The following is a 60,948-nucleotide window of genomic DNA, read 5'->3' as shown; positions in this document are numbered from 1 at the left end:
ATTTATCATATTGTAGTATGCCAGTAGTGGGTTTCAAATTTTTTACTACCGGTTCTGTGGGCATGGCTTATTTTGGGGTGTGTATGGCGTGGCTAGGCAGTCATGCGACCAGATGGGAGTGGCTTAATGGACACGTGACTGGATGGGAGTAGTTTGCCAGTCATGTGACTGGGTGGGAATGGCTTGGCGGTCATGTGACTGGATGGGCAAGGCCAATTTAGCTTTCCATTTTGCCATTTAGCAGCCCATTAAACAATACACAGCAGCCCCCTTTTCTATTCTTTTTAATACTGCATCAAGTTTTTGCTCTAGGTTTTTTTTTTTTTTTTACTAGGGGGGAGAAGTTGGCAATGCCTGAGAATTTCTGGGAATTTCTCCTCTGTGTTAAGAGGCACTAAAATAACCAAGATGATATAAGGTCTCCTGCTGGAGCAGGGAGTGGACCAGATGACCTCTGAGGTCCATTCCAGCCCTGGATTGCTGTGCTGTTTCAAAGCATTCTCTGAAGCTGCGTCTAGTGCCAGGTTGGGGTGCTTCTTTCCTCTCCTTTTTCTTCCTCCCTCCCTCCATATCTCTCACCTTCCCTTCTCTCCCCTGTCTCCTCCTTCCTTTCTTCCTGTGAAGAACCCCAGAAAATCTTTAGTAGAAGAAAAGCCAGATGTTTTGAAACTGAGAAAATGCCCATTGATCATCTGGCATTCTTACAACGCCACTATTTATTAGCTTAGCCTGAGCAAGGATAGCTAGTTGCACTTTCAATAAGCTCTCAACTCAGGCTCCATGCCAGAGGTCTTCAAACTTGGCAGCTTTAAGACTTGTGGACTTCAACTCCCAGAATTCTCCAGCCAGCAGGTCTTAATATTGCCATGTTTGCAGACCTCTGCTCCATGCACTTGGGGATCCCCAAATGGTGAGGATTTTTTTCTTTTTCCCGCTTTTGCTCCCAGGGGGCTGCAGGGAGATTTGCTACGCACCACCCTCCTTGCCGTATTTTGGGCTTAGCAGGCTCGTGGGGATCCTGGAAAGGGCAGGGAAGGTAAGGTTGCAAGCCTGGTGGGGACAGGAAAGGGGCGTGCAGCAAGCTCCGGGGAGGGGGGGCTAGCAAGACTTACCTGTAGGCAGAAGGATGCAGCTTAATTGGGGCTCAGGGCAGGTACCCTGTGGCAGCTTAGACAGGGAAGCTGCCAAGGAGGTGAAGTGAGGATGGGTGGGCGGGGTGAGCACCCAGGGAACCAGTTTGGGGGTGTGGCAGGCCTTTGTTGCTACCGGTTCCAGCGACCCAGGCCGCCAAGTTACTACCTATTCGGCTGAACCGGTAGGAACCCACCTCTGTAGCATGCCAATTGTTTAATGAAAGATTATCTAAAAATGTTCACTTTTGAATATTTATTAGTTTAGCAAACAGCGGTAAAAATACTACAAACTCCTTTGTTCTTTGAGTTAAACATGTGCGATTATCCAAACTCTGAAACACATTCTTTTTTTCAGTTAGTATTTTAACTTAATTGAATATTGTGTTCCACTAAGAGGCACTTGTCTTAAGTTTAGGGAAAAATATTCATTCTGATTATAAGTGCTCCAACATTTTGATGAATTATGAGCTGTTTGTGCTAGAGTTAAATGCCAGCAATCTACCATCTTCAGTGCATCTCTTCTATAGGATAGGAATCCACCTTATTTTCAAAGTTCATTTCTTGATTTGTTTAACTAAATCTGTATCCCAAGCTTTTTTTAAATCTACAAGGCAAGGAGGAGGGGGAATAGTTGTTACTTACTTCAAATTTTAATAATAAATTTATACATTTTTAAGATTGTTCTTTTGGGATAGGAGGAGTAATTAATGAGATGAACACTGGGACCCTGTATAAATTGCATAAAAGTGTGCATAGATTAAAACTGCTGGATTATAAACTTAGATTAAACATTTTTTAATATCAGTTTTAATTAGACATAATTATTTTAAATATATAATTAATGAATATTTTATAGAATTAGATTACAACTGATATAATTATGTTTATTATTCTTTGCATTATGTAAAAGGAAAACACAATTCTATAGCCAGAGCACAGGAATGAAAAAAGTGATTTATTGTTTTTTACACATAAAGATCTTTATTAAAAAGTAAGGCTGATAGAGGAATTTTATTTTGATGAGAGTGACACATTACAGAAGTTGCACACAATGGTGGATCAAGTCAGTCACGTTTGGGTTATTCTTTTTAAAAATTAGAACCAATATTTATTTCCATAAACTTTATTTCCACTAATTACATTGTAAAGTGTCTTGTGTAATCATATTCTATTGTTGGAATGACAGCTTGTACAAATTTCAAAAAAATCAGAAGATACCTGAAATTTAATTAAGGAAAATAAACCTAGTATAGATCTAGTTTCACATTCTCTCCTTTGAAATGCAAGAGAATAATGCTAAAAAGACACTTTTCTTCTTCCAAAATCAAACACCAGTTTATCTCTCCTTATCTGGATCTTTCCTAGAATTCAGTCTGATATAATGGTTTAATGACTAATACACTATGTAGCATGTCTTAGTCTGCAGATAACCCTATTTAACAATTAGTTTTTGTTACAGTCATTGCTACTATTGAAGACAGAAGGAATTTGCTGATCATCACAAATGTTCTTTTGAGTCTTCTATCCCATACCTTCCATTGTTTTTGCTAATGCTACTTTTTTTTAAAAAAAGCATGCATTAATGTTATTGTCAACAGATACAAGTGATTTTTCCCCTCATCATATAACTAAAAGTATGTGAAAAACAAATTCACTTCTTCTAAAGTTACCTCTACCTTCATTTACTTTTGAGTGAAACAATGCATATAAAACCTGAAAAAGGTACCGTATTTTCGGAGTATAAGACGCACCAAGGTTTTGAAGAGGCAACTTTAAAAAAAAGTAGGTAGGTAGGTAGGTAGGTAGGTAGGTAGGTAGGTAGGTAGGTAGGTAGGTAGGTAGGTAGATAGATAGATAGATAGATAGATAGATAGATAGATAGATAGATAGATAGATAGAAAGAAATACAGATAGATAGATAGATAGATAGATAGATAGATAGATAGATAGATGATAGATAGATAGATAGATAGATGATAGATAGATAGATAGATAGATAGATAGATAGATAGATAGATAGATAGATAGAAATACAGTAGGTAGGTAGGGAGAGAGACAGTAGGTAGGTAGGGAGGTAGGGAAGTAGGTAGAGGGATAGTGAGAGAGAGAAAAGCAGTAGGTAGGTAGGGAGAAAGAGAGTGAACAGGTAGGTAGGTAGATAGATAGAGGGAGAGAGAGAGATACAGTAGGTAGGGAGGGAGAGAGAGTAGGTAGGTAGATTTTCCAGGTGTATTTATCCATGTATTGGAGAAGGAAATCTGACAACCTGCAGCACCTAAGACTTGTTTCTGCTGGCATAGCACATGATCAATGTAATTCTCATCAGTCACTCTAACTAAAGAGCTTTCTGAAAGGGGGGGAGTTTTTGCACTCTGCAAACCTCCCCAAAATGGCCCATTTTTTGCGAAAACGGACCCGTTTTTTTTTCAATTAAAAGGCATGAATAGCCTTGGGAGGGGGCTTGCAGAATGCTCCTGGGGGGGACGGGACAAAAAAGAGCAAAAAATGGACCATTTTTTGTCAAAAAAACCTGCATGCATAGCCTTATGGAGGCTTATAGAGTGCTACTGGGGGCTGGGGGGCAAAAAACAGCCTCCCCGGCCCCCAGGATCTCTCTAAAAGCCTTCCTAACGCTATGCACAGCCATTTTGCTTAAAGGGGTGGGGCTTTAGGAGGCAAAAAAATGCTGTATTTGATGTATAAGACACACCCAGATTTCCAGCCTGTTGTTTGAGGAAAAAAGATGCGTCTGATACTCTGAAAAATACGGTAGTTGAAAAAGAGAAGAGTTCAAGTCCTGCCTTAGCCATGAAAGCTGGCTGGGTGACCTTGGGCCAATCACTCCCACCCAGCCCAACTCAACTCAAAAGAAATGCCTAGAGCGCCGCTGGAGGGCCAGTAAATCTGAGTCAGACCGAGCACTGATGAGAGCCTTAATTAGAGCCTATCTCATGGCAATACGGGCGGCGAAATGTTCGCATTTTGCCGCCCTTATTGCATCCGCCGAATCACGCCCAGCCGCTTTGTTTAGAATAACCCGCTCCCTCCTGAAAGGGAGAGATGCGGGTGACCCTCTACAGGGTAGAGCTGAGGAATTTGTTCAGTATTTGACGGATAAAGTCGCTCGGATTCGGACAGAGCTGGACTCCAATTGCACGATACCAGCCGAGGTACCGGGGGAGGGTCTTGAGCATGCTTTATGGATTGAGTTTCAACGGGCTTCTCCTGATGAAGTGGACAAGGCCATGGGAGCGGTGAGTGCCTCCACTTGTATACTGGACCCATGTCCCTCCTGGCTGGCCTCGACCAGCAGGGAGGTGACACGCGGCTGGATCCAGACGATTGTGAACACCTCTCTCCAGGAGGGAATCTTCCCACCCCTCCTAAAGGATGCGGTGGTGAGACCCCTCCTGAAGAAATCGTCTTTGGACCCAGCCATTTTGAACAACTATCATCCAGTCTCCAACCTTCCCTTTGTAGGGAAGGTTGTTGAGAAAGTGGTGGCCTCGCAACTCCGACGGTCCTTGGATGAAGCCGATTGTCTAGACTCTTTTCAGTTGGGTTTCAGGCCTGGTTACAGCACGGAAACTGCTTTGGTCGCGCTGATCGATGGTCTCTGGCAGGCCAGGGATAAAGGTCACCCCTCTATCCTTGTGCTTCTTGACCTCTCAGCGGCCTTCGATACCATCCACCATGGTATCCTTCTGCGACGGTTGCGAGAGGTGGGGGTGGGAGGCACCGTTTTGCGGTGGTTCTCCTCCTACCTCTCGGACAGGTCGCAGTCGGTGTTGGTCGGAGGGCAGAGATCGACCCCAAGACCCCTCAAGTATGGGGTGCCGCAGGGTTCGGTCCTGTCCCCCCTCCTATTTAACATCTACATGAAGCTGCTGGGTGAGATCATACGCCGGCACGGGATTAAGTATCACCAATATGCAGACGATACGCAGCTGTATCTGTCTGCCCCGTGCCAACTCAGCGAAGCGGTAGAAGTGATGTGCCTGGAGGCTGTTAGAGTCTGGATGGGAGCAAACAAGTTGGCACTCAATCCAGACAAGACCGAGTGGCTTCTGATGTTCCCTCCCAAAGATTGTCCAACTGTTCCATCTCTCAGGGTGGGGGGCGAAATTATACGCCCCTCAGAGAGGGTTCGCAATTTGGGAGTCCTCCTGGACCCACAGCTGACTCTAGAACACCATCTGTCGGCTGTGACCAGGGGGACCTTTGCCCAGGTTCGCCTGGTGCACCAATTGCGACCCTACCTGGATCGGGAGGCCCTTCAGACAGTCACTCACGCCCTTGTGACCTCAAGACTGGATTATTGTAATGTGCTCTACATGGGGCTGCCCTTGAAGTGTTCAAAGACTCCAATTAGTCCAGAATGCAGCCGCGCGAGCGGTTGTGGGTGCACCAAGGTACACCCACGTTACACCTATCCTCCGCGAGCTGCACTGGCTACCTATCAGTCTCCGAATCCGCTTCAAGGTGCTGGTCGCTACCTATAAAGCCCTACATGGCATCGGACCTGGGTACCTGAGAGACCGTCTCCTGCCGATTACCTCTCTCAGACCAATTAGATCGCACAGGTTGGGTCTCCTCCGGATTCCATCTGCCAACCAATGTCAGCTGGCGACTCCCCGGGGGAGGGCCTTCTCTGTTGCAGCTCCGGCCCTCTGGAATGAGCTCCCTGTTGAAATCCGGATCCTTACTACCCTCCCGGCCTTCCGCAAAGCCACCAAGTCCTGGCTGTTCCAGCAGGCTGGGGGGAGCTGAGAAGCATCTACCTCCACAGAAATTGTGAATGTTGGTTTTGTTTTTAATATGTTGTCTTTGTCTCATTCCCCCCTTACCCTTGTCTTTTGTGAGCCGCCCGGAGTCCTCCGGGAGTGGGCGGCATACAAGACAAATAAATAATAATAATAATAATAACTCACAAGATTGTAATGGGGAAAATAAGAGGAGAAAGAGATGTTGGATACGTTCGCCACCTTGAGTTACTTGTAAAAATAATAAAGGTGGGATAGAAATAAATAAAAAGAGACAGCAGTAGGTAAATAGAAATGGAAAAGTTAGAAATTTATGTCTTGTGCTTTATCTGTCTAAATAAAAAATAAATTGTTACTAAGCCCTTTAAATTATTCTCTTTGAAGTAAAAAAGTTTGATTGTAAAAAGGATACATATGAACACCAAGTTCACCCCCACCTTCTGCCACAGTTTCAATTATTTTCTTCATCACTTCTGCATGCCTGAGAAAGTGAAAGTGAGAGAAAGTGAAAATATGTTCCATTCACCTAATTTTTTAAAAGCATTATTTCAGTCATACCAATTCCATTGTTACTCTTTTCAGTGCCAATTGCACCAAACCTTCATCAGATTGCCATAGAAGATGAATAGGGGCTCAAACCATTTCATCTGCTATGTTAAAAAATTAATATGGTATGTCTTAATTGTGATAGGGGCGCGGTGGCTCAGTGGCTAAGACACTGAGCTTGTCAATCAGAAAGGTCCGCAGTTCAGCGATTTGAATCCCCTGTGCTGCATGAAGGAGTGAACTCATATTACTTGTCCCAGCTTCTGCCAACCTAACCAGTTCGAAAAAATGCAAGTAGAAAAATGGGAATCCTCTTTGGTGGGAAGGTAACAGTGTTCCATGTGCCTTTGGCATTTAATCATGCCGGCCACATAACCACGAAGATGTTTTTGGACAGCGCTGGCTCATCTCTTTGAAACGGAGATGAGCACTGCCCCCTAGAGTTGGGAACGACTAGCACATATGTGCGAGGGGAACCTTTATCTTTAATTGTGATACTTCATACACAAATAAACAAACATCTTCAGTGTGCATAATGGAGAGAGGAGTTATTATTTAAGAACTGGTTTTTAATTTCAAGATGTGGTGTCTGACGTTGCTCCCCTCCCTGCCCTTTTACTTTCCCTACTATATTTTTTAGACTATAAGGCTGAACAAAGCAATCGCCTCTTTAAAAATCGTTTCCTCAAGCTGTTTCTCAGAAAACCCTGTCATGTATTTCTTGAAACAGGAAACACAGAGGTCAGCTAAACAGAAACAACAAAACTAATACAACCAGATTGACGTGCTGCAATCAATAATATCAATGACAACAGTGAAGCTGAAAACTTACACAACTCTACTCTGCACTTCAATGAACTCAGGGTTTTCCTGAATTAATGAAAAAAATCTAAAGGAATTATACAGCAAGGATTCAAACTGCTGCAATTTCAAAATACAAGCTTTGATTTCAAATCCTGCAGATTGCTCCACTTCACTGATGATCGAAGAATTGACAGGAAGCATTCTACAGAAACGATTGCCACACTTTTTAGACTAATACTCTGAAGCAAAAGGAGCAAAGGACTTGTACAAAATGTAGACAAAGGCAATACTGAGCAAGCTTTTTATACTTCCTTTCTGGTGTTACTGCTAATTTCCCTCAGCTTCTTTTTTGCTATATTGACTTCAACATGTCTATGATATTTTCGCATGGTCTTTGCTTCCATTTCTACGAAATCTTGGGCAGTAGTTGCCTATAGGTCTATCCTTAAAAAAAATCAGTACAGATCTCCTTGACTGCAAAACAAAAAAAAGCCATGACAAAACAGAATAAAGCATATTTATCTAGCATTAGTTCTAAATGGCAAAGGTGCTGAGACAAATTCCAAATTAGAAGAGCAATAATATCATTTTGCATATCCAAATGTATTGCTTGTTTTTAATGAATTCTACTTTGCTTTTGGTTTGTTTCTAAAATGAAAAAGCAAGAAAGCTTTCTTTTATTTTTATTCCATTTTATTCCTTATTTTTAAAATACAAATATCAAAATTGGACCTATTTTGCAATACTTAAGTTTGCAATTTTATACAGACACAAGCTATTTTTCATTTCTTTCTCCTTTTGAGAACGCACTGACGCATCGCTATACACTGATCCTATATAACCAGTAGAGAGCTATTTAGCACAGTTAACTGTCATATAAAATCTGGAGAATCTCAGGTTTAAAACAAGCTGTTTGCATGGTTATTTTCCATCACAATAGAGTCCAGATTTTTCTTCATAAATTGTTGTGGTCATTAAGCAAGCCACTACTTACCTAATTCAATTTTATAACCATTTTTACAAGTCACAAAGCGAGTCACTGCAGTCAAGTGAATCACATGGTGAGTAAGCAAATCATACAGTCTTTAAGTAAATCCGTTCCCCTGAATGGACATTTTTTCCTAGAAACTAGCAAAAAAAAAAACCAACACAAAGCTACGGAATATTGTAATAATTGTAGTCTGGTTGACAGGCACCTGGAAGTGTGATTATGTGACCACTGAGTGTGTTTATGTGTCACATCATAACTTTGAGGATAGGTGCTAAGTAATTTTTTGGGTGTGTGGGTGTGTGAGGAGGTGTTTCAACTTTGAATAGTTGTTAAGCGACTGATAATTATGTGTGGACTATCTATAAAGATGACAAACAGCTTCTGTTGCAAAAAGATAATCAAACAGAGAAAAGACGCCAGCCTAGAAAATGAGTGTATCTTTCTTTATGTTAACTCTTTATTTAAAAGCAAGGATTAAAAAAAATACCTGCATGGATGAACTGAACACATTGGAGGTGGAGGAAGATGGGGGTGATTTTCAATTGTCACAGTCTTTTTGACATGATCTTGACTAATATCTTCATACATACTGTCTACATTTAAAGGCTGCCGTTGCTAAAAAGAAAAGGACATAGCTCAGATTCCTCTTTAAACTTACACAGAAACATAAAACTAGTAAAACTGAATAATTGTAAGAATCTCTGGAACCTATTTAATTTTCTCATGTTCACTTTGCCCTTTTCTGTGATTCAACATAATTATGTACTGAATGTAATTTATGAATGTTGGAAAAATTAGGTTTTCTTGATGCAGCATTTTGGTTAGATTTAGAGATATGTAAAACATTTCAATTCAAACCACATCAAACATCACAGCTCATGACATTTTTTTTCCTAACCCTGAAGAAGTGTTTTCAATTGGAAAGTGTGGTTTGCATCCATCTACAAACATGCAGCAGCAGTTTGCAATGTTTCTCATTCAAGATGGTTTGCAATATTTTGCATACTTTTCTGAGCATAGATTTTTTAAAATTAAAATAAACTTTGCTTTTTAAATAAAAAATTAGGGATGTGCAAAAGTTGCTGATTCAGGAACAGACTGTTCCAGAAGAACTCTAGAATGTTCCATGCTGCCATTCCAGGTTTGATGTGATAATTCCTAGATCTAAATGCTCCAGATTGGAAGCAATGCAGAATGAAACACATTTCTTCTGGAGCTGGACTACTCATATCTCTCCTTCATTTACTTATTGGTTTGAGGGATTCAGTTTTGGAATCTGCCAAGTTATCTCATGGAAAGCACAGCTCAGAAAGGGAACATTTCAAGTTCATGACAATAAGAAGGGGAGTAATGAATGTCTATAAATAGAGCTCATAACTAGCTTTTTGAAAGCTATTTAGTGATTTGGATTTTTTTCAAGCTGCAAACTTTAAGACACTTTCACAAATCAATGGTGTTGGCTTGTGAAACGTTATGTGCTATCTGCAGAATCAATATAAAAAAGGCCTAAATGGTAATGTAAGAAACAAAAAATCTTGTAATGTAACAGGCTAACAATATCTTGGCTGAAATATGTATTTTTAGGACCCCACCAGGTCAAGATATTCAAGTCTCTGCTTCATCCATTGCAGAAGATACACAAGTCCTTGCATATCAACTTTCCCAACCTCTCAGTAACATATGAATGAGCTATATGGGAACATTGTGCTTATTACAACCGTAGCTTCCAATACCATATATCGGTAGATAAATGTAAAACTGAGCATAGTTATTATTCCAGTAATGTATTTGAAGTAATATGCTGGGGAATATATGCATAAGAGGCTATTCTGAAAAAAGGGGAAAAAGTTTTATTTCCAGGTAATAAGAATCAAGAAGAAAAGAATACTACTATTTCCCCATATTTGGATATTGATAATCCTTGGTCTTTACCCAAGAGCTATTATTATACAGGTAGTGCTCCACATGCCACCAGAATGGAAGCTTTTCATTACAGTCATATGTTGTAAGTTGTAAAATGAGTCAATCACATGGCCATATGGGTTTTACTTTTTTGTGGCTGTCATTAAGATAATGCTGTGGTTAAGCAAATGCTATGGTCATTAAGTAAATCAATGGTTCACTGTGGGTGCGGTTTATGCCAAAAGCCAGAAGTGCTGGTTTTCAGCAAAACCAGATTAAACCATGGTCATATGACCAGAGGACATTGCAAATGCAAACGTAAATGCAGTCTTGTTGCTGAATGCCTGAAATTTGGTCATGAATTCACAAAGGAGGTCTGACTGTTGGAAATTCAAATTCAGGTCATTAGCTCCCTTTTCCAGGTAGGTTGTAAATTGAGGACTATCTGTAACCAATTGTGAATGTATTTTATTACTGGATATCTGAATTTCCAAATAAGGAGGAAAATTACCTCATCGTAGCCAAATAACCAAAGCCTGGGTGTTTGATAGTATTTGTCATATGTAATATAAAGGTCGTAAGTCCTAGTTTGTAGAATAGCTTCTTCTCCACCTCCAACATCAGTTTTAGTCTTGGCAGCTTCCACTATTTTTCTTGTGTCTAATGTTGCCTGTTGAAGATTTTAAAAAAACCAATGATTCGAGTTCAGTGTTTACTACTGTCAAATGGCACTGCTGAAATATTATGTCATTTTTATTTAACCTTATGTCACTTTAAAGAATATTCTGTTGAACTCCAAAGAAGCATTATTAATTAAACAGATCACACTTACATCATCTGTCTCCAACAGTCCACTCTCCTCATATTCTGAAAGGACAATATAAAAAAACCCACATCAGTATTTTTGTTAACTTATCCCAGGATAGGGAGCAATGTTTAAAAACAAATCCCTTGGAGTTAAACAAATATTCTTATGTCTACATGTATGAAATATAAAGCATATCAATAACTTATTGTAATCTGTTTCCTCCCAGATTACACTGGGACATTCTTGGTCAGAAAGCAGGAAAAAACCAGAAAAGATCCAGAGAGAAAAAGACACAATCACAACAATGTCTGAGACCACAGGTGAGAAAGGCAGGGAACTGAGGACTTGTACATTGCTTCTAATGAGAGTTTCAGAACAAAATAAATTTGATTTGATTACTCCCATAAAAAAAAGAAGCACATTGTTCCACATTGTACAGACAGACATGCATTAATGTCAGGCTATTTATGTATCTTCATTCATTTAATGATTGCAATCCTTTAATGGAATATCCTTATGTGCCAACACCTTTCTCTTGTCTAGAATACATTTGTCACCTAATTGAGGTGTCTCATTGAGGAGTATGTCATCAACTTGTTTACTTCCAGATTGTTTAAGTTCTCTCTCTTCCCCACTTTTCTGGCTTGCATATTTAAAAATACGACATGTTTCTTAAAAAGGAAGTGATGAGAAAAATGGATTAAAACATGCCCCATTATAGAATATTGAAAGAAAGCAAAACAAAGTTTGGTTTTCATTTGTTTAATATGATGCAATATGTCCGCCTTCAAATATCATATTAAATGTACCTTCCATATCAGCTGCTTCTCCATCATCATCATCATCATCTTCACAAGAAGCTAAGCGTTCTGATAACTTTGTATTGTCCTTAAAGAGCATAAAGGGGAAAAAAGCACTTTCAATGATCAACAGACTCCCAGGCCAGAATGTCTATATGGTGAATTCAAGTTATGCTACCTATGAAAAAACTCAACCCTGATAAAGTTAAACTTAATGTGGATTTTTAAAATCATAAGCTATAATATACTTCTTAAGTGGATACCATAAAGGTGTTTTCAGACACAACCTGGAATTAAATCTATGAATAGATATGGGAGATAAATAGTTGACATATCAGTTCCTATTGGAAAATCATCAAGGGGAATCGAATCTAAAATCAAATTAAGAGAACTATTCATAACAGAAGGATATGGTTGTCAATGATTTGCCTATGTAGTTATCTCAGATTTAAAATGGATGAAAAGTCTTACAGTATGGAGCAAAGTAAGTTAGAATTTTAAATACAATTGTGTTCTGATGATGAACATGTAATAAGTAAAATGTATAAACGTTTGTTGAGATTTAAAACAGAAGCTAGAGAACATATGATAAATTGAGATAAGAATTTTGGTTATAATATGTTTAGGAATCAATAGGAAAATATGTTGTTAAAAGAGCTGAAATTTACATTGTATTACTATGTTTCCCTGAAAATACGTCAAGGTCTTATTTATTTTTTTACCTACAAAATACGGGGGGAGAGTTTATTGTTTTGGGGTTGACGGGTGGCTGCTCTCTTGCAAGCGGGCTCCCAAAGAGCAGGGCACAGCATCATGGGCGAATGGCTGTGTTGCACTGTCGCAGCAGCACAACACAACAGTCATGAAGCGACCACGCTCACGAGCAGCCACCTGGCAAACCCCCTTTGCAGCTGGACACAGTGCCATTCACTGACCTAGGGGTATCGCAAAGCTACATGAGCGCCTGTACGCCGCTGCGACTTGGCACCTTCCAAATCCAATGAATGGCGCTCTGCACGGCTGGAAAGGGGGATTGCGTGAGCGGCTGTTCCACTCCCACTCACCCGCCTCCCAGCCTCAGGATGCATGGCCCAGTTCTCATTATGGAGCCAGAGCACTTCCGCTGCTGCTGCCATCCCAACCTGGCCTTTTCTGCGGCTTCCAACCAGAATCTTTTGGCAGTGACTCCTCTGGGCACACGCTCTATGGTTGTGGGCCAGCTGCCTGCAAAGCGTACAACTATAGGCTCCATAATGAGAGCTCGGCCATGCATTGTGAGGCTGGGAGCTGTGTGAGCAAAAGCGGAACAGCCGCTCGCGCAACCCCCCTCTCCAGCCGTGCAGAGCACCATTCACTGGCATTTGGAAGGCGCCAAGCTGCGGTGAACAAGTCCTCACGCGGCTTGGCGATACCCCTAGGTCAGTGAATGGCGCTGTGCCCGGCTGCAAAGGGGGTTTCCCAGGTGGCTGCTCGTTCGTGTGGTCGCTTCATGGCTGTTGTGTTGCACTGCTGCAACAGCGCAACACAGCCATTCACCCATGAGGCTGTGCCTGGCTCTTTGTGAGCCCGCTTGCAAGAGAACAACTGCCCGGCAAACCCCCTCTCCAGCTGGGCACAGTGCTGCTCACCAATCTAATGGGATCCCGAAGGCGCCAAGCAACGCGATCACCTTTGCCTCCCCCAGATTCCCGCAGCTTGGCACCATTGGGAGACTGCTAGGTTGGTGAATGGTGCTCTGCCTGGCCGGAGGTGGGGAGTTGTCCAGGGGGCTTATATGCAGGGGGGCTTATATTTTTGCCCACCAGAAAAATTTGGCATGGCTGTATTATGAGGACATGTCGTATTTTCGGGGAAACACAGTATGATCTCAGATAATTTTTATAAAACAATGCATTGTTGGTACATACTACCAGAGACATTGTCTAGAATATATAGAGGCTTCAAATATATGTTGGAAATGTGAACAACATGAAGATACATTTTATTATGTTTGGTGGACAAAAAAGCTAAAATGAATTGGATCTATACTTTGAAACAAAGGGTTTTAAATATCAATATTCAATTAAAACTAGAACTTTTCATTTTAGGATTAATAGAAGAAAAGTATTATTTCAGTGCAATAGTAGTGAGATTGCAGTATGCAGAAATAGAAAAATATAACACTACCCAATTTGGAGCAATAAATTGAGATTTGGCTGAAATGGATAAATTGACTTCTTTGATTATAGAAAATTTGATTATAGAAGATATGTTGTCTACATTTATTACTGACTCATGCATAAAAATAAAAAAGTAAACTTGTGGCATGATTTTGATAATTAGACAGGATAGATTATAGAAAGAAGAGAATATGATGTAATCTTAGAGAGAGAGAGAGGTCAAAATATATTTGTACTTTTAATTGCTATGAAGAATATTGGAAGCTACTTCTTTATACTTTTTTCTTTTCTAACTTTTTCTTATCATATTTTTTGCTTTCTTGTATTTTCTTTAAAAGTGTTAATTATCCACATATTGTATATGTATGTACAGAAGAGAGAGTACAATGCTGAAATAAATTTACTCTAGTATCAAGAACAAGGGTAAAAATTTGTTTTGTGTACTTATTGTATAACTATTAATCTGCAAAAATCATGAATTCAGTAACATATTTAAATAATGTTTGTATTAAAAATGCCTTTTTATGAAGAGGGGTTATTTCAGTAACTGTGCTATATGAAAATCTCTCTGAATCAGTTAAGTAAATCAGTTAATACCTTATTTTCCACTGTGATCTCCTTAATGGCTTCTGTTACTCCATTAATACCTGTTGGAAATATTAATAGAGTCAGGAGTATGGATAAACCCAATGCTAATTTGTAATTCTGTAAATACTTATCACTTTACAAACCAACCCTTTTGATAGCAAACTTGACTCTGAATTTTCAAGGTTAATTAATAAACAGTATTTAAGAATTCAGTGAAGAATGCCAAAATGAAAATGCTTTCCATAATTGCACACTTATACATTGATGCATTGATCACAATGTCAATGCAATATAAGCTCAATATAAAAGGAATGCATAAGAAAAAAAGCTAAATTACCTGCATTGTGAAATGTGTCCACCCATCCTCCATCTCCATCATCCTCTTCTATAATAGCTTCCAACTCATCTGAATACTCCATCTGTTTACATCGCTTGTAGCATGGCACTGCATAAAAAGTATCTTGTGTTCATTCATAGAATAATAGGAAATAAACTTCTGCAACATTTTAGGATTGTGCTGTAAGTGCATCTGTGGCTGATAAATGTATTTCATGTAGGTTAATACAGGCAGTTCCTGGGTTACAATCCTAATTGGACTGGAATTTCTATCACTAAGTGAAATGATTATCAAACATTATGTGACCATGCCACTTAACAGCAGCAGTGGACCATCTTCTGAAAAGGCTGTCCCTGAATAATGGAGTCTTAGACAGCTATCATCAGGTTTCCAATATTCCCTTGTTAGGCTGTTTGTTGAGACAGGGGTGGCAAACAAACTTCACAGCATCCTAGATGAAACGGATTACTGTACATGGAACGTCTTCATATGTGGTCAGTCAAGGTTATGAAGAGTAAAAAAAAGCTATTTAATTGAATATTCTGCCTTGAGAGCAATAGCATACCTCCATTTCAGTGGTGGGCTCCTATTTACTATTGGTTCGCTGGGACAGCATTTTGTGTGCATGCTGTGTGTTGCTGCGCATGCGCAGAAACATGCTGGCAACGGCAGAAGGGATTGGGGAACCGGTTCGGGGGCAGATGTGGGTCGCTGCTGGTTCCAGCGACCCAGGCCATCATACCATTACGGTTCGGCCAAACTTTTCCGCACAGGTAGGAAGCCACCACTGCTCCATTTCTTCTAATCCAGCCAAATAAACCAAAAGCAAAGTATTCTGTAATGATGTTCAAAATATACTAATACTCTGCTACCCAGAATTATGCAATTACAAGAAATATTTGATGAGTAACCAGGATATAAAAGCACAAACCCAGACATACCATTTTTAGTAACCAAAAACTGCTTATCTGTTGGGAGGTAAGCCTTGACTTTTAATTCTTCTCCGATAGCCCTTAAAATGTAAACAAAAACAATAATAATAGCAACAAAACAGCAAATTATTTCTTGTTCAGAACCATTAAGTTTCTGCTGAAGTTGATAGAAACACAGTGCAAACAGTTTTAAAAATAGTTTGCTATTTGCCTTGGGAGATGAAAGTGACTATAACCCTAGAGTCTAACTAACTGACTACTGCAGTTTAATAGTTGTGAATATCAGTCTGAATCTCTACATTACACCAATATTTTCAAAATGTTACTAAATGACAACTAAATCTGGAGTATGTATGAAAGGAAACTAAAGCATTATGAATTTGGAGTCAGAACAGTTGTAATTATGTTGCCTTTTTGTCTTATCATTTTTATAATCCTAAGTAACATAAAGCTATAAAAACATGATAACCACAGTGGTAAGGAATCAAAAGCCAAATTTAATTCTACCAAAGAAGGAAATATATTAGAATTCAGATGATTCCCCCTCTCTGTTAACTCACAACTTACTATAAGAAATATATGCAACTTCATATAGTGAACATGAGTAAATGCTCTTAAGAAGCATATTCTGCAGAATTTTACCTACCATTGCCAAGTAGGACAGTGGTGAACTAAATGATCTCCAGCTGCTATGAACTGCCAAAACAAAACAGCAAATGTATATATATTTATATACACTAGTTTTATTAACCTTATTATGATGAATTGTACTTATGCAGACTAAATGTCAAATGACACCCACTTCATTCATTTGTTCAGTTCACAAGCAACAGCTCTTACAGCAATTCCTGAAGATGAACAAATAAAAACAGTTTGTCTGGTTTATGTTAATAAATTATAAAATTATCTACCCAATTTACATACATATACATTTCTTCATAACATGGTTAAATCCCAGTTTTCTTTAAAGCTCTGAGATAATTATAATAAATAATGATATATTATTAATATAATAATTAATGGAACTATTAAAGCATTAATAAGATCATTGAAATATATTAAAGTTAAAAGATCTAGGAAAATTATAGAGATCTCTGTCTGGGCCCTAAGAAACAAAAGATAAAAGGTAAGCTACCTGATGAGCCCTCTGGAAGCTGTTGTACCTGAGATAAGAATAAGTCTGGTAGATCTTAATTCAATTGGCCTCTACATTTTTAAGAGCCAGTATTTGTTTGAAAAAATGATCCTTCAGATCAGAAATGGGCCACCAACTGTCCATATCCAACATCTATTTCAATGTGTTCCTTATTTGGACAGCCCTTATTTAACCTTCATACAGATAGTCATAAAAAAGTTATAAAATATATTTTACATCTAAATTGTGTAAGATTGTGTTGCTCATGTAATAATTCTAATTGTTAGGCAGATTTAGATCTTATGTTTCATGAAATAATGATAACCAGTATTGTGAAAATAAAACTACACTTTAGTTATTTCCTCTTCTGATTTCAAGCATACATTTGGGGCTGTGAGAACTAATTTGCGACATGAGACTTAATTATTTGTCCTCAAATCTACTTCCTCAGCAGTTAGTTTCCTTAACAAACAAGTTTCCCTTTTTTAAACTGCAGTGGGAAGGAAGAAATATTTTATTTAGTCTTCTTTTCCAAGTGGGCCATACATTTTTCAGTGTAAAAAGCTGCACAGTAATTAATGTTTAATAAATCTATTGAAACACATCTTGGGATACTGAAAATTCTTACAAGTACTTAAATATATTTTGGCCTGATATCATAAAGCTTCCAAACAGGTTTTTGTTTCTTTCCTTTCATACAAGTTGTCTAGTAATTCCAGACAGCTGGTAGCATTATTTTAAGAAACAGTCCTTAAGCTTTTCAGCAATGTAATCCCGAAGGAAATACCAGTATATAGAAATAAAATCATCTTCAGATAAACCTCAACAATTGGTTATTTCATTTTATAAAATTGCAAAGAGCCGAGGTTGCGCAGTGGTTAGGGTGCAGTACTGCAGGCCACTTCAGCTGACTGTTATCTGCAGTTCAGCGGTTCTAATCTCACCAGCTCAAGGTTGACTCAGCCTTCCATCCTTCCGAGGTGGGTGAAATGAGGACCCAGACTGTGGGGGTGATATGCTGACTCTGTAAACTGCTTAGAGAGGGCTGAAAGCCCTATGAAGCGGTATATAAGTCTAACTGCTATTGCTATTGCAATGATAGCAATAAAAAATAATTGGCAGCTGCTTTTTCCAATATGGCTTTCCAATTTGTTTAGCCTACTGTCTTAAAACTTTCTAGAAGTATCTACATAGGTTACATTGTCGGCCTACATAAACCACAAGATGTTAACTTCTTATGAATACTACTAAATGATGTAAAATATAAGCAATTCCAAGTATGTTCAATGGGATGTTGTTCCAGCAACAGGCTTACATCTACAACATTAGCTGTAAACCTTAAATTTTAGTAACATGCCATGATTCTAGGCAGCTTTAATAGGAAATAGCAAAACCTGCCATAGGAATTTCATTTTATTGTTTTTCAAGATTTACTTCAACAAATAAGTAAATCATTATATACATACCTCCTCAGGAGTGATAACTCCAGTTTCTTTAAACTTTGATTCCTGAAGAAAAAAAGATGTCTGTAAACATTTAAAATCAAAGACTTTAAGATAATGAAAAGAAAAGGCTTTTAACCTGTACTCATTCTATCTGGCCAAATATTTCCTTAGTTTAACTTTGTAACAGTCTTTATCAGTGGTAGTCAACCTGGTCCCTACCACCCACTAGTGGGTGGTTCCAGCTTTCATGGTGGGAGGTAGGGGTTTTCTATAACTCTGCTTTATAAATTTTATAAAGTAAAGTTGCTTCCCTACTTTATAAATCACCATTAATATGGAACCGGTGGGCAGTTAGAAAATTTTACTAAAAGAGGTACAAAAGTCGGCGGTAGGTATAAATAGGTTGACTACCCCTGGTCTATACTTTGAAACTTTTCCCAATAGCCCTTGTCTACAATAGAATACATAGAACAAGAGGTTATTCACGCATACTTGAACCACAGAAATCAATTAGTTTTTTTGTCTAAGAACCCAGTAATCACTGTTTTTACTGCTCATATAACAACTTTTATATTAATGAAACATAGATATGACAATTTAAGTTTTTTCACAATGAGGGGAAACTACTTTTACATAAAAATAAAACACTTTACAGGCTTTACTACTGTTTATACTAATTATCCATATTTCTTGAAATTTTGGCTCAGAAGGAGATTAGACATTTTATAAAGTGTCAGAATCACCATACTTGAACTTTCAAGGCAAAAATATCTGCTCTCTTGTATTGCCACATAATGAATTTCTGAAAATGCACATTGCCAAGAAAGTGGCATTTGATTTTAATAACAAGGCAGACAGATAAGGAAAAATAAAATACAACTAACATTTAGAAATGTCTTTTTAAAGAGCCCTGTTGGAAAGCATTTTAATTTTCTTTAATAGTCTATTATCCAAAAGAACTATTTCACATTATTCAAATAATAGTATGGTAGAAGATTCTAGAGATATATTTGATAAGAGAAGAAAAATCTGTGGATAACCATTTGTTGCTGAACCACAACTTTTAACATTTCTCACCATTGGCCACCTAGGCCAGGAGAGCATTAGCTTTAATTTATTATTTTTAATTCATTAACATCTGGAGGGCACCAAATCCCCAATCATGTTTTAGGGCAGTGGTTCTCAACCTTCCCAATGCTGCGACCCTTTAATACAGTTCCACATGTTGTAGTGACCCCCCAACCATAAAATTGGTGTCTCGGTTCCTAAGACCATCGAAAATATGTGTTTTCCGATGGTCTTAGGCGACCCCTGTGAAACGGTCATTCGACCCCCCAAAGGGGTGCCGACCCACAGGTTGAGAACCACTGTTTTAGGGCAACTGATTAAAAGGAAGTACTTGAGGAATTATAATAAAGTTTGTGAGAAAGTTAAATAAGGGTAAATTTTTGGCTTTAATGTTTCAAATTTATTCAATTTGTCCCGAGGCAACCAAAAGAATAACAGCAGTTAGCAACAATATACAGCAGTACAATAAAACTTTCACAGTAAAAGTTAAGATCAATGTTAAAAATATAATTCAGGGACGTTCACTATACAATTATGTTATCTCAGTCATTTTAGCCCTCTCCACTGAAACAATTCCATTTTTAACTCTTTCAGAATATCAGGAATGACACCTGATATCCAGCAAGAAACTGTTCCATAGTGTGAGTGTAGGCACCAAACTAAAGATAGACTGCTTTTCACACTAAGTATGTGTGTGTGTGTGCGCGTGCACGCATGTGCATTAAAGATTTCTCCCAAGGCACAAATGCCAGGCATGTTAATTTTGGCTGGAAATGTTTTTACCTTTAAGTTCCACCTTACATAGTTTTTTCCTGTATCTTTATTGTTAAAATATTAAAACATTGTACTTTGCTACCTTAATAAGCCTTTTTCTACCTCCACTTATCTACCCACTGTACAAGAATCAAAACATTTTTAATGTAAAGGATCTGTGAATTATTAATATATTCAAAATAATTGTATTTATTCCGTTGCAATTTTGGCCCATGTTTAAAGAAACGTAAGATGAAAGTATAAATATCTTTATAAGGAGTGTGGCACAAGAATGAGTAGATAACATTGACATGCTCATGCATTCATGTCATATGCTCACTCCAAAAATATACATCTTTGTTCACTATTGTATCTTGTGACAAAATCCTGTGATGCCAGCAATGCCTTTAGAGAATTTTGAACTAGAGAATGTTCAGATCCTTTGTTTTTCAACAGAAAATGCATATTTTAATTTTGCCTGGTAAGCCTATCAGACTCATTTTTACAGCCATTATTATTTTTTCTTTTTCCTAGATATAACTACTGCATTATCACTGATCTTTAGACACCGGTTCAGTTTGGAAAAAGTAGCAAGACCCTTGCCACTATTACAAAGGATAATTGAGCAAAATGGTCTCCCACCTCATTCCTTTCTGTGGGTGAGACAGAAAGAGTGAGAGAAACACTCAAGACATAAGGAACTAGTTCCTTTGGGCCACAGAATCCCAGGCTCTTGGGGGACTCCCAAGTCTAGTTAGGGGAACTCATATTTCTCCAAAGAAGCTAAATTAGAATTCCCAGATTTTTAAAATTTTATATTTTTTTCATTTGTCTGAAATTCTGCAAACTGTCCTCCATCAACAGCTGAAGACCACAGATTCACCCCCAAGAATTCAAAAAATTTGAGAGCCCTCCCCACTGACAGAAGAAACATCTTTCCAAATCCTAGCATTCTTCAGAGCCACACATTATTATAACAGAATAACAAAGTTTGAAGGGACCTTGAAGGTCTTCTAGTCCAACCCTCTGTACAAGCAGGATATCCTATACCAGGTGTTCAAACTTGGGCAACTTTAAGACTTGTGGACTTCAACTCCCAGCTGGCTGGAGAATTATGGGAGTTGAAGTCCACAAGTCTTAAAATTGCTAAGTTTGGGGACCACCGCCCTATACCATTCCAGACAAGTGGAGACGGGGAGCTATAGAAATTTAATAGAAATTAAAGTTAACTTTGTCTAACTTTATACGCCAGCAGTTCCTTGAGGTTCTGAACAAGATCTGCAGCTAGTCCTCGACTTATGACCACATTTGAGCTTAAAATTTATGTTGCTAAGTGACAATACGATCAAGACAAAAAGTTTGGGAACAGGGAACTGAATCTTCCTTTCCCCTCCTCCTTTGTATAACCTTACACAGGCTTCAAAACTACTGCTTGTCTAAGTCTATCGGACTCCCAATTCCCACAATCGGCCCAGTCAAGGATTATGGGCTCATTAGTCCAAGTGGAAGAGGGCTATCAAGTAATAGATGTGTCACTGCCTGAGGCTCCTCCCCTCCCCATTTTGTTTCTCGATAGGCGGGGCCTCACCTTTAACACAGGTGTGAGGTATTCGGCCACCTCCAGCGCCTTTCCCTTCACCGTGTTGATGACGTTCTGCATGGTACCTTGTTTCGAAAGGGGGACAGAGAGGGGAAAGTGTCTGTCACCAACAGCCGACCCGCAAATTCAGCTGCGCCGTCGCTCTTCCCTCCTTTAGCCTTTCCTTCCGGGAGCTGAGAGCCAACAAGCGCTCCCCCCCACCGGCCCACTACCTTCAATGGGGTGGGGGGGAAGCAGGGAATCACGTGAATTCTCTTGACACGTGACCTGCTAGATATCCGCCCCGCCCTTTTTTTCCGCCCGGCGGCAGCCTCAGAAACTGCGCCTGCGTGGGAATACAGACCTGAGTTTGTGGCTGAATCGCGTCACCCATAGATCTACGTCATTTGTACTTTGTTTACTTGGCTTGTGCGTCACAAGTCTCCAGGGTGGTATATCTACATTGACCCATGTGACCCACTTGCAGAGCTGTAAGGTAATGCTTAAATGGGTATCAGAGCAGCGCTCGACGGTACTCCTTGTCAGTTTTCGAAAGTCTTTAGGGTTTATGGTTTCTTAGCTCTATGGATGCCGTTTCATTCGAGTCACTGCGCATGCTTTTCCACCGGGTGCATCATGGGAGAAAGGAGGCGGCTGGGAAGTGCCGGCTCGCCTTCTCAACTCTGCGCGTGCGTGCCTGAGCGGCAGGTAGACTAAGGCAAGGGGGCGATGCCCGGAGAGGATTTGCAGCTGTCAGGTAACCAAATCTTTGGCTAAGGGTTTAGGGCGAATGGGATGGAGCGCTGCTCCTATGTGGCACAATTTTTTAAAGCCTGCTCTTTTGGAGGGAATTGCAGCTCCATCAAGAAGGGAAATGGGAGCTTCATCGTTTGATTCTCGCTCAGTTGTATGGGCTCCAGAGTCCTAAGCCAGAAAAAAGACGGGCTTTTTGGCAAACCATTGCATGTGCCAGGCTCGTGGTGGCTTCCAGCTGTGTCGGATTTCAGCCTCTATTACTTCCAGCTGGGGTAGACAGCTGTGCATCTGGAAGGCAAAGAATTGGTGCAGGGTGTTTTACAGTGGCTGAGGCTTGGTTCACACATGTTAAGCCATCGTTTGATTAACTATCATTTGTTGTTTTGTCGATTAACTTACATTTCACTTGGTTTTCGCTGTGCGTAGGCTAAGATGTGAGCTGTAGCTAACTGTCTATTGAATAAACCCAATGTATCCAACAACCCACTGTTATAAATGGTCTTAGGTGTGATGGCTTGGCAACTCAATTGGCTAAATATAGCATTTCATTCACAACTATATTTGCAAAGCGCTGTGGTACAACAAGGATATTTCATGCCTCTTCACTACCATCTTCATGTTGGATCTTAAACCATTGGCTGCTTCTTTTAGACCAGTGGTTCCCAACCTTTTTTTGGCCATGTCCCACCTAGGCATCTTTAAAATCCTAATGCCCACCCTATGACATATAATTCTTACTTTACTCAAAAAGTGAACTCTACTCACAAGGAGGAAACATTAAAGACCATTAATTTGGTTTAAATAACGTTCAAATTGCCCCCATTAAAAATCAAACTGTTACCCTGTGGGACATGGACCCCACATTGGAAACCACTATTTGAGACAGTCTCAAGGAATTTATACTTTGAATGTAAATTGACACTGAGCATAAATTATTATGTACTACCGGTATTAATTATAAAAATTTATTGAAATTATAGGACAATATATTCTAGGTACGCATTTAAAATAAGTCTAACCTGTTGCCTTTTGAATTTTAGAGATAGTGCAGAAGTAATTATATTGAAACCCTTGTGTTAAAGAAGAAATTAATACTTTATTTCAGATAATTTTTAAGAGTTGCTATAAAGATGTTGAGAGATTGCCTTTTGAGGTTGACTTCCATTATATGCTTGGCAACACATACAAAGGAAACGTGTATTAACTGAACAGTATGTCTTGCACTTCTATCCTGTGCTAAAGGGAAACTTGGTGGGGGGGTGTTGCATTTAAAATAACTTGTAGAATAAAAAAAGGCATGCATATTGTCCTCACCAAAGTCACACAAGCTAATACTACTTTTTTATGAGGTGGTAATAACAGAATCTCACAAGTCTGAATGCACTTCTCCCCCCACCCCTCTGCCCCTTTATCTTTGTGAGAACTGAAGAGGATTTTGTGGAAAATGCTTACTCAGATTACAGATCTGGGCTGGACTTCAGTTTCTTTTATCTTACCATTGTCTTGGTTACAGTTATTCATTCTGCCTATTGCATAGATAAACTCTTCCCTAAAAGCAAAACAAGATCTGTTATTGTCATTCAAGATATTTAAGATATAAATAAGATTTCCAGCTCTATCTCAAAATCCTGGTAGAAAAGTTAGCTTCTCCAAACAATGAATAGTTCAGCAGTTGTATCATTTACTTTAGAATAAAACAAGCAAAGAGATATAACTGTAAAAAATATATGAGATTATTTTAGCATTTTTAAATATGATGCATGGTGAAACCAATACTTAATTTCTTTTTTAACTAATATTCCTACTCCACTATTGTAGAAGGTGATGCCTACAATTGATAATAAATTTCAGGAGAGTATTGTGGTGTGTTCGATTACTTCAGTTGAAATGTGTTATTCAGTAAGGACTAAATATAAGATGCATCAAGATCAGGGAACATTTTTATTAATTTTATGGTGTTAGTACTATATTTAAATGGTTTACTAAAATAGTACTCAAGCATACCATAAATAAAGGCCACTAAATTTATGCTTAATGCCTCAGAAAAACATGCATTACAACACTTACTTTTATGCAGTTTGTGAAGAATCAAGCACTAAACAGCTTTCTGAGTAGTCTAAAAGTAATAAATGTTATTTTAAAGGATGTACCTGATATAGTGTTTTGCTTTGTGGTTCAAAGTGCACTGACAACACAGCAACAGCATGGATTCCAAACGTTGCAGTCAGTCTGCTCGATGGTCCAAGTCAGCAATTTATACACTGCTTCTAGGAGGTACCTTTGTTACATTGGGTTCAAGTCGTATCCTTTTGATGAAATACTCTGTCAATGAAGGTACGTTGGAATATGTATTTCTGTATAGATACCACCAGAATTTGTTGGCATGCTCTTTGTTGGTCTATGACATGAAGTTAAAATAATTAGGTTTTGTGGAGTATTGATTGCTTTTCATAACTGTTTTTCAATATGAGTTTGGTTCCCATAGCCATTTTAGTAAATAATATATATTTCATATAGTCAGAAACTCTTTTGTGACATCAAATACAGCACTGAAGCTCTTTCTGTTAGTGATCTAGTCAAGTGAAAAAGCATATAACACTACACAATTAGGATCAGAACACTAATTTATAGTACAAAAAAGCCTCAACTTTGAATTTCACTCCCTGAAACCCCTTATTTACCAATCAATCAGAATAGAACTGGAAGGGACCTTGGAAGTCTTCTAGTCCAACTCCTGCTCAAGCAGGAGACCCTCTACCATTTCAGACAGATGGCTGTCCAGTCTTTTCATAAAAACCGCCAGTAATGAAGCATCCACAACCTCTGAAGGCAAACTATTCCACTGGTTAATTGTCCTCACTGTTAGAATGTTTCTCCTAAGTATTAAAAATGTTAATACTAAAATATTTTAAAATACCAAATATTTTCCAAAAGAAGAAGATATATTTTAATTCTTTTTTTATGAAAAATTCTTACCTGGAAATAAAAGTGGAGATTTTCTTAAATACAACTTGTTGAATATACATTTCTGCATTGGCTGCCTGTTGTAATGTTTTTACTTTATTTAAAGTTAATATATGCAATATTCATGTGAGTTCTCTAAATATTTTTCAGATAATAAGTATGATTATCTTCCTGCAACTGTGAATGTGTGCTCAGAATTAGTCAAGCTCGTACTTTGTTTGATAATGGCTCTCTGGGTAATCAGAAAAGGTAAGCTGCTAGAGCTAAATTATTATGATATTTAGGTTTGAAGGATAAATTATATGTAATTTCTGGGGCACCTATGGCATATGTGCCGGAGGTGGCACACAGTGCCCTCTCAGCTGGCACGTGCGCCTTCGCCCCAGGTCAAATTTCCATGGCGTTTCTTTCGTGAGCTTCTATTTCCCTGCAAATGATGAAACAGAAGCTCATGAAAGAAAAAGATATTTTATTTAGAGAGGTTGGTAATCAATAAAAATAAAGGGGAGGTAAAAGTATATCATGAATTATCACTGGAAAAATGAAATGAAAAATAGGGACATTAAGTTGGAGAAATTAAAAGGCATATTTTGAATATTGTATTGTATTCTATTGTAACAGAATCACATTAATTAATTTATTTACAGAAGTAATATAAATCCTAAATTCTGCAGATGGTTGAGGAATTTGAGATACTAAATTAAATTAAAAATGTTGCTTAAAAATGTCCGATATAAGTATGTGAATATAATTTATTTAGTGCTTAATGTTTTTATTCATAGTTGTTGGTTTTTAAATTATTAAATTTAAGATGTTAAGATAATTAAACTATATTTTAATTATTAAGAAAAAAATAATTTTAAAAATTAAAAAAAGGTTATCGGAATAGAGAGTGTTTAAAGCAGCTTTCCACTTTACCACACAAGATGATTTAACACCCAAATGAAACATAAATTGTGTTTAATTTACAAAGAAAAAAAATTATAGTGACCAGAGATCAAAATTTCAATTTGAATATCATTCAAAATCTTTCTAAGAAAGCCTGGTAAAGTTTCATATTTGTGTTTAATAAGGAAACTTCCAATTTTAAATTTATTAAGGAGTTTGTCTATAGTGCTTTGTTCTTTTTAAAATCAACAATCATTTGTGATGAGACAGTGTAGATATGTACTGATAATTAAATGCATTGAACTATTTTTCATCTTCCTTCTTTTTCTTTTTTAGGAGGATATTCCCATAGTGGATTTGGCTGCAGCTCTTGGAGGCAATTGTATAGCTATATAAAGTGGTCAATTCCAGCTTTTCTTTATTTTTTAGATAATCTGATTGTCTTCTATGTGTTGTCCTATCTTGAACCAGTAAGTATCACTTCAGAAATGCAGAATAGTCTCTATGTGTTCTAATGGAAAGCGAATATATCTTTATCATATTTAGTGCTTATATCAAATTTTTATTTTAGGAGATTATAGGTAGGATTACTTCCTGCTGAATAGTATTTCAATAGTTGAGTTGATATTTTAGAGATGTTATGTTCAGTATGAGCTATAATATAAGCAGAATACAAATTTCACGGGCTAGATGACTGTATTCAATTCTTAAGTTTTGTCAGTGCTTTTTCATAAATCAGACAAAAAAATCTGTATTGTAAAGGGTGTTTTCAATTGTTTGTACATAAGTTTGTGTATGAAGCATAACATATAAGTAATTCCAAGGAAATTAAGGTAAATGCTTTAATTAGAGCCAGTAAACTTTAATTAACCAGAATCTATTGAACATTGGCTTAGAGTGAGAATAGGTAGTCCTTGGGTTACGATAATTGAGCCTGGAATTTCCATTGCTAAGTGAAGTAATGGTTAGATGAATTATCACATGACTGCATTTAGTGACAGAAGTTCCCGTAGTCCTAGTTGCAGTTGTTAGGCCAGGACTGTGCCATTGTTAAGACAGGATCTCATGCTTCTCCTGCCCTACCATGATCCTTTCTGCTTCAGCTTCCCATCTTTGCCCTATTCGCTGCCCTGTACTCTGTCATCACTTGCCTCTGCCACTCCCAGCTTACCTTTGCTGTCTTCACTGCAGAGAAGGCATGCCTAGCTGAGGCAGCTGGTGGTGGGAGGGGTGCAGTGGCAGGATTAGGCCACAGAGTGCACAGTAGCTAAAAGGGCAGAAGAGGGGTGGGGGTGGGGGGAAGAGTTAGGGGTGGGGATGGAGTTGAAGTGCACTCTGCAGTCATAAATGCGGGCAAAGCTGCCAAGCATCTGAATTTTGATCATGTGACCACAAGGGCCTTGGCAACAGCTGGAACTTTGAAGACTGGTTGTAACTACCATTCATTCAGCACTGTTATAACTTTGAATAGTCACTGAATGATCCGAGGACTACTTATAAGTATTTTGCATTTTTGATGCTTAGGAGTAATTTGGGGGTGCGTACATATTTTCATGATAGTGTCAAAAGTCTGAAGACAGTTTTACTTATAAGGACAAGAACAGTGTTGTAAGAAATAGGGTTGAATGTAGTTTTATGATTTATTAAGATGGGAATAAATGCTGGCTGCTTTCAATATGACAGACGGATTTCCATTTGCAAAAGAGATCTTTGATCTTCTCTGGTTGGTTCCATCCACTCCTCCACATCACATGTACATAACCTCAGGTTTGCCCTAGATCAGATTTGAGAGGAATCACTACTCATTTTGATTACCAGTAGGTTCAAAGGAGGGAAACTATTTCTCACATTCTTCTCACTTTCTGTTTCTACTCAAATGGAAATCAAGATTTTCTCTATAGAATATCATATAGTGAAAGTCATAAACTGAACAAATTATGATTATCTCACCAAATGTCCTTTCATTAATTGGAATCTGCCATTCAAGATGAAATATATGAAAAGAGTATCTCTTGTCATTTATGAACACCTCTAATGGCAAAGAACCTTCCATGGACAGAAAGAAAGCATTAAAACATTGGTCAATAATTTGGGAAATAAATGTTAAGGTTTTGTTTTTCTGCTTGATTCTATGAAATATAGGAATGCTTGCTTTCAGGACCTCTCTAGATAGTGAGTTGGTTTTTTAAAATAAAAGTGCTGTTTAGCTCAATAAAATTTGGTTCCACAAACCATCATGCATTAAAGACATAGTACACTGGTGGATATCTTATTTTTAGGTTGCATTGGACTTGTAACATAATATCTCTTCTTCTTTTTCTAGGCGATGGCGGTTCTGTTCTCAAATTTTGTTATCATAACAACAGCTCTTCTATTCAGAATAGTGCTGAAGTGAGTAATTATGGAAACATGTTATCTTTTGTCATTTCTTTGTTTCCTCAAAGTTCTTTTCTGAAGCAATTTTAAACAAGGCTCTAAAGGTAATGAAAATTAAAAGCACACCCAAAATGATTAATAATATTACTACTATGTCTAATAATACTAATAATACTACTATTGTCATTTGTTAATGAATACATAGCTATTGAGTTTGATGTACTTTCTGTGGTTTCATTTTGTTAATGAAATGACTCAAAAGGCAGTCCTAAATATGTTAATCTTATCAAACTGGCTCATATTTGCATTTGCTCTCCCAAATGGTTGTTTTCAAAGACATTACATTCTAATATTTATTTACATAGTGTAGGGTATTGTTAGAAGAACAATAGCTGCCCATAGTTGTCTGGAACTGCAAGATGGGGAGCATATAAATTGAATAAATAAATAAATAAGTGAAAGAACATTGGTACAGCTTCAGTAGGTACAAAATAATTCAGTGTGCAGAGTGAATCATCCTGTTAGGTATAAGAGGCATTGTAAGCATTTGGCTTTCAATATTATTGCCCAAAGAATTTTTCCTCATATGACACTAGAACAGAAGTCACACTACTGCCTTAAAAAGTTAACTCTTTTCCTCCCTTACCTATTATTTGCGCTTCTTTGAATCAACTTACATTATTTTTCTTCTCCATGCAGGCGGCAGGTCTCCTGGGTGCAATGGGCCTCTTTGCTGATTCTGTTCCTATCTATTGTAGCTCTGACTGCAGGGACAGGAAGCAATGAGCATAGCTTGGCTGTGCATGGATTTCATCATGACATTTTTCTCAGCCATTCAAACAGTTGCCTGCAGTATACCAAATCAGAAGAAGAATGTTGGGGCAAAGAGAACTGCACTCTTAGATGGTCCTTCCCTGGCTTTACCTGGAATGTCACAACTACGGCGGGACCCATGAAAACAGTTCGTCTTGGACTAGGACATCTGCTCATACTAGTGCAATGTTTTATTTCAGCATTAGCCAACATCTACAATGAAAAAATACTGAAAGAAGGAGGCCAATTCAGTGAAAACATCTTTGTGCAGAATACCAAGCTGTACCTCTTTGGAGCTATGTTTAATGCTCTGATGCTAAGTTTCCGCCCTGAAAACAGGCGCCGGATAGAGTATTGTGGTTTTTTCTATGGCCACAACATATTCTCCGTGGCCCTTATTTTTGTCACTGCCTTCCTTGGGCTCTCTGTGGCGTTCATTCTGAAGTTCCGAGACAACATGTTTCATGTTTTGACTGCACAAGTTACAACAGTGATCATCACCACTGTGTCAGTTTTTGTATTTGACTTTAAGCCTTCCATGGAGTTCTTCTTGGAAGCACCTGTAGTTCTTTTGTCTATATTTATCTATCACTCCAGCGGCCCTCATTGTACGGAACACACTGTTCAGTGGGAAAGGGGCAAACATAATGGAGGTGCATGGGAGCGCTCTAGTGGGGTAAGGTTTGAAAGGTTTCCTTTATAGATATTCTGTGGGCCAATTGATTTCAGTGCAGACCTCTGATTGTGATGTGAATATAAATGTTTGCCATCATTGTCAAAATATCATACCGTTAGTAGGTACAATAGTCCTTGGTTATGATTGCATGTTGAGTGATCACTCAAACTTACAACAAGCCCCCCCAAAAATAGTTTGACTATTTTTGAACTCATGATGGTCTTAGCATCCCTAGGGTCATATAAACATGTTTCCAGCACTTGATAACGGAGGAATTTTTACAGTGGTTGCAGAGTCCTCGAGTCACATGATTGCTGTTTGCAAACTTCACAACCGGCTTTCAACAAGCAAACCCAATGAGGAAGCTGGCAATGAGTCTCAGGTTGAGCTCACATGACATCACACTTAGTGACCGCAGGTGATTTATTCAATGGCTGCAGTGGAGCTGGTGTAAATTGGTCGTGGTCATGTCATGTTTCACTTAATAACTGTGTCACTTCGCGATGGAGTAGTCAGACCCTGTGGTTGTTAAGTGAGGATTACCTATACATGTGTGGTTCTGCTTCCTTTATATTTGTTTGCTTATTAGAGTGCGTCCAAATGATATGCTAACTTCTACAGTTTGTTATGAATGCATCCAATTAAGTTAGTTATGGCCATATGTAGCTGTTGAAAAAAATCTGTACATATAACTGGACGCACTCACAGCAAACTATAAAGGAAAGTCATGCTATGTTGAAACATGTTGCTGGGCAGTCCTGGTAAAGTAGTTCCTGCACTCTTAGAATGTAGTAGAAAACACTGCTATTTTCTTCTGCCTATTTTGAAAAAAATGTTCTTTTTTAAAAAAACAGCAGAGAAACACTTCTATGTGCTGACCCAAAGAGCTACTGCTCTTTGCAATAAAGGATGTGGTTCATTCAGAAAACTAGAATGGAGGTTGTGCCCTTGCTGGAAGCTGCTTAGTCTTACTGCGGTATCCCGCTATGAGCCATTTCTTTCCTTTGCATTTCCTATATTTGTGTTCCCTAATCACAATCCCACTAGATTTGGGATGTGCATCTCTCTAGGATCCAGAAACATTTGGCGACATGAAATCAAAGCATTTTGGGGCATTCCATTTTGTCGCTGGTTTTCAACTTAAAATCCTAGTGTCCCAAGAAGTTTACAATAGTATAGTGTAGTTTAAAGGACATTCTAAAGGAATATTTTGTATTTTTCAGATACATTCCTTATTAACATTAAAGTGTATTTTTAGAATAGCTTTGGATGTATAAAGTTCTTTTTTTAATGTATTTGTGGCTATTTGCTTAGCTTTCTATTGAATTGAAGTGATTTTTTAAAAAGATTGAACACCAGAGGGCACAAGTGACAAACAAGGTGCACTTATGATGTGTTCATGGGTATGCTTCAAGCATATTTGAATAAATATGTAGATTGTATGCAAAAGTTAATATATTAATGTGTATGTATTTGTGAAAGTAAATATATATAATTTTCATGTGGATTTGTAAATTCATTAAGCCTAAAAAAGCAACATTTTTTTTTACTAACTTTCTTTTGGCTTTACTTGAAAAGATTCAGAATTGGATTTATTTGGTTTCTCTTTTTTCCAAATTTTTGCCTGGTGCCATTGCAAAAAATATGTAATATAGATTTAATAAATGTATTTGATGAACATTTGACAAGGTCAAATTCCTGCTCTTTCTACGTGGGTAAATATTTTGCATGGCATATAAAATACATAATTGTTATGAAAGAAGAGAACAATGCTTCTCAAAGTGACTGATTAAGAAGGATTTAATATTGTGCAGATGTATATATTGCAGGATCAGGCCTTCATAATGCACTAAATTGTATTTATTAGTTATGACATAGTTGTGTGACAAGGATATAAAAGATTGGTGCCCCTGGCTCATGAATGGCTCACCAGTAACTTTTTTTGCAAGTTCAAGATCCTATACTAGAATTGGCCGAACTGTCTAGTGGTAATTTGGAGAGATAACGTAAGAACTCTCCCAGTTAGGATCCTGGTAGAGCTTCTAGTCAACAAAAGTTGTACTTCCTATCTCTGATATAATTAACAAAGGTAATTTAAATTGCAATCCAGTTCCAATGAAAGAAACACTATTACAGGACAAGGACTAATGAAGTTCTACTACCACAATAGAGCCAATACCAAAAGTAGCTATGCTTCAAATTATGGTAAACATTAGACAAATGATGTAATCTATCCATTTAAGGACTTGTTTATTAATTTTTCACTCATCTTCCCTTTATTTTCTATAGGATGGAGAAGAACTTGAAAGACTCACCAAACCAGGCAGTGATCATGATTCAGATGAGGAGGCCTTATAGCAAATGGTTGTCACAACTAAAATTTTGGGGAGATCGGCTGGACGTCCATACCAAGTAGATAATGGGAGGAGGGCTTTGCCAATTCACAAAATATCTCCTATGAGTAACATAATCAGGCATAAAGCACAAAATTACTAGAATGTAACCAGCAGTCCTCCACCCCAAGCCAATCATTCATGAGTTTTCTGTTCCAACTCTTCCATCTGGTTGTGGAAGGCGCTTTTCCAGCATAGAATGTGAGGGCAGGAAACTTTTTCACAGTGAAAGTGGTGGAAATCTCTTACTGTTTTCACTGAGATGAGATTTTTTTTAAAAAAAAAAGAAATCAAGTTCTGCTAGATGATATTTTAACTACTCACCAAACAAAGGGTATTAGGGTGGGATTAGAAAAATCAATGGAGGTTATAATTTCTCCTAATCCTCATGACTATGCACTACTAATAGTGTTGAAGACCATACACCTCTGAGTATTAAATGTAGTTGGAATTTTGGGGAGATGTACATATTCTTGCCAACTGGATGATAGTAGGAAAGTTTGCCTATTTACAAATTACTATTCACATAATCAGTCATAAAGCACTGATTTACTAGAATGCTATCAAAATATTAATTGCTGGAAATTATTGCAGGGCAATCATTGTCCTTTTCTTCTGATAGTAGACTTCCCATAGGCAACTAGTAGGTCATTGTTGAAAATAGGATACTGGAGCAAACAGAGTTTTTATGTGATCCAGCAGAATTGCTCATGCTTCTGTGTACTTGATCTTCTAAAATGAAGATTTATTTTTGCAGCAAAGAGTCATTGGAATTCAGAAGATTTGGCTGCAGAAGGGAAGCATCATTTTGAACCATGTATTTTGAGAAAGCTGGGGTTTTTTTCCACCTTAAAATAAAGAGACTGGAGTGCTAATGCTGACAAGATATCTCAGTTCAAAGATGATGTGAGAGAAGAATTTAGTGATGGAATTATGGAAGCTACCATTTTGTGGAAATCCAGAAGCAAAGTCCTCAAAATATTGCATACCACAAATACAGAGATAAATGGTAACATTTCTTATGTGTAAAATGTACTTTACCCTTTAAGCTTCAGAAAATATTGTTGCCATCATGTGTTGTGTGCCTTGGGTACCATGTAAATCATCAATCTTTTTATATGACTACCCCTGTGATGTCCAGTGTTAAAATCTGCATATGTTTGAGCCTTAAAATTACAGTAATTAAGATACCATTTGAATATGAAAACCAATATTTGGGCACCTAGTATTTCTTCTAAATGCTACCATCACAATTCAGATGAGTTATCCAGCTGATGGATCTATTAAATGAATAGGAAATTAATATCATTACCTTCTAGCCATTTTGCACATATCTGTACAATATGGGTACTATTTTTACTTTTGTTACATGAAAATAGATGAATTGTGTATTTGAGCATAAAATTTAAGATTACTTCTTTCAAAATATACTAACCGGATCATCCTTCCAGGATAATGAAAAACAGGATCCAGAAAGATATATTGTTCCAAGTATTTATTCATTCTTAGCCAGTGTAGTTAAAGGGATGAAGGGAATTGTACTCTTAACATCTGAGGGTTGGGTGATACTTCTAGTATAAACCATGTAACACTGGATAAAACTGCATTTATCTCCTTTTACATGCATGTTGTTCACAAGCTGTGTGTTCCAAAAAAAATAATTTCCCTGGTAAATAAGTGATGTGCAACTATCTCATGTTGTTGCTATAAAGATACTCCATCTTTTCTGACTAATTTATTCAGTTACTATCCTTGATGGTGAATTGCAATCCAATAATACGTGGAAGTCAAGAGTTTGGAGAAGAATCTTTTATGGCATGTGGGCAAGGAAAATTTGTAATCCAGTATTTCTTAATCTTTAATGGACATTTTAAACATAGGCCATATTTTATATCAGGTAATGCCTTTAAGATTTTGGTCATATCTAGGTTATGTACTAGGAATGTCAATTCCTTAAAGAAAAGTTATCCACCCTATAAATGTTTCCTAAGCTTTCAGCTTGGAAGTAGCAAATTGGAGTGCCTCCCTTTGATTGTCTTTGATATTCAGTCTTTTGTACACATTCATGTTTGTGTTAAGTTCCATAAAAGGCAAAAGAAGTACAGGCATAAAATGTAGTGCAGCATAAAAAGTTTGTGCTGATATATATTTAAAGGTGTTACAATATTTTGCATGCAAAATATTCTGTGGATACGATAGAGAATTTTCTGTTTTTCCAGCATTGAGATTCAGTTTTGGAGTGGAAATGTATAAAGAAAATGGTACAATTGTATTTAAGACATTTAGCAACTGTCACATATAGAGAATTCTAAATTATATAAAACAATGCTTGAATTGTGATATGAAGTTTCACTTCAGTTTAAATTTCAAGTTTAAGATTCATTTGTAAAGATGTCTGCAGGGGCAAGAATTAATATTGAGAAATTATTGGAAGAGGAAAGTATGAAAATGCTAGGCAAATATTCCAATCATGGTTATTGTGTTGATATAAGGTGGTTCTATTATTTGCTTTCATAACATCTAATTGATATTTTTCTGTAATGTCGCTACCACGCTGGAACCTGATATAATGAAGTATCCTTTTGACCCTGCTTTATCTTATGTTTATTGTATTTATTCAGAAATACTGTTTGAAGTAAGGATTTCTTTTACCAACTTTATTGACGCAAGTATCCATTGTGCTTTTATTGATAGTCTCTGAAGAAGTAGTTCTAACATAACAGTGTTCCTTAACAGCAGTTGTTTAAATACAGTTGCAAGACAAACTTTGCCTAACTTACCTACTAGTGCCTGGAATAAATTACAATTTGGGGGGGAGGGGAATGGGTGAGTTGAGTTCAATGAAAAAAACTGGGCAAATGGATATTGATTTTATGCATACCAATAGAATTAGACACAGAAAAAATAATACTTTAGTGACCAATATTGACTTTCCATAACAATTAGAAAAACCAATATTCAAATACATATTTTTAAAAATTGGTAATATCATACATATATATTCTCAATAATGTATGGATTTGTGCTGGGCTTTTAATGGAGTCATTTAGGGCAGTGGTCTGCAACCTTGGCAACTTTAAGACTTGTGGACTTCAACTCCCAGAGTTCCTCAGCCAGCAAAGCTCTTAAGGTCTTAAAGTTGCCAAGGTTGGAGACCACTGATTTAGGGGTCAACTGTTGCCCAAACTAGGTAATGCTACCCAACTTCAAGGTCTTGGATACCCTAGAAATACCTGATTAAGCATTCCTGATATAATACATCCAAAGGATTATTATTATTGCCTGCATGGCTGTTGGGTTGGACATGGAGTACTTGAATGATTTTCTCCTGGGAAAATGACCTGAAAGGGTGTTTTCTAAATAGAATATAAAAATATGTAAAAAGTTAAATATTCATCTGTTCTCCAGTCTTCTTCAAAGGATTCCCCTTTTGCATTCATGTGGCCTGGCAGACTCATTTAGGGAACATATATGTGTCCGCTAAATATGTGGTTTGTCTGTGTTTGAGAAAGAAATCTGCTTTGTTTGGTGCGTGTGGAATTTAAAAAGAAATTTCTTGAAAGAAAATTCTGAAGGTTTTTTGCATTAGTGGCGTGCAGGGTTGATTTTGTTTTCCTCTGCAAATATCTAATAACAAAACAAAAATAAATAAAAACTGAGCTTGTCCAATTTAAAGCTGGTGTTGAACATTATTTTCAGTTGTGTCTTTTGATTGGTTTGGTCTTACTTATTTTAACATGACAGTTATTCCTAGCATGATGTTTTCAGGAAGTTTGAAATTGCTAGTTTTAGATTACATTACACTTAAAAGAAACAAAACACAGAAAAAACTAACTTAACCATTTCTGAAAAAAATTCCTCTCACAAAACATTTGATAAATCTGCCTCGCATATTTTGCAAGTTAACTTTTAATCACGTTTAGTGAAATTTTAAGATTACATAAGGACTACTTCCTGTTTTACAAGTTGCACATGAAGATCAATTAAAACTCATCTTACTATTTAGGTTTAGCTCACTATGCCTTCTTTGTCAATTTACACAAGTATTCTCCAATAGTCCATTCAGATTGGTATTGGCAGTGGTGATAATGTATGTGCAGCTGCTTTTGAAGTTTCCTTCCTTTGGTATTGGACGACAGAAAATCTATGTATAGGACACTGCAAATTGAAGAGCTTTTGAATTCCAAGTTAAATGACAGAAATTATTTCCTTTTCTTCTGCATAGGAAATAGAAACTGGGACGATACTATTGTTTTACTTTGGAACTGTTGTCCTTTAGGCCTCATGTAAGTTTCAGCAATTGCTATGATACGTTAGGAAAGGGTTTTTCTGGCATGCTAAGATTTTTTTTCTAATTTGAGAAGTGTATATTGTACCTATATAGAGAAATGTTATACTTGTTTCCAAGTATAACTTGGTTGATACATACAAAGTACACCTTTATACACCTTTATTGTTAAAAAACTCAAGGTTGCAAACATATCTAACACAACTTCTTTCTTCTGTTTTCCACAACACAACAACAATCCCATGAGATGGGTTGGGCTGAGAGAGAGGGACTGGCCCAAAGATGTTAGGCAAAATAATTTCTAACATTAATGCTTTTGCATTCAGGTTCTGCTCTGTGGCTTTGCTTAAATATATTGCTGGCTAAAAAGCTGAAATATCTTTTTAACCAGCAATATACTGAGGCATGAAGGCACAGTGGTTAGAATACAGTGTTATAGTCTAACTCTCCCCACTGTCAAGAGTTTGATCCTGACTGGCTTAAGGTTGATCCATCCTTCTATCCTGAGATTGGTAAACTGAGGACCCAGATTTTTTTTTGGGGGGGGGGAAATATGCTGATTCTGTAAAGTGCTTAGAGAGTGCTGGAAAAGCATTATGAAGCGGTATATAAGTCTGTTGCTATTGCTAAAGCTGAAGTCTTTGTTCTCTCAGATTTTTCACTCAGAATCATAGACTATATTTAAATTGTTAACTCTAGACACTCTTCAGATTGGTAATTGACAGAATCATAGAGAGATGGTATAGTATGAACAAAGTGATTTTAGACAAAGCATTTTTAAAAGTCGTCTAGAAATCTTTTTCTGTAACAACTGTAATAAACCCTCCTGAAAAACTGCAGTGTGAAGATCATACTCGGCAACACAATTCACCATTTTTCCTCTTCAATAAAGATTCACAGTTTTCAAATATATATTTCCTGGGGGAATGGGAATGTAGTTAGACAAGAAATGATGTCCATTGTTTATGTTATATCCTATCTATCATACAATAATCACTATTAGAAAGGAGTTTCTTGTTCTACATATACATAGCACAAGGAAAATACCTCAAGTTAAAAGGGCTCTAAAATATAAAGGAGTCTTTATTTCATAAGGCATCAGTGAAATTAATTTCACCTCTTTCAGTTCATGAAAATGTGCATTACAGAGAAGACCAAAATTTTATACACTGAAGGAATAGAAAATGTTCAGGCAATCATGAAGCAATTTCCACACGTGGCCTTTTGTGACTTGAAGGACTAGTGGGATTCAAACAGTCAAAGGCTAAATTGCTACTTTCTGTACGGGTATCCATGGTGGTAACTTTCATGATGATGATGATAATCATCTTGATAACCTTCCTGATAACCTTGGTGATAACCATGGTAGCCATACTCTGCATATTCATCTTCTGGGCATCGCATGCCAAGTGACTGCTGAATGGCCATCTCCTGTCGTCGAAGTTGCATAGAGTCAATTAAATCATATACAATCACCATGGACCACATTGGGGAAGGATACCAAGATTTGACATTCCCATCTTTGCCAACCAAAAGCATGGAAAAATATTCAGGACTAATCTGGAAATAATTGCGGATATCTTTCACCAAATGAATGGGTACATCTTCCCTGTCCACACTGGAGCTCCCTAGAGAAGGTCAGAATTGGGGAAAATGTTAACATTTTCAGATCGGCAGATAAGTTGGTCTTGAAAGCATAGCATATTTAATCAATTGTATATATTTTTTACTATTTAAGATAATTGCTATTGCTGAAACTGACCTGGAATTGGATTAGTTGTAGCAGAAATGCTTTTTGATGCTAGAAGGAATATTTCATAATCATATCATCAAAGAGAAAATCTCTCTTTTTTTAGTGTTTTGAAATAAAGACATTTTTCCAGCAGTCATTGCAATGCAATGGCTCTTTAGCGTGTCTACTTTCCTACAGAATCTCTACTGAGATAAATAAATTTAGTGCAAAACAATCATACCATAGGTTTTTAAAATGCAAATTTTCCCAATATCATATATTTTTTCTTACTAATGTCCATTGTAATTTAAAAGGTTTGAGAACCTATTCCTAGGTACACAAATACGTATTCTCTGAAGAACAAAATTAGCAAACTATAGATTCAAATGTTCCAAAGGAGCTTTTTCAAGAGGCAACTGGACTTTCTGGTTTTTCTTTGATGACGTATCACTTCTCATCCAAGAAGCTTCTTCAGCTGAAGAAATTTCTTGGATGAGAAGCAAAGTGTCTTCAGAGAAAAACCTGTGAGTCCAGTTCCCTCTCGAAAAAACACCTTTGGGATATTTCGCTTCTCATCCAAGAAGCTTCTTCAGCTGGATGACAGAGAATCTCCATAGACATATAGATTCAAATGATTTCAATAGGGTTTCCCCAGCAATCATGCGGGCAGTTAAATGCCCAATGCAGTTCTGGCCATAGGAAGTGACCCAAGCAGTTGACATGATTGTTTTAGTGGAATCTCTCTGTTGGATGAACTTAAATTTAAAGTCTATTTACCAAAATGCTGAACATCAAAAAAAATGCCCAGAGCAGGGGTAGACAAAGATGTAAACTTAATTCTGAGTGTTACAACCACCCTGCACAGCAGGGGTGAAATCAACTTACCTTTGCTACCGGTTTGCAAATGTGAGCACGCATACTCACTCACTTCACTCGCAAAACCTTCCATACATGTGCAGAGCATCAAAAACAGGACGTGATGACGTCCGGGTGGGTGGGTGGAGCCTCAGCAAGCGCTACTGATTCACCCGAACCGGATAGAACCGGCTGAATTGCACCACTGCTGCACTGCATGTTATTCAGATAAATTTAACTCTTGATTTTCATGGGCAGAGCATGATGTCATGACTGAGACAGCATCTTGCTATCTTCAGGCCTGTGGACTCTGAGAATATAATAATCTCTGGTTTGTCCTCAGACCCTTGTGGGCATCAGCCATATCCATTCAGGAAATGGAGCATAACAGATGAATCTGCAAGATTGTCTATGGTTCTCATGTAGAAGTGCTGATGCTGATAGTATTTAAAGAGCATGTAGTATAGGACTATGAAAAGTTCCAGAATTCACAATAATAGCTATAGTAACAAAACACGGTAGAAATTTAGCTGACATGTATGGAAGAAATTTAAAAAATCTGCTTTCCAAAATGTGTTCAGCAGAGTATTATCTGTTGTTTTGACTGGGAAACAAACAAAAAAACCCAAGCAAACATCTGACAAAAATCTAATAATACATATGTCTACAAAAAGTAATGGAAAAACAAAACGTCAATATGAACAGCAATAACATTGGGCTTCAGTTGGGGCTCACAACCCAAAGGCTTAGGGAAGGATGACACTACTATGCATTTATAAGAGGTGACTAATAATATTGTACTGCCTAGTCTCAAGATAATTCACTATTCCTAAATACAAACAAATAAATAATGGCTCAGCATAAAGCATACATTTGTGTTTGGCAATTTAGGACAGTCAAAATCTGAAAAGGATTTCTTACCATTGATTGGATATAGTTCTAGAACTCCACCAATCTCTTCTCCCAGGCCTAACAACTTGAGGATAATTATATGTCGCAGACCTATAGCAGAAAGGCATCAATTACTGAACAACATCTTGATGTCAATAATTGTGATAATGCAAAATATACAACAATTATAGAATTAAATGCAACATTTTGCAAAATATTTCAGTTATATAATCATAATTTTTATACTTCACGTGGATGTAGCCCACTGAACATTCGGTATCTAGAGCTACTTCAGACAGTTCCTCAATCCTGGAGTCTAACAGAGCTAGATGCCAGTAAATAAAATTCATATTTATTTATTTATTAGACTTATATACCGCTTCATAGGGCTTTCAGCCCTCTCTAAGCGGTTTACAGATTTTTAGCAAATTGAGTCAGCAAATTGCCCCCACAGTCTGGGTCCTCATTTCACCCACCTCGGAAGGATGGAAGGCTGAGTCAACCTTGAGCCAGTGAGATTTGAACCACTGAACTGCAGATAACAGTCAGCTGAAGTGCCCTGCAGTACTGCACCCTAACCACTGCACCACCAGTTTCTTCTTTTTTTAAGAAACTGTATCAGATTTGCTCAAATCACTACCAAAAATACAAAGGGAAGACAATCCATTCTACTATTTTAGTAGTTTATAGAAATACCATAATTTGGTTAAACCTTGATGAGAAAGAATATTGGAAAATTTATATTCATGAGCAGTCATTTTTTTCTCTTCATAATTCAGAGTCTGAGATTAACCCTGGAGATGTTTGCTTTGTAAGAATCTAATATGAAACATTTAGAGTGCAATCTATAGATGTCTACTCAGAAATCAATTCTTAGATTTTCCAGGGCAGTATTGCAGTTTGAAGCCATCATTTAATCACAATTGTTCACTAAGACCTGAGAAAAAGGAGGATTGTAATTTATCAATCAGCTGATTTCAAAAAGGAGGCAATTATGAAATTGGCCACATGGCTTTTTGATTGATAGCACTAGGACAGGGGTGGGTTCCGGCTTCTGTTACTGCTGGTTCGCTCAGGGATGCACTTCAGGTGCATGCACCATGCGTATGCATGTGCATGCGCAGTAGTAAAAAAATTGCTTCTGTGCATGCGTAGAAGCAAAATACAAGATGGCGCTGCCATAAGCGGCGCCGATAGAAACAGTTTGGGTGCGTGGCCAGCTGAGTTACTACCTACTTGGCGGAACCAGTCTGAACTGGTAGGAGCCCACCTCTGCACTAGGATCCCTGCAGTTGGAAGAATCTCAAAATGGTCCAGAAGCTTAAGAAAGTTGGTGTACTGGAATTTCTTTTTACAAGCATAACTAAAGCCCCAAAAAGAAAAGAGAAAGGGGACAATTATTACTACAGGTAGTCCTCGACTTATAACAGTTCATTTAGTGCCTGTTCCAAGTTGCACAGAAAAAAGTGACTTATGATCATTTTTCACTTTTGTGATCATTGGAGCATCTCCATGGTCACCTAATCAAAGTTCAGACTCATTGCAACTGACTCATATTTCTAATGGTTGCAATCTTCTGGGGTTATGTGATCACCTTTTGAAACCTGACAAGCAAAATCAGTGAGGAAGCCACTCAACAACTGTGTTAGTAACTTAAGAAGTACAGTGATTCACTTAACAACTGTGGCAAGACAGGGAATAAAATGGGGCAAAATTCACTTAACTGTCTTATTTAGCAACAGAAATTTGAGGATACATTGAGGACTACCTGTAACAATTTTTTAACCCCACTTTTATTACTTTTATAAATGTGAACATATTTAATAGCCTTTCCTCCTCATTTTGCCCCCCATAATAACAATCCTCTGATGTGAGATGGGCTGAAAGATAATGAGTGACCCAAAGTGACCCATTTGACCTTCATGTCTCAGGCAGGACTAGAATGCACAGTCTCCTGGTTTCTAGCCCGGCGCCTTAACCACTGGATCAAACTGGCTCTTATTCTTTACCAAAATTATTACTTACCAAAATTGCATGCTTGCCCATTCAGGGCTGCAAGCTGCTGTGAATAAGCCCAGTCTTCCTCACTGGGAGTGGATATTACTAGTAGTCTCCTTCTCCACCGGAATCTGGAATGAAAAAGAGGACATACTAAAAGAAGTCCCCATATTACTAGGTAGAATCCATCAGTTAGCCATTACAGGTTTCTGCTTAGCTTCTGCCTATTTGTGACAGAAACTGTAAAGCAACCAATAGCGCTCCAGATACTGGTGAATTCAGCATCTGTAGCCTTAGCCATAATGGTCAATATGGAGGGATGCTGAGAGTTATTCAGCAACAGCTGGAAACTACAGTCTCAAATGTGCTTCCCCCCCCCCCCCTTTAAATAGCAACTGGACTGTTTTTTCCTCGAGGAAGAAGAAGAAAATGTTTTGCTTCTCACCCAAGAAGCTTCATCAGTTCTGATGGTGTGGGGTGACGAACTGATGAAGCTTCTTGGATGAGAAGAAAAACATTTTCTTCTTCTTCCTCAAAGAAAAAAACAGTCCAGATGCCTTTTGAAGGGAATAAAAGCACCTTTGAGGCAACTAATACTTGAATGACTGAGGATCTCCACAGATATCTGGAAACTGGAGGTTATCCACTCCTGCGTAGTAAAGCATGAAGCAGAGTCTATTTAAGGGAAGGAATAATCCACACTTTTGGGACAGTTGGCCTTGATAAGTTGTTGATAAACTCTCCTATCAGTTGCAGCTCTGTTTTATTAATTTATATCCAGATTCTTCATTCCCCTGGAAAAGATTAAAAGGCTACATAAAAAATTGGCAGGATTTTAAGGATTATGGACCAAAGGTGGTTTGGAAAGAACCACAACTGTCCATAAAAGAGCTTCTCACACAGAAAAATGAGAAAAATCTTATTTTTCAACAGTCCAAAACACTTTCTTCAGTTACCGTAGTTTTCAAAGTATAAGATTTCCTTCAAAAGAGAGGCTGAAAATCCAGGTGTGTCTTATATGCTGAATACAGCATTTTTTACCTCCTGAAACCCTGCCCCCTTCACCAAAATGGCCATGCATAGACTTTAGGAGGTCTCCAGAGTGCTCCTGAGGGCTGGGGAGGGCAGAAATGAGCGAAAAACAGGCCATTTTTGCTCAATTCCCCCCCCCCCTCAGCCTCCAGGAGCACTCTATAAACCTCCTAAAGGCTGTGCATGCCCCTTTTTTTTGACAAAAATTGGCCTGGTTTCACAAAAAATGAACCATTTTTTGCTCATTTTTGGGGTCCTGACCCCTAAGGAGCACACTATAAGCCTCCTAAAGGCTATTCATGCCCTTTTTTGGAAAAAGAACAGGCCCATTTTCGCGAAAAATGGGCCGTTTTTGGAGGTCTTCAGAGTGCAAAAAAAATGTTTTTTTTTTTAATTTGCCTGTTCAAAATCTTGGTGCGTCTTATACTTCGGTGCGTCTTACACTCTGAAAAATATGATAATTAATTCTTCTGGAAATACACTTGTTCTCAAATTCCTGGATTGATAGCCATAGTCACTGATTGATATCAAAAAGGCTGGCAAAATTGAACAGCTGAAGTCCTGCTGCTTTTTAGACTTTCAGAATTCTTCTAACAAACAAAATACATCACACAAGCTTGAAGTCTGTTCCAGTCTTGTTCTGTACCTTATGTCAGTGTTTCTCAACCTTGTCAACTTGAAGATGTCTGGACTTCAACTCCCAGAATTCCCCAGCCAGCATTCGCTGGCTGGGGAATTCTGGGAGTTGAAGTCCAAACATCTTCAAGTTGACAAGGTTGAGAAACACTGCCTTATGTCAACACATTTTGGGGGGAAGAGTTTTGTATCCAAAACTCTGACTCATTCTGGAGAGTGGGAAGTTCCCTGAGGATGCACTCCAGCATGAGTCCGAAAGCTTAGAAGAATAAATCTCTGGTGTGGACTGTCTCAGGTTGGATCCTGCAACATTATCCTACATTTGCCTTCATTCACAAAACAATTCACTATGGCTAGGAGGAAGTAAGCTTAGGCAATGTTCTCATTAGGCATTTATTTCTGAATATATAGGCTTTTTTGTTTTAAGAAAAAAAAACCACCTCAAACTCATCGGCTGGTGGCATTATAACATTTTTCTCATTTTATATTATTAAAAGAAAATAAGCTCTGTGAGGTAGCTTTAGGAAATACCTGGACAAAAAGTTTTCCAGAGATTGTTTCTTATTTTCTTTGCAAACAGTGCCTTCCCGTTTCTGTTTTTCCATTTCTTTGATACGTGACTGGAAAGTATCTATCAGATCAAACACAGACTTCATGGCGATAGGCACTTCATAGTATTGCTATAAAACAAAACATTAAGATGAGTTTTAACTGCAAACAAATCTCTTGGCACCTCCCGACGCAGATAATGATTTACGAAGGCAAGCAGTTTAATATTATCATGATCCAAAAGTGTATGTAGCAATAAATTTTAGCTATTCCTGGTCAGGTCTAAACATACCATGAGCAGTAATTTAACTGGGAGCTTTTTGCATGGCATCTTGAATTCCAGCAGGGAAGAAATATATACTGTACAGTTAGTCATATTTGTTTTGCTAAAGGCAACATGGTGAAAACTTCAATGACATTGTTTGATCTTTCTATGGTATTTTAGAATTGCGTGTCCTGTTAGTCTGCCTCCCTGGTACACCCAAAGGTACTTTTTAGAAGGCAACTGGAAAATGATTTCCCTGAAGACATTTTGCTTCCCTAAACTGAAATGAACTGAAGATGCTTCTTGAATGAAAAGCGAAATGTCTTCAATGAAAAACAAAGTTTGTTTGGTTGCCTTTTAAAAACCATCTTTGGGACAGCCATGATGTGGATGACTGAAAATTTCCATAGACGCCTGGCACAGTCTTTTCAAATGAAATGAGACATTAAAAAAAAAAAAATTCTGCTGCTCCACTTTTCTCTTCAAAAAACAACTCCGTTTTATGCTTGTACCTGAACCATATCTCTCGTGCAATCAACTCTCCTTTCTGCCCTTCTCATCTCTACTCTTAGTTGGTCACGCTAGTTAAAATATCATAATAATTATAATAGCAATAGCACTTAGACTGATATACTGCTTTACAGTGCTTTACAGCCCTCTATAAGCGGTTTACAGAGTCAGCATATCCAACAGACTGGGTCTTCATTTTACCAACATCCGAAGGATGGAAGCCTGGTGAGATTCAAACTGCCAAATTGCAGTCAGCCAGCAGTCAGGAGAAGTAGCCTGCAGTACTGCACTCTAATCACTGTGCCACCATGGCTCATAATAATCCAATAGTATAATAATCCATTAATCCAATAGTAATCCAAACCATCCACAGAACATCTGATCTATTCATTAATTTTGCTAATATACTTCCTCCTACCTTGGCCTTCATATCAGAATCTGTCAACACCATAAAGAAGTCATTATAGGTCATTCCATATTCTCTTCTCAGCTCGTTGATGAGATTCTGGTCCACCAGATCTTCATCCTCTATCACCTTCATAGGATTCTCATTATCTTAAAAAAATGAAATGTGGATGAGCAGATGTCTTTGTTGTCCTCTTGAAAGATACCTAACAGATATCACATTAATTTTCACTAACGCAAGCAATAATGGTGAAAGTTTGCTACCTTCTTGTCAAGCAAGTGGGGATTATTCCCTAGATACTACTAATAGGCAAACCAGAAGCCCAAATAATAGTGCAAATCAAAATGGCATGAAGCAAAAGGCAGATGGTCTGATATAGACAAAGCAATATCATAAATCATAGGATAAAGAATCTATGAACTTATCTAGGGATCTCTGATATGTACCTTTCTTTTAAAAAAAACTTATTAGAACTATCTCTGTTGTGAAAAGTCGGCAGATCATCTTCTCCACCATTAAAAGAGGAGGTCTGCATGTCTTTTAACCATATTATGCCTTCTCAAGAATGTAGGTTTGGATTTCTGCTGGCGTAACATTAAAATTAACTGAGATATATCGTCCAATGGCATGTTCTTCATTCTCTTTCTTTAAAGATCTGATTTGGTATTTTAATAATTCTTTATACTTTAGATATTACTGAATCATTTTAAGTATTTTTGTATATGCAGCACAAGTTAAAATCAAGAATGAGCAGTTCAAAAATCTACCCAGAAATGGAGTTTGAGAAGACTGGAGAGATCACCACTTCCGTGGGGAAATATGCTAAATTCCAAGATCTATTTAAACCACTTTTCTTATTCGTGAATTTATACATATTAAATTAATCATGTCATGGTATGTGGTTTTGTTTGTTCTTATATAGCAATAAAAATATGTTCTCACAAGACAGATATCAAGAAACTGTTTATTCTAATAAAAAGTTCCCATTATTCAATTATATTCATTCCAAAGTTTCCTAAACAGAAAATAATCCAAGTATATTATTCTCCTGTCTGTAACTTTAAAGCAAATGAACAGACATGCTACAAAATGAATGTATTTTCATGCATAATATTGGCATGACCTAAACAAATTAAAGGCCCTCCTATACTAATCTTTTGTTTATATGTATGTTGTCTCTTTCACTGTTGTCTGGCCCTTCATACAAGTGAAAAAATTAAGCAAACTTCAATTACATAAAAGAATTAAATACAAAATATGTGGCTAATCACATATTTCATGAGCTAAAGGATTTTGAATCTATTTTGTGATTTAATCACACTTTTGAACTTTCAATTGTTCAATTGAACAATTAAGTTATTAGAGAGTTACTCAATAAATCTGAATATGATGCTTAGGGGGAAAAATCCAAAGGAAATACTGGGATCATCTGTAACATACAAAAAGGGAATACAAATACATAAGGAAATCATGTTGTCAGAGAGAGAAAGGTTCTTGTATTCTTCCCAACCAGAGTTGAGATTATTAATTTATATGCTTGGTTTATGCAACTGTCCATCTCACATTTGTAATTCTGGATGGCCCTCCACATACCCACACCCAATCCCTTTAAATGCATACATATATTTATATATTTCATGGTTGCTAAACTCCTTGAGCATTCTATGTAATAAAATTAAACCAACCTAGCTGGAAATGATCGATCTTCATATGACTGTTGTTCATTGTGCCAAAGATGGTGATAATTGAAATTTTTCTAGTCGCCATTTTGCAAAAGCTCTCCAAATATTCATCCCTCTGTTGCACATACATGTTGTTGTCAGCTTTGGGTGTTGTGATCAGCTAATAAAATGACAGAGAATTAATTCCAGAAAAGTAAACACAAGGTTCAATAGCTCATATGCTATCCACCAAAGCTTTCCCTTTCCCTCTATTTTAATAGTGATGAGAAACCATATTTACTAGTTGGATTTTTAGATGTAATTTGTGACAAGTCAATTCTCCTAATATCATAATGCTCTGCCAGAATCAGTTTTGGGGAAAAAACACAGCCAGACACAGGGAGTCTAAGGTTAGGAACCAAAAAATGAATGAAAAGTTTATTAGCTTATCATTCCTAAACTAATAACATGGCCAAGAAGTAGTCACTATTCAGGCATTGGTTAACATAGGCAAAATTATTGAGCATGGCATTGGACATGGATGGACAGGAAGAAAAAATATGAATAAAAATACAGTACTGAGAGAGTTATAGTTTTGGATATTTTTGCCCAGGACCTTGACTGGCTACATAGACCAGCAGCCCTCAACCTTTTGGGCATCAGGGACCATTTCCATGGAGAAAGTTTTTTTTCCGTGGACCGAAGGGGGCGTGGTTTCATGTACTGCCTGCATCCCACCGATGGGATGCTTGTTTGGAGTTTCACTTGTTTGCATGCCCTGGTTCCTCACATGCTGTAGATCAGTGCAAGTCAATGGACCAGGGGTTGGGGACCCTGAACTAGACAGTATATAAGGCTTCCAAATAAAGAAGACAATAGGTCATTTTCTAACAATAATGTATTTTTTTTAATTCCAACATATCTTAGATAGAAGCATCTCTCAGTACACATTAAAGTATCAAATTTTATTTTGGAAACTACAGACATAGAAACAGCTCTTTGGAAGACAGTTCAAAGTCATAAATATAGTTGTTATTTTCCCATAACAAAGTCTGTAAATTAGGTTAGGTTGAGAAATGATGCTTTGCAAATGAATGCATATTTGAATTCAAAGTTTCCTGGGCCAACATTCTAATCAATAATATGATCAAATGTTTTGATAGATTGTTAGTTATGTGTCTAGTACTCCTATAACATTACCATACAGTGAGAAAATACTATGGCATTAATTAAGCAAAACATCCTTTCTTTCAGGATTTTTGTACGGCTGATAGTGGATGATAACTATCTTCCTAAATAGAATTCTTGATGTATTTTGAATTTATTACATATTGCAAATCTACATGATTAAAAAAGATCAGTTTGAAATTCTACAGAAAAGGAGCCCTTTAGAATTTGTAAAATTGGGAACTTAATAATTAATTAAGTACATTTATCTCTAGAAATTATTCTTGATTATTTTTTCAACTAGAGTCCAGTTATAAAAACAAGCTTGTTTGAAGGCTAGCATTGTTTGCTTGCCTGATTATTCCCATGATGGGAATATGACTTGATAAAAGCTTAGAATTTCTATCACGGAAATACAAACTATATCTGTAGTTTAGAATGTTACATTGATCCACCTTTCTTTAAGAAATATAAAATAGATAAAATGTATTTCTTTTTACACCATAATCCAGTTAGGATGGACCGATTTGATTTACACAAAGCTTGCTAAACAAAAGGTATGTGACTGGTTAGGCTTTCTGAATTGCAAAAATCCTGATAGCCACTGGATGGCAGTCATGCAATGAAGAATATGTTTATTCTTTAGTGCCATTCTAGATTTTTCAGACCAATCTAATAGACCTAGTTCTGGATTAACACATTGTATGAGCCCACTCATGGGGGATTACAAACCAAGAACTTTTGTTATACAAGTGAAGAAAAATATGAATTATTTGATAAACCATAGCTAGGTTAGAGTTGCTACATCAGGAACCCTGAGATAGCAACCCTAAATTACATAAATCATGGAAATTTACTGTCTGTACCCAGTCAAATAATAATTATTTCCCTTGTATTGAGTTGTCTTCCTAATTCCAGATCATTTCCAATGGTTACTATTTCACTCTGCAAAATATATAAGTACACTTTTAAAAGGAATGATAGTAGTTAGGATTTAATCATGGAGCTGTTCTTTAAAATCAAATTTTAAAAACCAAATGTAATTATTTCTGAAGCAAATAAATCATACTTTGATTTAAAGTTGTCAGTGGGTTAATTTTAAAGTTTGGTTAAAATGCTGCCTGGCTATGAATTTATTTTATGTTTATGTATAAAAAAAGAACACACGAAATTTCAGGCGGTACTTCCACACCACAGAGTAGCAAATGTAACTTGGCCAAGGCAGAATAAACGAGCCTGAAGCAAAACCAGACTCAAACAGGAGAGAGGAAAGCAAACCCAGAATTTACAAATAGCAATAGCACTTAGACTTATATGCCGCTTCACAGTGGTTTACAGCCCTCTCTAAGCGGTTTACAGAGTCAGCATATTGCCCCCAACAATCTGGGTCCTAATTTTACCCAACTCGGAAGGATGGAAGTCTGAGTCAACCGTGAGCCGGTGAGATTCAAACTGCTGAATTGTAGGCAACCAGCAGTCAGCAGAAGTAGCCTGCAGTTCTGCATTCTAACCACTGTGCCACCGCGGCTCTTATGACCCCACATGTTATCTACAAGCCTCATTAGTATGTCCAGAAGCTGGTAGTCTGGGAACTGAGTAATCCCAAAATCCTCTTTTCTGTTCTCCTCATAGAAGAGCAAACCAGAATGGGATTGGACCCATTCTGCAAAAAACACCTCCTCATTTCCCTGCTAACATGAGTTACGCTCTATTCTGGAGAAATGTATCTGGATATCTTTAACACATTACATAGTTAACAGACACACACAAGCAGACAAAACCAATTTATACATATATACTTTATTAAAATTACTCCCTTAGATTTTTAAAATGTATTTCCCAACTAATGTTTTTTTTGGGGGATGGCAAGTCAGGCTTCAGAATGAGGGAATTGGCTGCAACTATCACCATTTTTATTTTCTAAGGATTCCTCCAGAATTCATATAGAATAATATTGCATCTATATTCCAATTTTTTTAAATTAACAATAAAGAAATAAAGAAATCCAGCAGGTTTATTTGTTAGTGCACAAACCACTAACAAAATATAGCAACAAATTAATTGCCTAAAGAAAATATTCTATAAATTTCTAATAATATAAAACATGACAAAATAAAATTTGTTTCACTTATCATGCATAATCGTGTATTTTGTTTTGCATTTATAGTAACAATTTTTTGCATAAATAATAACCAATAAAGTAAGTATGAATTGTCACAATATGACATGAAATTAAATGTTCTTTGTCTGGGAAAACATCTGAGGAGGTTACCATGTTTCTTTTAAATAATGTTTGGTGGGAATAAACATGTTATATAATACAATTGTTAAATTTTGGGAAAGGTAAAAACAGGTAATAAAGAATTATGGTGTCAGACATTCATCACATCACTGATACCACATACTTTATATAGAAAAAGAACTCTATTTCTCTTCCTGACAACATGCTAAAATATTGCAAATATATACATTCATATCCTAGAACAATGCCAGAAAAAAGTAAGAGCTAGAAGATGTCACCAATATGGTGAACAAAATATCACTAGAAAAGCTGGAAGTTGAAATATATATAAATATGTTCAGCATGAACTATAAAACAATAAACATACAACATCCTGTTTTCAACTATTGCTAATTCATTGCCTCCTATTGCTGGGTTACAGATTCTACCATCTCTATTTCTTGTTTTCTGACAAATTGTGCAAATTACTGAGAAAAGATATAATGATTTGCTCTACAAGATTTATAATTATGTTATTAGAAACATGTCATTCTAATGTCAAACTAAGGTAGGAATAGAAAACTTTATCTTTCAAAATTTTATCAATCACTTTTATCAAGTACCGTATATACTCGAGTATAGGCCGACCCGAAATAAGCCGAGGCACCTAATTTTACCACAAAAAAACTGGAAAAGTTATTGACACGAGTATAAGCCTAGGGTGGGAAATGCAGCAGCTACCGGTAAATTTCAAAAATAAAAATAGATACCAATAATGTTTTTGAATATTTATTTCAAAGAAAAACAGTAAACTAGCGGTGTATTCAATGAAATACTTCACTCACCTCATGATGCTGATGTCCCGCTGTGATGATGATGTCCCGTGCAGCCGCGGGAGCGATGTCCCGCCTCCTATGACACACGGCACAGTGATTCCTATCATTGGATCACTGTACCAGAGGAGGTGGGACATCGCTATGTGGCTGCTTGCCATAACAAGGAGGAGGTGGGACATCGTTGCAGAGCGGCCCGAGGGGGAGGAAGGGGAATCGTAAGACAGCCCTGCATTACATTAGAACGTGAGGAGGGGGGATGGTGCGGTGCGCGCTGCGCGGCAAACTGACACATAGGGAGGGGAAACTCACAGGGGCGCCGGGCCATTCACAAGTGTCACCCAGCGGCATGGCCCCGCCCCTTTTTCTCCTCCATTTCGGGCAAATATTTCACTGACTCGAGTATAAGCCGAGGCGGCTTTTTTCAGCCCAAAAAGTGGGCTGAAAAACTAGGCTTATACTCGAGTATATACAGTATATTAATTTTAAAAAATGATGAGAACATGTAAGGCAACATATTGTCCTCCTCCATCATAAGGTACCACGGTAGGCAATGTTTTGGGTCCCTGTGAGCATTATGATTCTTTTCCTAAATTAGCCATGCACAGGGAGACGTCTTTTTTCTATTTTTCATATCTCATAGTCAAGCTGACTCATGTGCTTGAAAAAGCAACAAATGGTTAGCTTAACTTGTCTGACATTTAGGAACATGCAATAATCTGTTTATGAAGTTATACAATGTGAATAGTTCACTGTCTTTAAACTAGTGTTTATATTTTAAAATCTCTATGACAGAAGGGAATTATTAAAAATATAAGACATAATCGTATTGATTGTATTTTATTAATTCCAGGACCTACCCATTTTTAAATGAAGCTTGTATCTCACCACTCTAAATCCTGTTCTTACTTGCAGCTTACATTGGCATTCCTTGGCAATCTGTGTTCCCTCTTAATCAGAGGATGCTAATGTTTCATATGCTAACATCCTGTCCTCAACCCAGAAGTGTTTTAAGTGTTCTTACACTGATTCCTTTTGTTATAGAAACAACTGGTGTTCAACAGCTAGGAAAGGAACTCAAGCAACTTTTGGAAGACGTGAAAGATGTGGCTAGACTCCTTGCCCTGAGCTCCCTGGATTCAAGATACATCAGCCACACCACTGACTATGCAGCTTGAAAATATCGACTCCCAATTAGGAAGCACCAGGCATTTGAGTTACCAAGGACTATAAACCCAGTATGGAGGCCATGCCCCAAATTTGCAATGGTTCTTATTTTGCTGACTGAGAGCTAAGTGGCAAAGTAAACTATTAGTGGGGGGAGGCCAAATGCACCTGACCTGAAAATGTTACACCTGAAAATACTGCCCTGGAGGTTGTCAGGCAGAAACAAAATGTAAATGGGGGATGGTATAATTCTTTTATAAAATTTCAGATGAAGACAGAAAGGTACCCAACCACTCTTGAGTCTATCCTCATCCATTATTGGTAGTTGTTATAGTTCCTAGTCAATTATTCCAGAAGGTATGTGGCCCAGGTATAAAATTGAAAATGGAAAGCCTTCTTGGATATGGCAATGTAGGACCTCTCTAGGAATAAAAGTAGCAGATTGTAACAGCTGTTTCTGAGAATTCAGTAAAAGCATTTTAAAACCCTAAACATTGGGGGATATGTACAATATTTCATGTGTGAACGTCCACCAGTGGTGGGATTCAGACAGTTCACACCTATTCGGGAGAACCGATTGGTAACTTTCTAAGTAGTTCAGAGAACCAATTGTTGGAAGAAATCTCCTTTTGTTTTTTTCCACTTTACAGGGCTAATCCTGTAAGGAAGGCAGGAAGGAAACATTCTGGTGTTGTTTCTAGCCTAATCTTTATTGACCTGCTTACAGAAACTGCCTCTCCGGTTAACCCTTATTACATTGTAACAGCTAAGGCGAAGCGCCCATCGACCTGAGTGACCTTGAGTTGGCCAAGCCCACCCAGTCACATGACCACCACACCCCACCTATCCAGATAGTCATTAGAGAACCGGTTGTTAAATTATTTGAATCCCACCACTGACCTCCACTCATGCAATATGACTTTGTGACATTTTTCTCTTGCTTCCCATGCCTCCGGTCTATTTTGAAAAGCCCTCTCCCTTCAGCAGGAGATTTGGCACTAGAGTACAGTGAAGAGATATTGGTAAGCAGCCCCGATTCAGCTAACTAAAAGACTTGACTAATTCAGTATGCTATACTTCAATAACATAGACAGTAAAGACTGATCTATAAAAACACAGGGTTTTCCCACAATTTTTTTTAAAAAAGCTTTTCCTAAGAACTGTACTATTAATTCACTTTTTTTTGCTACAGCAATGCAGTTGGATGCAGACAGCTAAGTACAGATCTAGACTTTGTACCAAGTAAGGGGCCCACAGTTGATCACAGGCTCTATCCTGCCTTAGTCACTCCCTGCAGAAATGTTCTGTAGTGACTCAAAGTTCTTTTAAAAGTTACATGCTGGTGAAAGAAAGGTTCCCAATGCTTGTAAAAGGAATGAAAATAGAGAGAAGGCCGGGAATATACACAAATATGAGTGAGAAGGACATGGGGAGGAGGGTGCAAGGATTGTATGTCTGTATAACAGTCAAATGTCACTCCCAAGGACTCTTCCAATAGTATTGGCTTTCTCAGAAGGCCATTCAAGCAGAGGAATGGAATCCTTCAGATATTGCTGGACTTCATTTTCAACAATCTCAGCAAACATGGCCAAAGATGAGGGGTAATAGGACCTGAATAACAGAGTACCTAGAAAACTATAGGTTCATCATGATTGAGTAAGTGGAAAGTTAATATTATGGAACCATCAAAATGAACATGTCAAAATACTTACTGCCATCAAAAACTTTCAGAAGCCAAACTAAAGCTTAGACTTATTCATAAATCATAATGTGAGTGACGTATGTTCAGGGATATTCTACTTACCAAAAGTCGTCTTTTGCCTTCAAAGAAGTTCAGAAGGTTTGTCACAGATTTCCTGGAGGTCTGGGTGAAAGACTTAGTGGGAGGTTTCAGGCTTCCATCATTCTCTGTCTTGCTTCCTTTCTTGTTTTTCTTGTTGCGCTCTTTTTCTTGCTTGTTTTTCCTTTCAGCTCTGTCTTTCTTGGCCTGCCTCTCAATTTTCTTGTCATACCTTTCTTTCTTCTTGTCAGGTTTATTTAAAGGGATGCGTTTCTTGGACTCTTTGGCTTTCTTGGGTGGAATATTTCCTATGGGGATGCTTTCCTCTAAATGAGGAATGGCAGGCTGCCCTGAGTCATGTTTATCCTCGTATTCATTGCTCAGTATCTTGTCCTGGGCTTTCTTTTTGGTCTGCTTGCTTTTAGGAGGCTTCTGCTGGCCAGCTATGATGCTGGTGTCCCGACTGTCCTTCTTGTCTGTGCGATTGTCTCTGAATCTGCCAGCATTTGCCCTGGTGTAATGTTCTGAGGTGGCCCTTGGCATTTCTGTGTAAGTGTCATAATGACTGGCTTTCCTGGGTCTTTTAGTAGCTGTTGGTTGTCTTTGTGTGTGGCCTGGATGCTTTCCTCTGCGGTTTTCTCTCCGTATGGAAAGGGAGGCCTCTGTCTCAGGAGCAATAGTTGTCTTGGGCTCTGTAGGAAGCTCTGTGAGTGACTTTGTGGTCCATGTTCTCTGTGTAGTTGGAGTAGTTGTGATGGTGGTTGTGGGTCTGCTTGGTATTGTCGTTATTCTGGCAACTGGCCTGAGAGTTGTGGTGGTTGGAGGGAAGGTGGTGGCTGTAGATGTCGTGGGGGAAGGAGATGGCACTGTAGCTGCCATCACTTTCTTCACAGTTTTCACTCTGGTTGGTTGCATTTTGCCTTTCCTTGTTTCTTCCTTTCTCGGGAATGACTGGACACGACCACCACTGGGAGCTGCTCTTGTGGTGTTGCCCCCACTGAGCCCTTCCGTGACGATCTGGCCCTCCCCTCCAGCTGCTTTACATTTCTGAATGAAGCCTTTTTGCCTTGCCTTCTCAATCTTCCTGATGGGACTCTGGTCAATGACTTCATGGATAGCTTCCAACCTTACTGGGTAAGGGTACCGTTCCTCAACTTGCAGCGTCTTCTTTAACAGCACCATTCCAAATTTCCCCTTCTCTAGTTTCAAAAAGCTCATAAGTTTGGGAATGAGGCTTGGATCTAGAGGCTGCTCCAGGATTTTCCCTTCGGGGGATATCTTCCTAACTTTACCCCCTTCTTCACCTTCCCCGTGGAACAGTATAATCTGCTGGACATGCCTTTCCGCTAACTCACAATAGACATCATCGTTCAGCAGACTCATCATGAGCCGGTAATAGCCATCGGAGGCATGGGGAGCAGAGATGATCCAGACTCTGTTCTTGCCTGCAAAGCTAGCCAGAATATTGGGAGAACTGGACCCTGATGAGAAGCGCACAACCCGTGATTGGACTGCAGTGGATGTTCCTTCATCTTTAATCATTTCCAGCTTAGGTCTTTTCATCTGGCGTATTTTTGTCTCGCCAGTCCTTATCTGAACCCGAGATTTATTTTTTGAGGAAGAAGCTGCTGGGTTTTTAGGTTCCAAAGAATCCCTTTTAACAAGGGGACGTTGCCCATGCCTCAAAGAAAGGTATGCAAGTCTCCGAGGGACCTTGCTTAACCTGGGCTGGGTTGAAGCAGATCTCCTGATACTGCTCCTATAGGCCACGGGTTGTTTTCTGATTCCAAGACTCCCTTTCTCAGCTTGCCTCACTGGCTTATGTGAGCCACACACTAGCCACGTTGCCCACAACACGGTTAAGCTCACAAGGGGTGTCCAGTTCATTGTGACCTTAAAAAAAGAAAGAAAGAAAATGGGAGGAGAAGCACACTATTACTGGGCTGTTAGAAAAGACCAAAGATATCCAACATTCTTAGTGTGAGTCATCATCAAGAGAAATCTTGCTGATCCTCCCAAAACACATTTTAAAAAACGGCTTTACACATTTCTGCTGATTTTTGTGTCACTTTTCTCTTTAGAAGTGAGATTCAACCTTAACATTGATATATGTGTCAACAGCAACCCCTTCAGTGAGAGGAAAGCTAAGCGGAGTCTGTTACAGGGACACAATCGAGATTCTGAAGATGAACCTATGATTTGAAAGAAGATGGGCACTCTTGTCCCACGGAATGGGTGGGGGACATTCTTCAACAATAATGACAGTTTCAGTAGTGAGAGTACTTGACACAGACAAGTCAAAACGATTGGTAGAATCTACACACCATTAGTACAGCCTGTCTGGCGGTCTCCCAGACCTACACACATACAGGACGTCAAGAGTCTCAGAACAACAGTGAAACTTACTCTTGTAGCAAACTTCTTCTCCAAGACTTCCTTTCAGATCCCCACTTTCAGACCGCAGAAGCTGATGTAGCTCTGCTGGGGGCCAAACAGATTCCTCCTCACCCCCCGAAAGGCTTGTTCGTGTTCAGGGAAGCAGATGCAGGCAAACAGACGCTGCCGCCCGGAGCTTTCCTCTCTCCATCTAGCCGCAGCTCTGCCTCCTTTCGGGAGCAACTCTGGAGAGGCACATTTCGCAGATTTCGCTCCTGCTCGGCGCTTTCTCTCTCTTCTACACTTTCACGGCCGCTTCCACCTCAGTTCTGCTCTCTGGCCTGCAGCGGGGCTCCTTTGTTCCTCCAGAGCCGAAGCATCAGGGCTAATACATTTACCAGGCAAAACGGTTTAAGCGCGCACTAAGCGAAGAACATAGCGCGCCTCTCTTTACCTTCCTAATCTTCATTCCCAAGCCTGCCTGTCTGCCTCCCACCCAACTCCCCCTTTCTCCCCTCCTCCGTCCTCCCCCTTTTGGATTTCCTCCCAGAAAGACTGGGATAACTTCAACCCGGCTCCAACCCAAACTGGAAAAAAAACAAACCTCCAGCACTAGGATTGGTGTGGGTGTATGTGTGGGGTGTGTCAGAGAGAGAGAGAGAGAGAGAGAGAGAGAGAGAGAGAGAGAGAGAGAGAGAGATTCAGTCCGTTGAACTGATAGAAAACTCATTATCTTCTTTTCCACTTGTCCTCACTTTTGAGGGAAAAAGTTTGTTATGGGACTGTTATATTACTTAGGACAACTACAGTATAATGGCTCCTTCAGCCACCTCTTTCCAAAAGTCCTTCTCCTTAAACCTTTCCTGTTTTCAAATGGAAAACATGAAAGAAGTCACCTCTGCTGTATTAAAGAAAACAGTAGAAGTGACTTGGGTGAGGACCAGATTTATTGAGGCTTAGTGCAGGTAGTGGAAATCATCTGGATGAACTCCTCAAAACCAAATTTGGACCTATTGATTTGAGGAGTAACAGTGGTCTGTTTGATTGATTTTTAATGACAGCTTTGTTACCAATTGTTTTATAAAAAATGCAAATATTACATTTGATTATAATGTTCTTCAAAGCAACAATGTACTAAAAACAAGACTTTTATGATGATAATCTAAATTTGACACAGAATAAAAGTTTATTAAATTATACATAATAAATATTACATAATAGTCTTAAAACCCTGGCTCGCTGATTTGCTACTAAAAGCCTACTAAAAAGGTCTTTGTTCTCCCAGTGTTAATATGTCAACAGCCCTCTGAAGTAGTTTAGACCAGCGGTCACCAACTGGTGGTCCGCGGACACTGGTGGTCCATGAGAAAATTTTGGTGGTCCGCAGAAAAATTATTTGCATTTTTATGTTGCACTAAATACTATTTTTTCTTTTTTAAAAAAATCATATTAGTGGTACGCAGGATTTAAAATTATGAATTTAGTCCCTGAGGTCCGAAAGGTGGTGACCCCAGGTTTAGATCCAAAGTTACTTAATAAACTTCACAATAGAAACTGAAGGAGATTTTTAGACCAAACATTCACTATTTGTCTTGTAATGAAATTATTGGTCCATCATAAAGCCATATATTCCTTTCACATATTCCCCCTCCTTTTACAAAAAAGAAATCTAAATTTAACATAGACTGTATACATAATCCAAGACCCATATAATCCAAGTAAATCAGGATCTAATCATAGAGGCCATATATATATGGTATGCATATATGTATGAACTCTGTCAAAGGTTATGTTGCAAACAAGCAACATATTAAGCATATGGTTTGCAATCTGTTACTCTTTTTAAAACAATCATAGAGGGAGATTCTATGCTATCAAGTTAATATCTGCTACCCCCATAAAATTATAAATCATAACCAAGTTGAACAATGCAAGAAGTAATTTAATTTCCAATCCACTTGCACTTCTTTCTTAAGCTAGAAACTTCCCAGCATTCCATTTATTGGGCTTCTACCTATTACCGGTATACGCTTATCACTTATTATGCAATGCTACATTAAAATTTCTTTTGGTTTACAAATATCACAGTAAACAATAATTACGTGGGAACCCTTTATTTAAAACCTAAACCTGTTGACATAGCATTAAAAATACATGTCCTACTAATACTGGTAAACTGGTATTTTATGCTAGGTAAATGGAACATATCTCTGTAGCACCCAAAATGAATTCAGAGAAATACAGATAGAATACAATCAAAATAAACAAACAAAAAATATGTACATCAAAGATCATCTTCCAACAATGTAGTAGAACAGGGATGTCAAACGATTTCACTGAGGGCCATATCAAGGTTGTGTTTGACCTTGGGGGGGCGGGATGGGTGTGGCTAGGGAGCATGGCAAGCTAGGAGTTACTTGTGTTGGCGGTAACTGTGGTGGTCTGAGCATTCTGCCAGCAAAAAGAGACTCCCGAGCTCCGTTTTTTGCTGCGACAGCTTCCTCCAACCCTCTGCCCAGGGCCCTCGGAAGCTCTGTTTTTGACTGTAGTGGCCTGCAAATCTCTGCCAGCGAAAACGAAGTATGGGAGGGCTACCTGCAGCCCTCTTGAGTTCCATTTTTGTCTACAAGAGCCTTCTGTAACACTCTGCCACTGAAAACAGAGCTTGACAAGGCTGCGTGCAGCCATCCGAGCTCTGTTTTTGTGGCAGGGGCACTTCAGGCCTGTCCTTTCCTGATTCCAGGTCAGTCCCACTGGTAAGCACCCATAGGCCGGCTCTGGCCAACGGGCCTTGAATTTGACACTCCTGAACTAGATGATGATGTACATATGGATATCACTGGACTAACAATACAAAACTCAAATAATATACTCTGAAAGCAAAGATGAAGAAGCTGTATTGAGTCAGGAGGGAGGGAGAGGAGAGGAACTTGATGTTGACATGCAACAGCTGCTCCTTGCAAAATCACAACTTAAGCTAAAGAAAGCAAAATCATTATATCATCTTTTTCAAGTTCTGTCATGTTTAAGGTGCAGTGAGCACTGATTATGGCACCCTATTAACAGAAGCTATAATAATGGTTGCTCAGTTTCTTCTATTATTTTCTTGCCTGGAGTAGCCACTCTTCTGAAATGATGTAGCCAATGCATTCCAGAATGTCAATTTTAGACCTTACATTTTTCTCTTGAGAACTTAAAGTTTGCTTTTATTCACAGTTCTGACATTCCATGTGCCAATCTTGAATTTGCAGCCCCAAACTTTTCCTTTCCCTCTGTGACATCGGCAGCTGGACATCCTTTCAGCTTCCATCCACCCCTCCATCATAAATACTTTTTTAAAACATTGAGGACCTGGTTGTACTCCAGAGCAGTGGTGAAATTCAATTTTTTTTACTACCGGTTCTGTGGGCGTGACTTGATGGGCATGGGAAGGATACTGCCAAATCTCCATTCCCATCCCACTAGGGCCAGCCAGAGGTTGTATTTGACAGTTCTCTGAACTATTCAAAATTTCCGCTACCGGTTCTCCAGAATTTGTCAGAACCTGCTGAATTTTACCCCTGCTCCAGAGCCTGGAGTTGGGTGGTTAGATATCCAGTTGAAAAGTTTTTGCTGATTCTTTGCCTGAATTTACTATTGATGACTACGGTAGTGTTTTACTGTTTGCTATGATATGATATGATATGATATGATATGATATGATATTATTACATTACATTACATTACATTACATTACATTAATATATATCTATATAAATAAAAATGTAAATGTTCGTTTGTTCAAAATCTTAAATCTCCAAAAGTTCTTCACCGATTGCTTTGAAATTTTGACACAATGCTTCATTCGATAACGGGCGTGTTTTTATATACCTATATTATATAGATGTCACACCTGTGACAGGTGAAAACATGCTTTTTTTGAAAATCAGCGCCATCTGTCGGACATAAAAGCAACACACGCTATACTAAATA

General features: G+C 38.0%; 3 protein-coding genes and 1 long non-coding RNA gene across 6 annotated transcripts; 2 read left to right on the top strand and 2 right to left on the bottom strand.

Moving 5' to 3' along the window:
* Nucleotides 1-848: 848 nt before the first annotated feature.
* On the top strand, nucleotides 849-8,291 carry LOC116510481. Its single transcript, XR_004255649.1, has 2 exons — nucleotides 849-910; nucleotides 7,173-8,291. It is a non-coding gene; the product is annotated as an uncharacterized LOC116510481 (long non-coding RNA).
* On the bottom strand, nucleotides 2,068-22,031 carry ATG3 (autophagy related 3). The gene is made up of 12 exons (XM_032220066.1): nucleotides 21,753-22,031; nucleotides 18,365-18,406; nucleotides 16,410-16,459; nucleotides 15,773-15,843; nucleotides 14,832-14,939; nucleotides 14,504-14,553; nucleotides 11,757-11,835; nucleotides 10,972-11,006; nucleotides 10,651-10,809; nucleotides 8,725-8,852; nucleotides 6,309-6,377; nucleotides 2,068-2,351 (listed from the first exon to the last, which is right to left on the bottom strand). Exons 1-12 carry the CDS (start codon nucleotides 21,822-21,824, stop codon nucleotides 2,270-2,272), a joined length of 945 nt encoding a protein of 314 aa, XP_032075957.1. The 5' UTR covers nucleotides 21,825-22,031; the 3' UTR covers nucleotides 2,068-2,269.
* A 72-nt stretch (nucleotides 22,032-22,103) lies between these two features.
* Nucleotides 22,104-36,284, top strand: SLC35A5 (solute carrier family 35 member A5). Of its 3 annotated transcripts, XR_004255629.1 has the most exons (8): nucleotides 22,246-22,500; nucleotides 24,681-24,833; nucleotides 25,614-25,712; nucleotides 26,688-26,821; nucleotides 28,675-28,742; nucleotides 29,427-30,216; nucleotides 32,506-32,628; nucleotides 33,367-36,280. XR_004255629.1 is itself a non-coding variant. In XM_032219842.1 (7 exons), exons 2-7 carry the CDS (start codon nucleotides 24,704-24,706, stop codon nucleotides 32,572-32,574), a joined length of 1,290 nt encoding a protein of 429 aa, XP_032075733.1. In that variant the 5' UTR covers nucleotides 22,104-22,239; nucleotides 24,681-24,703; the 3' UTR covers nucleotides 32,575-36,284. The 3 variants fall into 3 exon arrangements, 2 of the variants coding, with proteins under 2 accessions (XP_032075733.1, XP_032075732.1); XM_032219842.1 differs by lacking the exon at nucleotides 22,246-22,500 and adding an exon at nucleotides 22,104-22,239 and having other exon boundaries at nucleotides 32,506-36,284; XM_032219841.1 differs by having other exon boundaries at nucleotides 32,506-36,284.
* CCDC80 (coiled-coil domain containing 80) lies at nucleotides 35,248-57,458 on the bottom strand. The gene is made up of 8 exons (XM_032219840.1): nucleotides 57,007-57,458; nucleotides 54,625-56,493; nucleotides 47,457-47,613; nucleotides 45,784-45,920; nucleotides 44,573-44,721; nucleotides 42,401-42,504; nucleotides 40,406-40,486; nucleotides 35,248-38,525 (listed from the first exon to the last, which is right to left on the bottom strand). Exons 2-8 carry the CDS (start codon nucleotides 56,485-56,487, stop codon nucleotides 38,170-38,172), a joined length of 2,847 nt encoding a protein of 948 aa, XP_032075731.1. The 5' UTR covers nucleotides 56,488-56,493; nucleotides 57,007-57,458; the 3' UTR covers nucleotides 35,248-38,169.
* Nucleotides 57,459-60,948: the final 3,490 nt, after the last annotated feature.

This window comes from Thamnophis elegans, chromosome 6, assembly GCF_009769535.1.
Source record: "Thamnophis elegans isolate rThaEle1 chromosome 6, rThaEle1.pri, whole genome shotgun sequence".
NCBI classification, from domain to species: domain Eukaryota; kingdom Metazoa; phylum Chordata; class Lepidosauria; order Squamata; family Colubridae; genus Thamnophis; species Thamnophis elegans.
This window is presented reverse-complemented; position numbering and strand designations above follow the sequence as displayed.

What these genes read in the sequence shown, in the direction of transcription:
- SLC35A5 (XM_032219842.1), top strand. Translation starts at nt 24,704, where the DNA reads ATGGATTCCAAACGTTGCAGTCAGTCTGCTCGATGGTCCAAGTCAGCA. An exon ending in GAAATACTCTGTCAATGAAG is followed by an intron (nt 24,834 to 25,613) that starts GTACGTTGGAAT and finishes AATATTTTTCAG; the next exon opens with ATAATAAGTATGATTATCTT. An exon ending in TCTCTGGGTAATCAGAAAAG is followed by an intron (nt 25,713 to 26,687) that starts GTAAGCTGCTAG and finishes TTTCTTTTTTAG; the next exon opens with GAGGATATTCCCATAGTGGA.
- ATG3 (XM_032220066.1), bottom strand. Translation starts at nt 21,824, where the DNA reads ATGCAGAACGTCATCAACACGGTGAAGGGAAAGGCGCTGGAGGTGGCC. An exon ending in ACCTCACACCTGTGTTAAAG is followed by an intron (nt 18,407 to 21,752) that starts GTGAGGCCCCGC and finishes TTTTTTCTTCAG; the next exon opens with GAATCAAAGTTTAAAGAAAC. An exon ending in GACTGTTGGAGACAGATGAT is followed by an intron (nt 10,810 to 10,971) that starts GTAAGTGTGATC and finishes AATCTTCAACAG; the next exon opens with GCAACATTAGACACAAGAAA.
- CCDC80 (XM_032219840.1), bottom strand. Translation starts at nt 56,487, where the DNA reads ATGAACTGGACACCCCTTGTGAGCTTAACCGTGTTGTGGGCAACGTGG. An exon ending in CTGGAAAACTTTTTGTCCAG is followed by an intron (nt 42,505 to 44,572) that starts GTATTTCCTAAA and finishes TTTTCATTCCAG; the next exon opens with ATTCCGGTGGAGAAGGAGAC. An exon ending in TGGGCAAGCATGCAATTTTG is followed by an intron (nt 40,487 to 42,400) that starts GTAAGTAATAAT and finishes TTTCTGCTATAG; the next exon opens with GTCTGCGACATATAATTATC.